At 42.3% G+C, this 72,089-nt stretch overlaps 3 protein-coding genes across 5 annotated transcripts in view; 1 reads left to right on the top strand and 2 right to left on the bottom strand.

The window, feature by feature from the left end:
* Positions 1 to 1,617, top strand: part of ST7 (suppression of tumorigenicity 7) — a 253,873-nt gene extending 252,256 nt beyond the window's left edge. For all 3 annotated transcript variants that reach the window (XM_032803955.2, XM_032803953.2, XM_032803956.2), the window contains exon 15: positions 1,291 to 1,617. In XM_032803955.2, the coding sequence (XP_032659846.1) occupies positions 1,291 to 1,386 (96 nt within the window). In that variant the 3' untranslated portion in view covers positions 1,387 to 1,617. The remainder of the gene's footprint in view (positions 1 to 1,290) is intronic.
* A 15,166-nt stretch (positions 1,618 to 16,783) lies between these two features.
* Positions 16,784 to 59,398, bottom strand: WNT2 (Wnt family member 2). The gene is made up of 5 exons (XM_032803947.1): positions 59,319 to 59,398; positions 57,254 to 57,477; positions 49,946 to 50,223; positions 46,190 to 46,454; positions 16,784 to 17,013 (listed from the first exon to the last, which is right to left on the bottom strand). Exons 1-5 carry the CDS (start codon positions 59,396 to 59,398, stop codon positions 16,784 to 16,786), a joined length of 1,077 nt encoding a protein of 358 aa, XP_032659838.1.
* Positions 59,399 to 70,997: 11,599 nt separating this feature from the next.
* The window catches only part of ASZ1 (ankyrin repeat, SAM and basic leucine zipper domain containing 1), a 99,844-nt gene continuing 98,752 nt past the window's right edge, over positions 70,998 to 72,089 (bottom strand). Inside the window, exon 13 of the mRNA XM_032803948.1 lies at positions 70,998 to 71,150. Within this exon, the coding sequence (XP_032659839.1) occupies positions 70,998 to 71,150 (153 nt within the window). The remainder of the gene's footprint in view (positions 71,151 to 72,089) is intronic.

Here is a 72,089-nt window from a genome sequence, read left to right as displayed (position 1 = left end):
CATAAAAGAACTATATTCTTTGGCAACGTTATGTCAACCAGCATATGTCTGGAAGCAACACTGTTCTTAATCTAGGATGGCTGACTTTGCATATGTGTAATGTTGGCACAGATACAATATACCATAATAGACTATCTAGTCCAGGCACCTATAGGGGGCCCATCACATCTGTACGTAATACAGATTGAAGTAAATATGTAGCATAATTAATATGTATGGGGTAACATTCTCAAGATATGGAATTCCTCAGTTCTGAGGTACTCAGCTTGAGGCACTTCAATAGGGCTTAATTTTCAGAAAATGTTTAGCACCCACCCTTTGAAAGTCAGACCCTTTTAAGGTATCTCCTATTTTCAAATCCCCCCCGCCACCGTGATAAAATGGTAACTATTCATCTGATCTGGCTATGTAAACCTCTCATAGCAGTAATACACAGGCCATGTCTACTCTACAGACCTGTATTGGTATAACTATGTTGCTCAAGTGTGTGAGAAATCCACACCCTGAGTGACATGGTTATACTGACCCCACTGTGCAGACAGCTCTATGTCGACAGGAGAGCTTCTCCCTTCAACAGAGCTACAGCGGCTCAACCTTTGGTGTTGGATCTAGGGGTGCGGCTGCACTCATTCGTTTGGAGTAGTAATAACAAACATCAAATACATGGTTTTCATCATCAGCACCTCCACCAAAAAAACCTGTTCCAGCCCCCCGGGTGCAGGTGCACCAGTGCTGCTGCAGCACTGTACGTGAAGACAAGCTCACAGATACTTCTCTCAAACTATTACATTCTTTTTACTAAAGGAAATAGCAAGTCAAGATAAATTCTAGAAGAGAAAGCCAAGAGGACCTGAATATGCTTAGATAATGTTTAACCATTATGGGTCTGATTCTGAAGGCAAAATTGTGTTCCTGTAGTTAGTTGAATATGCCTGTTTGTGCCCATGTACAAGAGACTCCTTTTTACTTCAGTGGGTTTTGGATCAAACCTACAGTGGCTTGTATCTGGGCATGGATGTAAGATACTAGATTTATGGCTTTGTTGTGCATTAACTCGTTAGTCATATCTATGACAAATGGAACACTTGCTTTATTTACTACAGAACTGAGAAAAGAACAGTGTACATCTGAGAGCAAAATTGGGCCGAAAGACTTTAAAAACAAATGATTCAATTAGTGTCACCCAGAGGATTTTCTTGGAGGGTCTACATCACCTCAATTGCACAGCTTTCTGTGACAGTCTGTTGTCTCCATGATTTTGATCTACCTGTATATCTGATTTCTTTGCAGTTCCTCAGCACTCTCTTCGCCCCTTTAAATTTTGTGATGGAAAAAGTAGAAAGTATCCTGCCCTCCAGTCTGTGGCACCAGCTGACAAGGATCTGAGGGAAAACACCACACTGATTGACTGCCATGACATCTTCTGTGACAACTTTTTGTTGACCACAGGAAAGCATGATAAAAAAGGGAAACAGTTCTAAGACTTAACAACTCTTCATGGATTGTCTGTTCTCATATAAAAACTGTTTTTGTTGTACAAAATACATTGCTGTTAGGTTTTATCATATTTTGCTTTCAAAAAAGAAAAAGATCTTAAAAATAAACTTTTGTGTATTGCAGCATTGCAGAGGGTTTTTTTTTCTATTTCTTCGAACACCAGAAGGTACTTTATGTCCCTGAAAATCCATAATGCATCCATTTCAGCTCAAATACAGCTTGACTTTCTGTTCAAATAATGAAACAGTACTAGTTACTTTTTAAAAGCTATGCTATCACTATCTTCTCCTATAGAGTTTAATTAGGGCGAAACTCACCCATGTGCAGAAACCCCACTGTGGTGTTTAGATGTTGCTTGTAATTATTAGAACTGGGAGCACTGGCTGTTGGGAGGCTGAAAAGACAGGAAACAGGAAGGAGCGGGGAGGAGTTGAGGAGGCTGAGTGAGAGTTACAGAGGTGCAGCAGCAGCTTGATAAAGAGGTTTCCACTTTAAAAATAAAGTCCTGTTGAAGTTTGTTAGTACCTTGCCTGGTTGATACAACATTTTGGTGATGAGGATGGATCTTCTGCCTCTGAACCCACCTGCACCCTTTCTGCAAAGCCCAAGTGAGCCTCCAATTGCTTTTACTGCCTGAATCCATATGTTTGAGATGTATCTGCTTGCAATCGGTGCTACAGAGATTTCTGAAGTAAGAAAGCGTGCTCTGCTAATCCACTACCTTGGAGCAGAAGGGCAGCATATATTTTACACTTTTCCCCTTGCAGATGATAAATATGAGACTGTACTCACTGCATTAAAGAACTTTTTTGTGCCCAAAGTGAATGTAGTAGCTAATCAGTACAGATTTCGCCAGCATGAGCAGAAACCAGGGGAGACTATAATGCAGTATATTGCTTCCCTGAGGAGTCTGATTGTAACTTGTGACTTTGGGAATATGACAGATGAGATGATTAGAGACCAGCTCATTGAGAAAACAACCATGCTTCATGTAAGAGAACGCTTACTTCTGGAACCACAACTTACACTAGAAAAAGCAATAACCATTGCTACTCGGATTGAGTCAGCTACAGCTGAAGCCAAAATAATGAGCAGAGATACAGGAGACACAGTCCAGGCTGTGATTCCTTCGCAGAAAAGTTTACTATCGCTGCAGACAAACAATTGCAGGAGGAAAACTAATGAAAAGCCACTGATTCAGCAAATTCAAAATAAAGTAAAAGCATGCTTTCGCTGTGGATCCCCACAACACCTTGCAAGCTACACAGGATGTCCAGCAAAAGTAGCTCAGTGCAATCATTGCAAAAAGATTGGGCATTTTGCTAAAGTATGTCGCAGTAGCCAGTTCAATCAACAGGTGCATGCAGTTTCAATACCACATGTTACTGTGCTGAGTGTGGACAAAACCACTACTGCACATATTCCAGAACAGATAAAGTGCACTGTCAACGTTTCCACCATACCCTCAGGCAAATCACACTCTGTTCAGCTAATGTTGGACACTGGCTCAGCAGTATCTATATTACCTGATTCCATCTATTTGCATTACTTTAAAGATGTGCCTCTTACTGACCCCCAACTTCAGTTGGTATGCTATCTGAAAAAACATATTCCAGTACATGGCTGCCTGCAAGCAATAGTTACTGTTGGTGATTGCTGTGTAACTGCAGAGTTCTACATTGTTCACAAAGGCACTCCTATCTTTGGCAGAGATTTATTGGCAGCTTTAAATCTCAGGGTAGTTAATGGACAACTTGATCTTCCTCAGCAAAGCACTCTTGCGGTACCCAACACGAGGTTGAAGAGAAACTCAGCTGTGCTTATGGGTTTCTGCATAAAGTTAAAATGCGGAATAATGTGATGCCTGTATGACAGAAATTACGGTACTTACCATTTTCAGCCAGGGAAGCTGTTTCAGAGGAACTTAGAAAACTTGTTCAAAATGACATTATTGAAGAGATTAACTCCCCCGAGTGGGTTTCGCCTATAGTAGTGACGCAGAAGAAGGGTGGAGGCATTCGCCTTTGTGTGGACTTAAGGGAGCCAAATAAAGCTATTGTGATAGACAGCCATCCTCTTCTTCACACAGAAGAAGTATTTGCAGAACTCCATGGAGCAAAGATGTTTTCTACTCTTGATTTGCAGAGCACATACCACCAGGTTTTGTTGCATGAAGATATCAGAGACCTCACAGCATTTATTACACATAAGGGACCATTTCATTTTAAACATGTTCCATACAGCCTTGCATCAGCCCCAAGTGCCTTCCAAAAAATGTCATTGATTCTGAAGAATCAGCATGGAGTTCAGTGCTATTTGGATGATATTATCGTGTTTGGAAATACTACTGAGGAGCATGACAGTAATCCGCAATCTGTACTAAACTGCATCAGCAAAGCAGGCCTCAAGCTCAATAGGTCCAAATGCAAATTTAAACAAACTGAACTGTCCTTTCTGGGACATACAATTTCATAGGCTGGACTAAACCTGATCCAGATCATATCCTGGCAATTTCAAATGCTCCTCCTCCAACAGATTTGCAAACCTTACCTCCTGGTACGCAAAATTCATTCCCAATTATGCTTCTGTCATTGAACCATTACGAGAATTACTACGGAGCAGTTCAACCTTAGTATAGACAACGGATGCACAAGCTAGTTTTGAAATGGTGAAAGACTTGATTGTACATAGTCCAGTACTTGCACTATTCAGTCCTGCATTGCCCAAATTGTAACTACTGATACTTCTGATTATGGACTTGGGGCTGTCCTCACACAACTTCATGAGGACAACTCAGAGAGGACTGTTGCATTTGCTTCAGGACACTAAGTAATGCTGAGAGAAAATATTCTACAGTCGAAAAAGAAGCACTTGCATGTGTCTGGGCTACTGAAAAATGGAGAACTTACCTGTGGGGCCGCACGTTCAAGCTGCGCACAGACCACAGCCCTTTGACGATGTTGCACACCGCTAAAGGACTGGGAAGAGCAGGATATCATATTGCTAGATGGTCTGCAAGACTACTCTCTTTCAATTATGAACTGGAATATAAGCCTGGAAACCAAAATGTGGAGTTGATTGCCTTTCTCGCCTGCCTTCGCCTTCACCAGATGGGGATGAGGATGTAGTAGTTGCGCTTATTACAAGCACTTTTACTGCAGTTACAAGACAACAATTTCATGCTGCTTGTTCAGTGTGTCCAATTCAACAAAAACTACGGGAATTTCTGACAAAGAGATGGCCCAATAACCCTAAAAACCTTGACCCAGTTTTGCTGCCTTATTTTAGAGTTTGGGATGAACTTTCTTTGCTCGATGGCTGTGTGCTACGAGGTATACACTGGCTACTTATGCCAGAAGAATTACAGTCAAAACTCATACACCTGGCACATGATACTCATCAAGGAATTGTCAGAACCAAATAACGACTACGGGATCTGTATTGGTGGCCCAGGATGGACTCTCAAACAGAAGCACTCATAAAATCGTGTGTCACTTGCCAAATGCATGATAAGATAGCAGTGACATATACCCCTCCATTACAGCCTGTTCCTCTTCCTGTATCTGCATGGGAAAAAGTGGGGATTGACATTGTAGGGCCCTTTTATACTGCTCCAATTGACTGTCGTTATGCCATCACTTTAATGGCCTGAAGTAGCATTTACATCACAAATCTCTTCTGCTACAGTAATTAAGTTCCTCTCCTCAGTTTTTAGCAGGGAAGGTAACCCCAAAGAACTGGTTTCAGATAATGGTAGTCAATTTACTTCCCTGGAGTTTGAAACTTTTTTAGCAGAGAGGAACATTTTACACAGAAGGTCATCCCTATATTACCCTCAAGCCAATGGGAAAATCGAACGGTTGAACAGAAGTTTGAAAAAGAGTTTGCAAACGGCTAAACTGGAAGGGCAATTCTGGATACCCTTCACTGCTGATTTATTGCAAGCATACCGGGCTACACGACATGCCACAACGCAAAGATCACCTGCTGAGTTACTGCATGGGAAACAGATGAATACTAAACTGAACATTGCTGGATTGTTAAAGGCACAAGCTGAGGTCAGGCCCCAGCTGAGGATGATGTGAGAAAAACAGTTGAACAGAACCAAGCAAAGTCTAAGGCTTTCACAGACAAGCGGTGGGGTGTTAAGGAACCAAAGTTTGAGGTGGTTCCTTCGTTAGAATACGAAAACCTGGAATTTTACGCAAAGGGGACCATAAATTCACAGCTTCTCTTAAAATCATAGAGAAGAAAGGGCCTTACACCTATCGACTTTCTGATGGGCAGGTATGGAATGCTTCGTATCTTGCACCTGCCTATGCACCAAGAGGAGATTATGCCAATATCCAGTCTGCATTGGATATTACGACTTCACCATAGAACCAACACAACAAGACATTGCATTGAAACCGAGGCTTGAGAAACGGCCTGTCAGACCCAGATGACCACCTGTCTGGACTAGAGATTGTTATGTAGTATCTACAGTGTTTTCAGTGTAATATTTCTGCCAATAGTATAGTGTCTTGTTTCCTATTTGTTCTTGTGGTTAAAACAACAATGTTTATTTTAATTGGGAGAGTTTCTTAAGAGAGGAGGGAATGTGGTGTTTAGATGTTGCTTGTGATTATTAGAACTGGGAGCACTGGCTGTTGGGAGTCTGAAAGGACAGGAAACAGGAGGGAGGGGGGAGGAGTTGAGGCAGAGTGAGAGTTACAGAGGGTGCAGCAGCAGCTTGGTAAAGAGGTTTCCACTTTAAAAATAAAGTCTTGTTGAAGTTTATTAGTACCTTGCCTGGTCGATACAACACCTACACAATGCTTATGGACCACTTACTTCTTAAGGTCTCAATATTGAGCTTGAATGGTGCATTGGACTTCTGGACCAGGGCACGGGACTGGCATTCACCCATAGTCCACATCTCTGAAAACTGGATTCCAGTTTGGAGATTTCATTACTCCAGCTTTTCCAGCTTTAGGTTTCTGTCCATGGAGTCAAACACCGTCAAAATCTTTTTGTTGTATTAGCTGGCTCTGCAATTAGTGGTGGAAGACAGTGAGAAACTTGCATGTAATGACTAGTCATTCTGTTGTGGAGCAACATGCTTTTGGGGAATTTTGTACTGTGTTTTCACTGCATTTTTGGTACTTGAAAACACTGTGCAAGCATGAAAAGAAAGTCCTATGACTTGTCTCTATACAGTATTAAACACGGATGTTATTAAGTAACTACCCATTTATGCTGGGAAACATGAACATATGTACTAATATCGTCAATGTTAAGGGGTGGAGTTTTACGTCAGTGCTTAGATCTTTCATATCTTATCCAGGAGCTTTGACAAATTTAGCCAAATTCAAAGTTTAACCCATTCACTCTGGTAACAATGTAATGAGCCATCTTCTACAGAGCACTCCTGCTAGTATAGCAGACCAGTTATAAACTCTAGGGCTTCTTCACCAGGATCCTGATGCTGGGATGAACTATCACAAATGAAATATGCAACCCATACACATGCATCGCTACTTTTCATGATCCTGAGACCTCAACTTTTCTTGCCTACACTTCTGCGTGATATTGAAAAGTAACAATATAGCAAAATGCAGCCATTAATAGTTGAGAACATTTAGATTCCTGAAAATTCCCACTGCACATATTAGCTGTTAACTGAAGGTAACTGTGATTCGGCTTGAGGACAGGATTGTTAAAGAATCTACACTTCTATGCTTTACTGTTTTAATACTCTCAAGATAAAATTTTGGGAAAAACACTCCCACACTTCCTGGGCCTCCTCAGTAACGGTAAAATCCTGTCTTTGCTGCACTGGGCCATGTGAATTGGGAGGTAAGGGGTGGGGTGGGGAAACAGAAGGGAAGAATGATGTGGTAATACTCAGAGGATCTTTGAACCATCCTGTTTGGGGAGCACTCCACACTGCAGCATACCTTCCCCCTGCTCCAAAGAGGAGCAGTGCACTCCCCCCACCCCAAACTAGAAAGCAGCCAACATGCAGGGACCCATGGAACTGGCCATGCTTCCAAGATAGCTGAGGTTATGGAGCATTGCTTGGGGTGTTAGCTTAGCCTTCCGCCTAGTGCTCAGTGGACAGTCCTAAATTGTTCCTGCATAGGCATGTTCTAGGGGGTTAAAGGCCCTTTGTATTCATTCCCCAGCCATGCCTGCAGCACACTAAGTCAAGACCCAACAGCATTTTCCCTTCAGATTATGTATATGATGCTAAACTCTGTATGAACTCTCAATGATACTGAACTCAATTATACTGAAAGCCTCCCTACCCCCCACATCAGTCTTTGGATGGTGTCATGGATAAGCTCCTGAGTTTTATTTCTTTTCTTCTTTTTTTTAATTAAGCTACTCCAATTTCAGTATAATATTACGTCTAATAAGTCACCCCAAAGATAGTCACCCCACTGCTCATTACACGCCAGGGCAAGTGCAAGGAAAATGATGATGTCGCAGTTACAGTTTCACTTTAAATACATACCACCGTGAGTCGATCTTGAGCAGGAGCCTGCCCAGGTTTTCAGGAGTGCTGCATGGTCCCTGAACTTTTTTTTTTTTTGATGGGCTTACATCACCCCTTTCTGTGTTTATTGAACCTATATGTAGTGAGAATTGTGGAGGATTCACACTGCTTTTTTTTTTATATTATGGTCTATAAATTGGTTTTGGACCCTAGAATAATAAAAGTGATTTTTTTCCCCCAAGCAGCTCAGCTGCCATCATCTTCTACTCTTTGCTTGAATTCCATGAGGCAGGGAAGCATAGAATATACTTGGAGAGTCATTGTACAATGGGTGGGAAGCTGTTAGCTTCTAAAAGTCTTCCCCAAGATAAAATGACAAATTGATGTATTGGAGATGCTGCTATATGGCAATTAAATTTATCTACATTCAAACATTCACTGAAAGATTACAATTTTTTCAAAAAATATCATCCAGCTGTATGACCCTGATTAACTATAGAAAGGTTTTATTTACCAGGGAGGAAATCAATGCATGAAGACAGAACACTCGCTGTAGTCATTGGTATAAAGAAAAGGTGACAAATTGATGAAGCCAACAGCAGGAGTCATGAACGTAGTTAAATCTTATTTCTTTTTTTTTCCCCACTTGACCACAGACATGGTACTCAAGACAGGACAATAGAATTTACCAAAAGAAGCACCAGCACTACACTTAAAGCAAACTGTGCAACTGTGGTCGGCCCATCTCAAAAAAGACATATAATGGTATTGGAAAAGGTTCAAAAAAGTGCAACAAAAATGATCAGGGGTATGGAACAGCTTCCTTATGAGAAGAGATTAATAAGACTGGGACTTTTCAGCTTGGAAAAAAGCTAGAGGTCTATACAATCATGACTGGTGTGGAGACAGTAAACAAGGAAGTGTTATTTACTTTTACATAACATGAGAGCTAGGGGTCACCAAATGAAATTAATAGGCAGCAGGTTTAAAACAAACAAAAGGAAGTATTTTTTCACACAACACATAGTCAGTCTGTGGAATTCTTTGCCAGAGGATATTGTGAAGGCCAAGACTATAACAGGATTCAGAAAAGAACTAGAAAGTTCATGGAGAATAGGTCCATCAATGGCTATTAGCCAGGATAGGTAGGACTGGTGTCCCTAACCTCTGTTTGCCAGAAGCGGGGAATGAGTGACAGGGGATGGCTCACATGATGATTACCTGTTCTGTTCATTCCCTCTGGGGCACCTGGCATTGGCTACTGTCGGAAGACAGGCTACTGGGCTAGATGGACCTTTGGGCTGACCCAGTATGGCTGTTCTTATGAGGTCACACCGTTGGGCTCTCTTGTTTTAATTTATCACTGACTTGCTTTAAAAAGCAGGTTCTAGGCCACTCTGAGGGCTGTCTGTCTTTTGTCACTGGGCTAGCTAAGTATGTGCTCTAGCAAAATAAATTGTATTACATAATATAAATATCCAGTTAATAGGTCCAGAAGGAAATAGGCATTTCCTCCATATTAATTTACAATCTGCTTGTTACCAATGCATATTTCATTGTAATTTTGTGACAATCCTTTAGACAATTAAAGACACAAAACTGTGCAATATGGATGACTGCCATGGTATATGTGTGAACGCCACCATGGCATCCTTGCACTAAATACTCCCACACACTTAATAAAAGAATGAACAAACCTACCCAGCAAATAAAAATGAAGAAAACTAGAAGAATTGCAGTAACATATATATATATATATATATATATATACACACACAAATATGTTTCTGTGCAAACATGCACACAGCAACAGCTGAAGGAAGGACTTTTTTTTTTTAAGACAGTATAGCTTAATGTATCGCTCAATGGAAGTAATTTGTAACTAAGATGGTGAAGTGTGACTACTTGAATTCTACCTTTTGGGGTTTTCTAGTTTGGGGGAGCAGCCATGAGTCACAATCTTAATGCCCCTTTAATGTAAAGGACGGGGTTGGATTTGCATTATTTATTCTAGCCAGCTCAACAGCATCTCAGACTAAATTTAAATATAGTTGCACTTCAAAAAAATGAAAAGCTGTTACTATGACAATATGTCAGGTCACCAAATTATAATTACCATATATGCATATATAAATACACACATGTACACAAAATGTTTGCAGTGTGCACAATACTACAATGAAATGCACCATAAAACAGTAAATTCTAGTGTAAATTATTAGTAGTGCTACGGCTTTTCAGGCAAATATTAGTCTTAAATTCTTCAAAAGCATTTAAGTCTTCCCTTCACCTAAGAAATTTTAGGCTACCCAAATAACATCTTTATAGAATTGTGTTGCTAGTATATTTTAACATTCAGATCCCATACACCCAGTAATGAGCAACTGATATTATCCAAAAAAAATTTTTTTTATTATAACTCTAGACACTGCTAATGCTGCTCAAGGTGATAAAAGGTATTTCTTTTCTTTAGGGCTGAGCCTGTCATTTTAGCCTTTTCTGCAGCTGACATTTTTCTTGTGAAGTTAAGCTTATGAAGATCAAAAGCCGTACAAGTCCTTTGATTGTGATGACAGAAGGCTTTTCTGACAACCTGGCTTAACACAGAGATGCTCATTCTGGAAATTAGGAAACTGGTTCTGTTCTTAATGTCTCTGAATAGTTTTTTTAATTGAATAAGATGCCTATGGCTTAATATTTTTGTCTCCTCAAGATATTTAGGCATGCTTCTTTCTCAGACACACCATTAATAGGATTGGATTCTACTCTGAAACAAAAGCGACCTTTTATTGTTTTAACTCACTATAAAAGAAATGTAACATCATTTTGAAATGACAAAGTGGGAGAAACTGCCTAACAATATCAGGATTGTCGAGTCTGATAGTCTCTGGTTCTGGAGAATGTGTTGAGCATCCCAGAAGTATAGCTTGAGTTTTGACAATTCTGCTTGAAGGATTGAGTGTTAATCCCTTTAATAAGGGGATCTTTTCTTGTAATTGGTGTTGGGCATTTGAGTTACAAGGTGTTAATAAAAACAACAACAACCCACACCACCACACCGCTTTTAAAATAGTCTGCATAAAAATCATTGCCCATCTCTATTATTTAATACAACTGATTATTAAGGCCAGGAAAAATCACTTCTTTTTGGCCTTGTGATTTTTCCCATGTAGAAACATAAAAATGAAAAAAACGTTGAGGTCTTCTTCATCCATCTACAGCATAAACAAAAACCAAACACATTTTTTCTTTGCTAACACATTGCCTTCCATTTGGAATATTGTTCTTCAGTAATAACACAGAGCCTGATTCTGCTCACATTGAAATTAATGACAAAGCTCCCATCAACTTCAATGCGAGTCAGGTCAAGCTCACTGTGAAATTAAGATTTCCAGGGATTTCATTTCTGTCCCATTCCACAGTGTGTGCTGATGGGGAAATGATTTCAGTGCCAAGGTCCTGGGATGCCGTTATGGTGTTGCAATGGGACAATGTCGGTAGGCGCTACACTACCATTACAAAAGCCTAAGAAAATGAACACACAGGGGGGATGGCTACAAAAGCAATGGGAGGCGTTAGCCACACAACTGTGTTTAAAGTTTAACATTTTGACAGAAACTGACATGGAAAGGAAATATGTAGTGAAGGCAGAATTGCAGCGCAAGGCTTCCCTAGGGATGCCCATATGGGCTGCAATTGATGCTGTGGCAGGCAACTCTCAATTTCCTTCCAGCTTGTCACCTGCCAAGGGGCCCAAACATAATATAGGACACAACCAAAATAGTGGAGGACACAGCTTGAGACACAGTTGGCTTCATTTCTTTAATAAAGCAGCAGTGAAAGGTGGGAAGATCTCACATAGTGACCCATTGTTAAGGAAAAGGCATTTAATCTGGTGGTGTAAACCAGCCTCCAAAACAAATGAGTGTGGTTACTGCCCATGCAACACTGTTGTTTTTCAGATCTGAACTATAGCAGAACACAAGTCCATCATTTGAACTAGACAAATATAGAAACACACAGGACTGGACTCATACAAGTAGCCTGCTGTTCTGGCTCCATCTGTGACCGTCACTTATTGCCTGAGGGGTATATCCCCTATAAGGAACTTAGCCTGTTGTGCGTGGGGAAAAAATTCAGCCATAGGCCTCAATGAGATTTGATTCTTTGTAGCAAAATCTTAGTTTGCATGACAATAAATAATTATGCAGTGAAATCCAGTCATAGCATTTCCTGTGATGTCCCTCTACAGCAGTGACTTCTATAGTCCAACTCAGTCCCTGACAACCATATACTTTCATGAATAATGATAATGCCATACAACAGCTTTCATCCAGTAGGATCCCAACGTGCTCTACTCACTACAAGAGAACCACTTTATTATTTATCAATTGCAGCCCCCTCTGGGATGTAATCCTGCCTTAGTAAGGGGGGAGAGGAGCAGCCTGGATGACCACGAGGGCCAGTCCAATCCTACATTTCTATGGTTCTAGCGCTACTGATTAACAAAACACAGCAGAACAGTTTTAAGCCAGAACAAAGACTTCATCCAGTTGACACTGCAGGAGGACTTTAGACAGGCAGAGTGTCGGTAACCCTTTATACAGATTATAAACTCAATAGCTGGGGGTTAAGTGGATTTGCTGAAAAATCACCCAGAAAATCTGTATCATACTGAGGCCTGATCATTTGACCTAAACCCAGAACTGTTGTTTCGCTATAAATGCTGAAAGTGCCACTGAACATGCTCTTGCCTGAACTCCCTTATAGACACTTCCCCTCCTTAAACGGCAGCATATCAGGGCTTTCTGAGAGTTGCAGTACTCTGAGCCTGAGTGACCAGAAATGTCAGACATCAGCATGACACGTGTTACTTTTAATGAGAGCTATTTTAAAGAGCTCTGAAAACCTGCTTACATCTGTCTGTGTGTGAGAGAGGGGATGTGCGTGTTGTGATCTGTGAGTGTATGCATGTCCAGAAGGGTCTCAGATGTTGGCGAGCAGTGCCTGATATACCATGCTTCAGCAGAATAGGTATTTTTCCTAGCGCATAGGCTGCATATTTTAAATAATTAAATCAAACCCTCATGACCTTTTGCACATTCTGACATATTTTCTAGCAGATTTTTCAGAAATTAAAATATCTGTCTTGGGACACCTGGTTCTTCTTCATGAATGAACATGAAGCTAAATCTTTTCCATACCCTTGGGGATGATTTCATTTCCCTCACTTGAATTCTGTTCACAATGGCCTACCTCAAATGGCTGAATCCAGAGTCCAGCTCTTCCTCGTCCCTCTGTTTTAACCCCAGGCGTCAAGGCAACAAAACAAGGAGCCAAAACTGCAAATGAAACACATATGCTGCTTACTGATTTATTTAATGCTTGTGGTGCAATGAGGCTGCTGTGCAGCACTTGCACTTCTGGGGCCTTGCTTCAGGCTGACTGATCTTGAAGGTCATAATGGAGACAACTGATGTCACCCAAATCTCTCATCTGTCTGAACTTGCTAATGCCTTTTTAATTAAACAGCTGTCAATGAAGTGCCTGGCTCAGCAACGTTTGTGTCACCAGTACCCTTCCCCCACCAAAAAGGGCAAATGCTTTAAAGAACTGTTTCCTGGAGGAAGACGCAGAAACATGCCACTGCCAGAAGAAACTCAGTGTGAGCTGTTTTTCATGTAAATACCCTGACAATGTAGTCAAACAGTTGGCTGACTCAGGAGCCACACATCCCCTATGTAGCAAAATCCAATCTTTTTCCCTCTGGGGAAATGTCTTATTGTGACTAGCAGAGTGAGCCTGTTGTTTTGCTCATCATTCAGCGATGCAGTAATATACTAGCTGGTGTGATCATACAGGGTCGTAAAGTCTATTGGAGGGAGCTAGTGTGGGTAGACTCACCATTCCTTCTTTCTTGTCCTGAACATAAGAAAGGGGGCAGGAGGATAAGGAGGGGTGGTCAAGGCTTCAGCTTCCCCACCTTTGAAAAGATACAATACTACTCACCTACCTCATAGGAAAGCTGTGAGGCTTCATTAAATTATTGTTTTAAAGCACTATGGCCTGGAGCCACAACGATACTTGGGCACCTAACACCCAGGTTTAAGCACTTAAATTCTATCTTTTAAGGCGCTATTGCAATCCACAAAACTTCTGCTTGGCTTGTGCCAAACCCTCTAGGTGCCTAAACTCACTCAGCACCTATGTTTTCCGGGTAAAAGTTCCTCAGGCAACTAGGTTTTTGCCTCTGGGCATGCGCACTGCTGCCTCCCTCTATGTGTCCAGACACCCCACATATCCCACCTAGAGTGATGCACAAACAAGGGGAGGAGAGGTACATCTTCTTTTTACCGTTTGCTATTTTGCATAATGTTATGGCTCTAGAATGTCCCTACTTACATTTCTCTCCTTTGGAAATGCAACCAGCCTGTCTTTTTTCACATGGAACCATTTTTGTTTCCTGGCCCTGAACTCCTGCTGTTTCGTAGATTATATCTATATCATTTTTAGTTTAGTTTAGTTTGACTCTTCTCCCTGGGCTTCCTGCCTCTTCACAGGCCCCTTTCTATAGTCTTTTTTCACAGGCCCTTTACACAGTCATTCTCTCTCTCTCTTGGCAGAGAGCCCCACTTCAGGTCTCGCCTTATTCTATGGTCTCTCTCTTTTTCTCAGGGAAAGCTGTTCCTTACGTTTTCTGGCACTCCACCCCATTGTATCTACAATTGCTAGGTGCCCTCTGGGGTCTACATCTCCCAGAAATCCACTGTTCTGTGCTGAACCAAGATCAGGCCATGCTTGACCTAAAGTCACCCTATAGGGCCAATGTACGCTTTACTAATATCCAACTTTGCAGGACATGTTTTCAGAAAATCTGATTCTGGGGAATGGGGGTTTGGGTGGCGGACACAAGTCAGAGCTGAGAGTATCCCTTTAACTATATTGAATGAAAGTTATTAATAGATTCCACTGCGTCAGGAATCAGGGCCTGCAGCAGAGCCAGACTTCGGGCAACCAATGAGCACAGCTGGCCTGTAACAGACTGGCTACGCTGCCTGATTTGGTGGAAGAGACAGCAGACCAGCTCTTAGGCACAGTAGCAGCAGTGCAGCTGGCTGCTCAAAGTCTTTGCCCATGGCTCTGATAGCTCCAGCCTTGTTCCAGCCATGCTTCAGGTCAGATAACCTGGCCTCTGACGCTAGCTCTGACTCTATCACTCTCAGGGGATCTAGCCTGAGGGTACTTCTACATGGTAATAAAAGACCCACAGATGGGCCGGGTCAACTGGCTCAGGCTGCAGGGCTAAAAATTGTGGCATAGACATTTGGGTTGGGGCTGGAGACTGGGTTCTGAAACCCCCCACTCTCATAGGGTCTCCAAGTCTGGACTCCAGCCTGAGCCTGAACAGCTAAACTTGCATCCGACGAAGTGGGTATTCACCCACAAAAGCTCATGCTCCAATATGTCTGTTAGTTTATAAGGTGTCACAGGACTCTTTGCTGCTTTAACAGCTAAACAGCAATTATTTGCCTTGTAGCCTGCCATCCCTGAACCTGAGTTAATTGACCTGGGTTCTGTGAATCGATGCTGTCGTTTTTTTATTGTAACGTAGATATACCCCCAGACGTCAGCTCTGATATTCTGGCTCCTCAGCACCAGCTGTGATGCTTGGCTCCAGTTCCTGTTTGGAGTTCGACTCCTGCTTTGACCACTGGGCATGACTCCAACCACTAGGCAAGATTGTTCATGTTCCACTCATGTGAGAAGCAGGAGAATATTATTAATGAGACAAGCTGCTTCTGTTTTACACAGGCTTACTGCAAGTGTTTTCACATATTACCCAGTTAGTAAAAAAAAAAAAAATTAAAAACATATTTATGCCCAAGATATTTCATGTCCCTTTTCCAAAGGGAGGTGAACAACTAATTTCTAAGTTTGATACATCTGCTCAGATAAAGCTAGTTAACAAAGGGTCTGAGAAATAAATGTCCTCCTTCCATTTAATTACATTGCAACTTGCAGGGGAAAAATTTCAGCGATTCACATTAATAAATTTAAGGTAGATTTTAAATTGAAAATTCTGTGCAAATGTAACTAAAAGACTTGCTCTGACTCTTTAAGAGGAAATACCATGGGTGAATGCAGTTGGTTGCAATTTCCTTCGCTTTCCATCATGGCCTGTAGTTTAAGTGTCCAGCATGTTGACATCCGTGGGACTGCAAATGGGCACGCAAAGGCAGAACTGGCCCCATGCAATCCACAAGAGGGCAGCCCTATCATTTGACAGGAGATGGAGAAAGTTACTTCTAGAACACCTTTACTCCACACTGGGCTCAGAGGTTCCGTTACACGAGAATTGCTATACTGGATCAGAGCAATGGTCCATCCACTCCATTGTGCTGTGCCTGACTGGGACCAGGACTATATGGTTTGAAGGAAGCTTTAACAAATCTCATCCTATATGAGGCAACAGTGGACATTCTTATTCATATGAATGTCTCACCTCTTTCTGAACCGTGGCCTTGGTAACATCTTGTGGCAGTGATTTCCACAGGCAAATTATGTGCTGCATTTAAAAAACGGTGACTTAAAAGTTTCACTGTTTCCAAACACTCAGAGCAAAGGCGCAAAAATATTACAACCTCAAAAATGTAAATTGGCTACAACAGAATTTATATTAATTATTTAGCAATTTCTCTATGCTGAAAGGTAGGTGAAACTTGAAAAAAGGTAGCAAATGCCCTAGATATACTCCCTGCATGAATCTGAAAGGTTCAGCATTTGAATGCCAGTCTCCCCACATAGTCATGTTCGAGCTATCCATCCAGCACTTTTCGGTGCTTTGCAGGTGTGTACGTCCACCACCTCCAGGCAGTCTTGACAGCGCACAGCGCAGCACCAGTGGAATTTACATTCGCATTTTGTCATCCGGCTGATCCGTGAAGTATCATAACCTCTTCCACAGCACATCACCTCGCAGCTGTCCATACCGTGGGAGGTTTGGTTACAAACCCGCCCAGCTGTCCCAAGGGAGCCTAGAATGGAAATCCATTAAAAGGCAATTGAAAAGATGTGGAGTATTTTCAAGAACGGTAGAAAACATGTGAGAATATGTAAGCAAAACAACCATTAGCTAGGCACTTGAGGCCATTAAAGCAAGATGTGTCTCTCTTGGCAGAATGGGAAGTGGAAAGATCGACCAATTAATTTCACATTCTACCTCTTGCTTGTTGAGAGCACCAGGGACAGACTGATTCTCCAGCACTAGACCTCTTGCAACTCAATTTCAAGCAACAGAAAGGGCAAATACTATGGAAAATTGCATTCAAATTATAGATAGAGAAGCTGTGGTTTTTCATAACCTCACATTGGGTGAGGGGAGGAGGAGGCAGGAACTGAGGCAGTGGTTCTAGATTTGGCTCATTTCTGTTAATGTTACAATGTCTTACTTTACCTGCCTCCCTGCTGTTTTAATTCTACCATCACTCACCCAGGCATATGTACTCCCTCCTGGCCAGGAACTCACCTGCAGCCAGGCATCTACGCTCAATGCTGTGAGAGCCTGGAGACCAGAAGGGAGCCACTGTGTGTGGCTGCTGGGTAAAGGGGGAGAAAAGAAGCCTTACAAAGGAGCTGTGGACTGGCTATGAACAGAAGACCCCAAACAGTGGTGTCTTATCTATGTAGGGAACAAGCAGCGAAGGCAGAAGCAGTTCCTACCAAAAATTTAGCACAGAAACACCCAGCGCCAGGGGAGCCAGCCAGCAGTACACACTTACTGATGGTGGCACCAGTGGGCTGGCCTCTCAAGCCAAGGCCTGGAACAATTGCTCTGGCCTAAAACATAGACTCATAGACTTATAGACTCATAGGTCAGAAGGGACCAATATGATTATCTAGTCTGACCTCCTGCACAGCAGCACACACGCCTACCCCGTTCACCTCATAAAAACCTCCTACTCATGTCGAGTTTTATTAGTTCCAAATTTGTTTGAAACCCAGCAAGAATCCACAGCAAGTGACCCATGCCCCACGCTGCAGGGAAGGCGAAAAACTCCGGAGCCTCTGCCAATCTGGCCTGGAAAATTCCTTCTCACCCAATATGGTGATCAGCTACCCTGAGCATTGGCAAGGCTCCCCAGCCAGCAGTCCAGGAAAGATTCTCTGCAGTAATTCTATCCATCCCTCCACATCCCATCGCAGACATGAGCAGACCTATCTGCATAATCAAGAACACATGAACAAAAACTATCCATATATCATCTTCCATCAAATTATCAAGCTTAGTCAAAGCCAGATATGTCTTTGCCCCACTACTCCCCTTGGAAGGCTGTTCCAAACTTCACTCCTCTACAGGTTAGAAACCTTCGTCTAATTTCAAGTCTGAACTCCTAGTGTCCAGTTTACCATTTGACCTTGTGTCTACATTAGTACTAAGCTTAAAATTCCTCTCCTTCCCTAATTAATCCCCTGAATTATATATAGAGCAAGCATCCCCGGAGTCTTCTTTTGCTAGGCTAAACAAGCCAAGCTCTCTTGAGTCTCCTTTCATAGCAGCGTTTTCCATTCCCTCGATCATCCTAGTAGCCCGTCTCTACCTGTTCCAGTTTGAATTCATCCTTCTTAAACATGGAGAACCAGAAGCATCACAGTTATCGAGGTGAGGTCTCACCAGTGCCTTATACAACGTACTAACACCTCCTTATTTTGCTGGAAATACCTCCTGATGCATCTAAAAACCGCATTTGCTTTTTTAATGCCGATCGCACTGGCGGCTCATAGTATCCTGCGATCAACCATTCAAGCCTCTCCCTCTTTGTTCCAACTATGGGTCCCAATGTTATATCTTAATTCTATTATAATCCCTAAGTCCATGACTTGCACTTTTCACTTATTAATTCATCTCTATTACTATACTCCAGTTTACAAGGTCATCAAGATCTTCCTGTGATGGTTACCCAGTCTTCCTGTGTTAAGCCAAATACCCTCCCCACCTTTGTATCATCGCAAACTTTATTAAGCCTATTCCCGCTCTTTGCAAGGTCAGATAATAAAAGTAATAAGATCGGTCCCACAAACCGATCCTGAGAACCTTCCACTAGTAACCTCCTTCCAGCCACACAGTTCACCACTTCATACGACCCTTGGAGTCCCCCTTAACACAATTCAATCCTAACCTTTCAATTCATATTTCATCCCCATCTTTCCAATTAACTAACAATTCCCCAATGTGTGAACCAATGTACAATGCCTACTGAATTCGAGGTAATTTAAGACTACCGCATTTCCTTGTCTAAATAATCTGTCACCTTCTCAAAGACAGAATCAGGTTGCGTTTGGCTACGATCTACTCTCTAGTAAACCAGCTGTATTTCTCCAGATTACCATGACCTCAATGTCCTTTTCTACTTCTCCTTCAATATTTCCCAAGGACTAATATACTACAGACGTCAACTAACAGCCATAGTTACGGCTATCCTTTTTTTCCTTCTTGAACGAGGAACTACTGTTACAATCCCATCTACGTACAACCTCTGAGTTATACCGATTGATTAAAAATTCTCTGCTAACGGGCTTGCAAGTTCATAGCACCAGTTCCTTTAATATTCTTGATGGAATTTGTCCGGGCCTCCATTTGTGCTCCATTCAGAGCTGTTCAGTTTGCTTCTACCTCTGATGTGGTAAAGTCTACCTCCATATCTCCATTCCCGTTTAATATCCTTCATCCCCTAACTCCTCATTAGCCTTGTAATGACTGAGCAAAAGTACTTATTTCGATATTGGGCCATGCCTAGGTTATTCCTATAAACTCCATTCCATCCTCAGTGTATAGCGGTCCCACTTCTTCTCTTCTTTGTTTTCCTCTTATTTATGGTGCTATAAACCTTTACTATGGTTTAATTCCCTTTCAAGTTCAACTCTACACGCTTTTAGCCTTCCTCACTTATCCTACTATGCCTGACCTCCTAAGTGCTTCCCTTGTAATCCCACCTTTCTTCCACCCTTGTAGGCTTTCTGCTTTTTCTTAATCACACTCTTCTGAGATGCTTGCTCATCCAGCTTGATTACAACTCTGCCTATGTTTTTTCCCCTTTCTTGGGATCAGCGCTTCGATATTTTCTGCAGCGACTTAAAGTAATCCCACGCCTCCTCCACATTTAGATCCACAAGTTCTGCAGTCCCAACCCACTTCCACTGACTTAAATGTTTCTTCGACTTTCATTAAAGTTAGCAGGCTCGTTTGAAGTCAAAAACCTAACTCAGATCTATTGTTCCCTTCATCTATTTAACTGAAGTTAGTCATACACTCAACAAGTTTCCCTCCTCACCATTTCTTCTTACGAGTCCCACTGTCTCCCAAAACAAATGCACAAATTGTGCATCCCCTCCTTGGTCGTGTTCTTCTCACGACTTGTTGAAGAAATCCATCTGCTATCACATCAGAAAATCTGAGCCTATTATTCTTGCAAGCACTTGTCCTCCAGTCTAATCTGGAATGATTATCTCCCAATCACACAATTCCCCTTGTTTTCTTCATTAAAAACATAAAGAGTGCTCTATCCATATCCAAATCAGACTCTTGGCCTCTGTAGCACCCCCAACTATCTCAGGAGCTCTAGTAGCTTTCTACCCAGTGTATCTTTGCCCAGACAGACTCGTCTTGTCATTCCATCACTTCTTATATTACATAACCTATCATGCTGTTACAATGCTACTCCCCACCTTTGCCTTTATTTCTGTCTTTCCTAAACAGCACATAGCCTTCAAACCTTACTCCATCATGACTACTATTCCACCATGTTTCTGTTATCCCTATAATATCCGGTTTCACTCCTTTTCACCAGTAGTGTCCAGTTTCCCATTTTTTACCTAGCTCCTCGCATTAGTGTACAGACATTTTAACTTGCGCTTTGGCTTCATGACATTCTTTACCCCATTATGCACAGACATTGTACCACCCGCATCACCTGTTAGTCTGGTATTACACTACCCGTCTCCTTATGTCAATTCTTTGTCCAGCGCCCGTATCCCTTCTCTTTGTTAGCTCCCTCTCACGTTAAATCTGGCGTGGAGATCTCCTGGACATCTCCCAACCATCTCCCCAAATTCCTAGTTTTAACTCTCTTAATTAGATCGGCAAGCCTCCATCCTAGAAGTCTATTTCCCTCCGTTACTTATGTAAGTCCATCCTGAGAGAACATGGTCTGTCTCGTAAATGCTTCCCAATACCGACATCCCAAACCTTCCTTATAGCACCACTGCCTGAGCCATCGTAATTGCCCTAATCTTGTCACCCCTTTGTCGCCTCTCTAGGAACCAGCAGAACCCACTGAAGATCCACCTGAGCCTCGATTTCCTTTGCGTCTTCCCCAATCTGCATAGTCCTCCTTGATATAGTCCAGCGAGTAACTAGCCGTATCATTCGTTCCCAGACTGAAGGACAATCAATGGATTCTTCCCGCTCCCGCTAGGATCCTTTCACGCCTCAGGTCCACATCCTGTATCTTAGAACCAGCAGACAGCACACCCTTCTGTTCTCGCTTGATCAGGTCTATTACAGCCTGTCTACTCTCTCAGTAAGGATCTCCAATCACGAGACCTGCCTTTTCTGGTGATAGTGTATTCTCTGATCCATCCCTGCTCCCATCGCTTCAAGTCACCTCGATCCTATTCCTTGCAATCCTCTGGGCCATCATTTGTGTTTGCCCCATTGACCTCCCCTCCTTCGCAGACTAGCTGCTCTTCTTTTTTCTTGCCCTCTTCTTCACGCCACCTGCTGTCCCCTTCTCATTCCAACTCTGCAAATCTGTCCTGAATCTATTGTTCCTTCACTGGCTCTTCTTTCCTCTGCCTGGTTCTCTTAGTCACATGCTCCACCTCCACTTTCCTCACCCAGCAGCCCCGCTCGCTCAATCTCTTTGTCCGTTGCTTCCATCTGCACATCTGAGCTTATCCCTTCGGCCCCCTCATGTCTGTGTTCCATCATTTCCTCGAATCCCCTTCTGTGGCTATGTCTACACTGCAAAGTAAATCAGGGCCCAGACTTGAGCTCAACCCCAGCCTCCAACTGCACACAAATCTCTCTGACTTGGGCTTGGACCTAGGCTCCTAGGACCCTGAGGGGGCGGTGCAGGATTCGAGCCCAAGTCAAGACATCACACAAGGTTTGAGCTCTATTGCTTTTGCAGTGTAGATACAACCCTGATCTCTGACTCAGGCCTGGGAGTCTGCCAAAAGTATCCCACAGTCCCAGGGACCAACTTCCATTGTCTCCTCTATCCCAAAAACTCTCTAATCGATTCCAGGGAAAATGGAAGCAACCCTCTCTCGTGTAGTGCAGAGGCTCAGTGAGTCAGCATTAGCCCTTCCATTGCCTTTTGACTGCCAAGCTGCAACCACACCAGAGCCTCCTGCGTTTGCAACGGAGACTGAACAGAAGAAGGGTTTTGCAAAGCACGCTGCTTCATGGTCACAGGAACACAGACTCATTTTGGTGAATCTCCGGTGGGAGGCCAGAAGAACAATGAACAGTAAGAGAATCAGGAATGACCACACATACTAGCAAATAGCAAAGAAGCTGGCAGCTTTGCAAATTTACCAGACCAGTGACCAATGCAGGGAGCAGATTAAGGAGCTCAAGAGCACCAGAAAATCAAGGACCAGAAACGCACCTTGAGCAACTCGCTGACATTATGGTCATTGTATGTGGAGTTTGACTGGGTGCTGGGAACTGTGCTGAGCACGGAGCCAACGGTCACCTGGTCAGCCAGGATGGTGCCCTGCTAGCCCCAGAATCTGGCATAGGGATTGATGGGACCCAGCAGTAGGCGCTGAGTGAGGACAGTGAAGTGACTCTGTTGGTGAAACTGGTCCCCCAGGAGGCTTTGCTACAGGAGCAGCAGCAGCACATCCTGGGACTGTACTCGGAGGAGCTGCTTGATGCCCCCATGAGAAACAGCCTGACATGAAGCCTGCAGCAGACACAGAAGGGGCAGAAGCTGCCCTGGAGCCTAGTAAGTTTCTGGCTTCATTTTAATGTTTATTAATATAGGAATGGGAGGGATTTCCGTTCTCCAAAACAATGCAAACATTATTAGAAGCCCCAGCTAGCAGAGTGTAGCCATTAATGGTGAATTATATGTCAGCGGCTGGCTCTCCCTCTGACCTCTCCCCCACCACATGGAGTTCAAAATAGCAACCAGGAAATGCACAGAGTAAAAATGCCTTGAAAGTGAATTTTTACTGGATAGGCACAGATTTTTGTTAGAGCCATTCCTGTTTCCGAAAAATAATCACCTTACAATGCCATGTCTGTAAGTACGCCACTTCTAATGAACTGCCTGGGAACGGTGAACTGTGCAAGGAGGAGGTGCAAACATTTTCCATTCACAAATCTAGTCCATTTCAGTTAGAGGTAGTCCAGACAGTCCATAGTGCCCAAGCATTGAAAGCCCCAGAATCAATGAGCCACATCCCACCCTACCCCACAAGTACATTCTCTCTCTTCTGTGGGGCCACACAAGTCCATAAAGTGTGAATGTTGCATCCAGCTCCAGCTGTGGTAGCTGCACTCTCTAGCTGAGTGTGCCAACTCAGCAACCCCTCACTGTCACAGGTCCATTCAGGGGGAAATGGCTCCCCTCTGGCTTCACAAAAATTGTGATGAGTACAGCAAGCCCCGGTAATCTGGACAGCAATGATGATATTGGCATGCTAAGGGGTCTGTAAATATCTCCAACAGGATTTCAATCTGCCAAAAGCAAATTCAGTAACAATTCTACACCTGCTGAGAGTGTAATTAAACAGTCTTTTGCCAGGGCCTCTGAAATCAGAATATGGTTTCATAAGTCAAGGCAAAAGCAGTAAGCAGGGCCCCCAGAATAATGGTGGGGCCACTAACTCTGTTTATGACAAGGTCATCTGATGGACATAGTGTCCCAGCCTGTCCAGGAATGTAGCCTCCCGATCAGCAAAAAACCTTAGGATCGGGAACTTTTCCTGTACAGTCCACATTGACATTCATAAATCTGCCTTTGTGGTCCACTAGTGCCTGCAAAACAATGGAGTAGTGCCCTTTGCACTTTATGTACTCATGTGCTCCTTGAGGAGGGCAAACTATGGTCATGTGCATCAGTGGCCCTGGGGCAGTGTAGAAACCCCATTCGCTCAAAGCCAGCAATTACTTCAGAAATATTCCTTTATGCTCACCACCTAGGGGCAAAGGACACACCCGATTGTCTCAAAACATCCACCACTTTACCCATAGTTGACTTTCCAATACCAAGTTGGTTGGCAACAGACCTGCTAGGGGTAGCAGCTTCCAGGCTGTTATAACAACCTGTTTCTGGACTGGCATGGATGCTCTCATAGAGGATTGGGGAAAGCTGCTCACAAAGCTCCAGAAATGTAGCTTTCTTCATGCAAACAGTTTGGAGCCACTGCTGGGCATTCCAAGTGCACGTGATGATGTGATCTCACCAGTCTGTGCTTGTGGCCCTGCTCCAGAAGTTCATAGGGGCCATCAGCGGCTGTACCAAGTGGCACAAGCAGCATCAAGTTTGCCATGTCTGAGTCCTTCTCCTCTTGCTCCATCATAAGCTGCGTCAAGTGCCTTTGGTAGGTTAGAAAATGCCACCAAAAAGGCCACCAGCATCTCACAGAAGCCCTGCCCATTTCCTGACACAGGAATGAAAGCGCAAGCAAGAGAATCCTTCAAAAGGCTCCTCCTACACAGTGCCGGCTCCAGTAGCTGGGAGCACAAAGACCAAAATGACTGGCAGGATGCGTTGGTGGTCAGTTCAAACTTCCTGTAACACGCAGGGGACAGTCAAGTTTTCTCACAGTTCATTAAGGTCAAAGGCCATATTTCAGGCAGGCACTAGGGAACCTGGGATATGGTTGGTTTGACTCAGGTCTACAAGTAGCACTGTGGACACTAGTGCCCCAGGTTCAAGCCTGGGACAGAAAATTCTTAACATGAGATTAACAATCAGTGTAGATGCTCAGGCCCTGGGTTCTCTAATCCAGGGTCAGCTGACTTGAGGCCCACTAACTGGCCCTGTGCAGCTCAGTCTCCCTGCCTGTAGAATGAGGCTGATACATGTGGCCTGTATAAAGTGCTCTGAAATCTCCTGAGAATAAATTCAATATAAACACAAACAACTCTTCTTACTCCTCCTCAACGTGGGTTAAAGTGGGACCTTCCTTTCAATTTCCAGGCTTTTTAAGAAGCGTAGGAAGGCACTGGAGACATTTTACAGTTCTATGAATCATGACAATGCCTCTTGCAAGACTCAGAGAGCCTCTGCCATTCCCCCCATGGTGAGAATAGGCTGGATTCACTTTAGAGCTCTAGAATTTTCCCACAATGCACCCTGGTCAACGGGCTAGTGGGCACATTTCAGTTGGATGTTGTAATACTCTCTATTTTCTAATTTTTCCAGGGTTAACCTGAAAAATTTTTTTCATTTGTTGAACTGAATGGAAATATTTTGTTTTAGGTCAGATTGACACTAAACTGTATGCATCTGAGCTGCCGGGCTGCCTCCTGCCCGCAATCTCTCCTACGGGCTGGGCTCCTTGGCCAAGCTACATATTCCATGAAGCATCGCAACCTTTCCTCTGGCCAGGCCTCCACAATGCATGATGGGAGTCCTGTGAGTAGGCGAGATCAGCCGTTTTTACTCAGTTCTCAGCAGGACATTTTCCTGTCTCTGGAACAAAACTCTAAGTTAGTATGTCATCCCAGAAAATGTGCAGATGATCACTGCTGTGTCCTAGGCATGTTATGGGATTCTGGGCATGTTCAAGTGTATAGGATGATCACTTCACCCCCAGTGGTTGAATAAACACAATACTGTTTCTTGTCTCTGCTCAGGCAGAACACTTCCATGGACAAGCCTGTGGCCAACATGATTAATGCCTGGTATTAAGAATTTATTTTGAATTCCTCCTTGCCACCCCACATACACTTAACCTGATTCTTGTTGTAACCCCTCTCATCTGTTCTATTCCTTGCTTTGAGTACTGTTTTAACTTGCTGGTGGGAAGTAAGTCTTGCCCATGGACTGCAGCATGTCTAGAATACTAATCTATAACAACCATGATTTGGATTGAGTTTCCAGTTGCTTTGTGCTCTGTTTGCTGTATGTGATTTGTGTGAAACAAGCCGAAAAGTGTGAAACAGTCACACAGCTGTCAGCCAGGTATTATTCTTTCAATAGGGAACAAGCAAAGCAACTGTTCACCTTGATTTGTCTCTTGAACTTGGTTAAAGAAAGGGTTGTGTTGGTAGTTTCCTTGATACAGCAGGAAGATCTCAGATGAGCCCTTACATAAGGTCAGGGCCTATTCATTAGGATTTGCTGTGATCAGATGCAGGCACTTTCTTGGAAGGGGACAACAATATTCTTTATCTTAGATATAGGTTCATTTCCAACTTGAAAGGTTTTGTCTGATTTCCAGTTGCTTGGAGCAATGACACAGGCAGCTAAAGGCAGCTTTTAACAGAATACCAGGGGTGAAATCCTGACCTCCTTGGAAGTTTTGCCATTGATTTCAATGGGGGCAGGATTTTACCCCAGGACAGATAGAATCATGGAATCATGGGGTAGAAGGATCATCTAGTCTAACCCCCCTGCCAAGATGCAGGATATTTTGTGTCTAAACCATCTAAGACAGATGGCTATCCAGCCTCCCTTTGAAAATCTCTAATGAAGAGAGCAACTTTTCTCCATCTTTTTTATGACAGTCTTTCACATCTCCCATCAGTCCCCTCTTTTCCAAACTAAACATACCCAGTTCCTTCAGCCTTTGCTCATATGGCTTGCATTCCATCCTTTTGATCATGTCTGTCGCTTGCCTCTGGATCCTTTGGTCACATTGGTAACCAAAATTGGACACAGTACTTCAGCTGAGGCTAACCAGCACTGAGTAGAGTGGTAGAATCATAGAATCGTAGGATTGGAACGGACATCGAGAGGTCATCTAATCCAGTCTCCTGCACTCATGGCAGAGCTAAGTATTATCTAGACCATCCCTTTGTCTAATCTACTCTTAAAAATCTCCAATGGTGGAGAGTCCACAACCTCCCTAGGCAACTCCAGTGCTTAACCACCCTGAGAATTAGGAAATTTTTCCTAATGTCCAACCTAAACCACCCAATCTGCAATTTAAGCCCGTTGCTTCTTGTCCTAGCATCAAAGGTTAAGGAGAACATTTTTTCTTCCTCCTCCTTGTAAAGTACCTGTTATCATGTCCCCTCTCAGCCTTCTCTTCTCCAGACAAAACAAACCCAATTTTTCCAATTTTCCCTCATAGGTCATGTTTTCTAGGCCTTTAATCATTTTTGTTGCTCTTCTCTGGACTTTCTCCAATTTGTCCACATATTTCCTGAAATATAGTGCCCAGAACTGGACACAATACTCCAGCTGAGGCCTAATTAGCACAGAGTAGAGTGGAAGAATTACTTCTCGTGTCTTGTTTACAACACGCCTGCTAATACAGCTGAGAATGATGTTTGCTTTTTTTTGCAACAGTATTACGCTGATGACTCATATTTAGCTTGTGATCCACTATGACCCCCAGATCCCTTTCTGGAATACTCCTTCCTAGGCAGTCATTTCCCATTTTGTATGAGTGCAAGTGATTGTTCATCCTTAAGTGGAGTTCTTTGCATTTGGCCTTATTGAATTTAGTACTTCTGCCATTTCCACATTTTCTGTTATTGTTTTCCCCCCTCATTGAGTAACAGGCCTACCCTGTCCTTGGTCTTCCTCTTGCTTCTAATGTATTTGCAGAACATTTTCTTGTTGCCCTTTTTTATCTCTAGCTAGTGCTATCACCTCCTGTGACATGCATGCTATGTCTCTGTTAACACAACCTAAAATTGCATTTGCTTTTTTTGCAACCACATTGCTGACTCATGTTGAGGTTGTGATCCACCATAACTCCCAGATCCTTCTCAGCAGTGCTGCCTCCAAGCCAGTTATTCCCATTCTGAATTTGCGCATTTGGTTTTTCTTCCCTAACTGTAGCACCTTACATTTGTCTTTCCTGAATTTCAGTTTGATTGTCTGTGGCTCAGTTCTCCAATTTATCAAGAACCCTCTGAATCTTAGCTCTATCATCCAAAGCATTGGGAACCCTCACCTCTCCCTCTCCCCCTACTTCGTGTTATCTGCAGATTTGATCAGTATGCTCTCTATTCCTACATCCAGGGCTGGCTCCAGGCACCAGCTAAGGAAGCAGGTGCTTGGGGCAGCCAATACAAAGGGGCGGCACTCCATTGGCTATTGGGGTGGCCCATCCAGGTCTTCAGCGGGAATTTGGCAGCAGGTCCCTCAGTCCCTTTCTTCCACTTTGAGCTGTCGCTGAGGTGCCACCGAAGAGGAAGAGAGGGCGTGAAGGACCCGCCGCCGAACTGCCACTGAAGAATGGAGCAGCACAATTGAGCTGCCGCCGAAGTGCCACCAGTTTTTTGTTTGTTTGTTTTTTTGCCACTTGGGGCGGCAGAAAACCTGGAGCCGGCCCTGCCTACATCCAGGTCATTAATAAAGATGTTAAACAACACCAGATCCAGAACAGATCCCTGTGGAACCCCACTTGAGACCTCCCTCCAATCTGACATCATTCTATTAATAGTTACTCTTTCTTTGTGGCTGTTTAACCAATTATGTATCCACTTAATGGTAGTTCCATCAAGCCTATATTTCTCCAGCTTACTTATCAGAATGTTGTGTCAAAGCCTTGCTGAAGTCCAGGTATATTATGTCCACTGCATTCTCCTATCTACCAAACTAGTCCCCTGTCAAAGAAGGAAATCAAGCTGGTTTGGCATGATTTGTTCTTCATAAATCCATGCTAGCTGCTAGTGATTACTCCTTCATCCTTCAGTTATTCATAAATCGAATGTTTTATACATTGCTCTATTAGCATCCCAGGTATCGAAATCAGGCTGACAGGTCTATAGTTCCCCAGCTCCTCCTTTTTCAACTTTTTAGACAGGCACTATGTTAACCCTTCTTCAGGCTCCTGGGACCTCTCCTGTTGGTACGGGAAAAACTCCTGACTCAATTTTGTATTTTTGTATTCTTAAGCTCCATTTTGTGTCTTTGGCTTCTCTCTTAAAGAAGCAGAAATCATTTCACCAACTGCAAGCTGCAGGTCACTTACCACTGGACTAGATCTGAGAGATCTCTAGGCTGAGCATGCCCAGTGGTGAAAATTGAGGTAGCTACTGAGTATGTGCAGTAGAGGGTGAGAGACAGGTCAGAGCTATCAACCATAATTCTGAGGTAATGGTTCGCACAGAGCATGTGTGAAGGGGGTACTTGCTTAAGGATATATAAGGAAGCTTCACTCGGACAGTATAAAAGGTCAGCCGCCAGCAGGCAGAAGTCAGTCAGGAGCCAACAAGCAGAGGTACTGAAAGAACTGCTGGAGAAAGAGATCAGCGCGTGACCAAGACAACAGAAGTGCAGCTGAAAAGACAGTTTAGATAGAATTTTGAGGAGAGCACTTCTGAAGAAAGCACCTAAAGCAGCAGCCACAACATCAGCAACACAAACAAAACAACTAAGGGATGATAGGATAGAGGCAGCAGGAAGTGAGCTGCATCTGCAAAGGGAGAAATGGAGATGACTGGAGTAAGTTGATTAAGAAACTACAATAGTAGCAACATTTGCAACAACACCTCAAAATCAAAGGACATGGGGGGCGTGGGAGGATTTTTTTTTTCCAACTATAAATTTACCATATAGTATAGAATAGATGTGTATGCTTGAAATGTGTGTGCGTGTGATTTGTATATTACCTATGTACAATTTGAAGTATAAGTTAAGAATAGCTATCAGCACTTTGTTGTAAACTGGCCATTTGTAGCAAAGCGTCTCACTTAGAATAATTTAAACTGTATGCAATTGTAATGTAAATGCTCTTTAACTTGCAATAAGGGATTTGATTCTTATTTAGGGTTTTAGATCATATTGTAGTAGGGATTATTAGTTACATTAATTAAAATATATTTTGTTTTGGAAAATACACTGCTTGTGTCAATCACTTTATTGGAAGGTTATATTCATGTCCATCAAGTGTTTCCTTAACTACCCTGGAGACCCATACCCCAAGAAAAGCAGATTAGGGAGGTTATTCTTTATTAAGGCAGGTTATTATAAGGGCACCCCAAAGCCTAAATTTGGGGTAAAACGGTCATCCATGAGTTTGCAAATATGATTGCCAGTGGCTCTGAGATTTCTTCAGCTAATTCCTCAGGGGAATAGCATCAGGCCCTGATAATTTGAATTCATTCAGATTAGTCAGAAGATCCCTGATGTGTTCTTTTCTTATCCCAAAGTGCATCCATTCCCCTTTATCCTCTATGGTAATTTCACTAGTCATCCAGTCACATTATTTTTATAAGAAGACAGGGGTTTGAGCACTGGCCTGCTAAACCCAGGTTGAGAGTTCAGTCCTTGAGAGGGCCACCTAGGGATCTGGGGCAAAAATCATTACTTGGTCCTGCTAGTGAAGGACTCGATGACCTTTCAAGGTCGCTTCCAGTTCTAGGAGATAGGATATCTCCATTATTAAAAAAATAAATAAATAAAAGACTGAAGCAAAGTAGGCGCTGAGCAGCTCTGCCTTCCTAGCATCTTCCATTACCAGCTCACCTTCTCCATTGAGCAGCAGACCTACACTATCCTTGATCTTTCTTTCTTGTCTGACATGTTTGAAGAGCCCCTTCTTGTTGTCTCTAACATTCCTTGCCTGCTGTAACTCACTCTTTGCCTTGGCTTTTCTGATTTTGTCCCTACATGCTCACGCTATTCCCACGTATACTTCTTCGGTGACATGCCACTCCTTCCATTTCCTGTCTGTATCCCTTTTGCGTTTTAGATAGCTAAAAAGTTCCTTGGCCTCCTGTTACTCTTCTTACCTTTCCTCTGTGTCAGAATAGCTTGTTGTTGAGCTTCTGGTATTGCCTCTTTTAGGAACTGCCAGACCTTCTTTCACTTCTTTTCTTCTTATTTGGTCTTTCCATGGGACTTGCCTACTATTTCTCTGAGTTGGTTGAAATCAGTCTCTCTGAAGGCCAGCGTCCTTGTTTTACTGTTCTCATGTCCTCCTTTCTACAGAATCTTGAATTCTATCAGATCATGATCACTTCCTCCCAAGTTCCCAACCACCTTCATATTTGCAACTAATTCATCCCCACCGGTCAAAACCAGATGCAAAATGCATGACCCCCTAATTGTTTCCTCAACTTTCTGAATCAGAAAGTTGTCCCCTACACATGCTAAGAATTTTCAAGACATATTAAGTTTTGCTATAATAACTCTTCCAAAAGAAACCACATCAGGGAAGTTAAAATTCCCCATTAATCCTAGCTCATGTGTGTTAGCTAATCTTCTTACCTGCTTGTAGAATGACTCATACACTTCCTCTTCCTGATTTGGTGGTCTTTACTAGACCCCCATCATAACATCACTACTGTTCTTTTCCCTTTCTGTCCTCACTCAGAGACTTTCAGTAGGTCTGTCGCTCACTTCCTCTCAGACCTTGAAGCAAGAGTATACATTCTTGATGTATGGTGCAATACCTCCCCTTTCTTCCCTTACTTATCCTTTCGGAACAAGCTATATCCCCCAATGCTGGTACCCCAGTCATGGGAGTTGTCCCACCAAGTCTCTGTAATGCCAATTAGGTCATGATTTTCTTCATATACCCTGACTTCCAGTTCATCCTGCTTGTTTCCCATGCTCCTGCATTTGTATAGACATCGAAGGTGCTCAGCTTCCAGCAGCCCATCTGGAAGGCTCTTGGCAATTTCACTTGCTACTTGCCAGCTGAAAGATAAATAGATAAAAGGCTTCCAAGAGGGCAGCACTGAGCCAAAAAATTCCTTACAGTTCTGGCAAAAAATAGATTTTTCCCAAATTTTGCCAAAATTCCATTTTCAGAGAAGTGTAAAGGAATTTTTCTGGAATCTGTTTCTGAAAAAAACAAAGTCCTGATTCAGGATGAAATTTTTTCAAAAATATGACATTTGTCTCAGGAAGGGATTTGCATTTTTCGGACAACTCTAGTTCTTACTGTACGGCAATGTTAACTGGGCTACATTACAAATACACAGTCCTTTCCAAGTGTGTGCAACAAACTCCTCCACGAACTAAGCACCATCACAAACATCACTAATTTCCACTCCAAGTGCCAGGTGCACTTTTTGACCTCCCTTCTCTAATATAAACACAAAACACTTTTTTAAAAAATACAAAAACTAAACCCCATCAAAACAAAACATTACAATGCATACACTGTTCTCCTCCTCAGGAAGGGATCAGAAAGAGAATGACCCATACATAACAGATGTTAGTTTTGTCACTTCGTGCACTACTGACAAGTGCACAAATACTGCAGTGATGTGGGCAGTATAAGAACTACATAGACTAGGCTGCGCTAGAATGAGTATTTTCTACTTCTCATTTCATGTTAAATGTATACCACAAAATGCTATACACATGGAATATGACTGAGCTCCAATAAGGCAGGAATATATGGTCATTTGTCAAAAGCTTCCCCAGAGCTGCCTGGTTTGCTGTTCAAATGTTGCAACTGTCACGCCTAGGAATAACATGCAACCACATCTTCAAAATATCCACAGCTTTTAATATTGCTACCTTTATGATGCAGATACAGCTACCCCTTTCTCTGCCCAGGTTATTTGTGGGGACTAACATAGGGAGAATTCTGTTGCTGAAAACAATTATTCTCCTATTCCCAACATCTTGGGGTAAACAACTAAATGTAAACACTAATTTATAGTATGAGATTTTTTTTTAAACTTCTCTTAATTAGAAAACTTGCCCATAGTGATGTGACTTCGTAGTTTGCACTGATTTTTTAAATACCAATTTCCATGTATGCAGTGTGGCATATGACAAGAGTTTATTGTAAAGGAATTTAACAACACCATTGAAAGGAGCCTCTGAGTTGGTGTTCGATTCTAACATATTCATACTACTTATGTTCCCATCATCTTACTATCTAGACATTCATCTTGTAGATCAGGAGTTCCTGATAGATGTTTATTTATAACTCAAGTGCTACAAAATTTGGCACAAAATATAGTCTGTGCTCAGGAGAAACCCAGAACTGCAAAAACAAGGATTTTTCAGGCCAGGAATGAGGAGAGTTAACAGAGAGGTGAGGATGAAGAAACTTACACAGATCTAGTTTGCAATAAACATATATCTGTACACAGCGTGTCTATCCCTCACTCTAATGATCCCTAAAATCTGTCACATATTTTCAGAAGTGAGTGAGAAAATCTCTTTTTAACAGTATATAACAGGTAGGCTTGGAAGGATTAGGTTTTTAATCAGTAATGTCAATTTTACCATACACAAAAAAACAACAAAAACATTTCCACTGATAATGATTGAAACATACAGCTAGGCAAAGTAAGAAAAGTGCTGCTTAAGAACTGAATAGCATTTGCTGTAAGGAGGGGGGGAGGGATAGCTCAGTGATTTGAGCACTGGCCTCCTAAACCCAGCATTGTGAGCTCAGTCTTTGAGGGGGCCACTTAGAGATCTGGGGCAAAATCAGCACGTGGTCCTGCTAGTGAAGGCAGGGGGCTGGACTCAGTGACCTTTCAGGGTCCCTTCCAGCTGTATGAGATCAGTAGAGATCCATACATTATATTTACTTTGTATATTTTGACATGAGATGTTGACAAATTGTGTATTAACAGCTATGAAACTTTAAGTTTTGAATAGCAACTTATATTGTCATTAAATAATTATTGTCCAACCCCCCTATTCTCTGACCCTCCAAAGTCCTGCAACTGTGAAAATGTTAATCGATAAAAATTGAAAAAAAATGCATAACATAATCATATTCATCAACATTTTTTTTTTTAAAAATCTCGTTCTTCCAAGCCTAGGCAGGTGAACATGTGCTGGTACACTGATGCAGTATTACCAGAGAGAAAACTGGAAGGATAGCTACCATTTTATTAGCTCTCTATGACCTAGTCCAGTGGTTCTCAACCTGTGGCCCAATTAACACACAGCTGCAGCCCAGCTGTGTGCTAAAGGCCGCAACCTGGCCCCACTCAGATCCATGTGGCCAGGTCTGGGGCTGCTGTCCATCCCACACCTGGGGTACCGCTCCTGGCCCCACTCTGTGGAGGGGTCTCTGGGTGGGGGCACTGGGCATAGGGGTCTGTGGTGGGAGTTGGGGGGGAGCACTGTGGTTTGCAACCTGCGGCACAGGTATGCGGCCCACAATGATAATAGGTTGCGAACACTGATCTAGTCTATGCCTGCAGCAGCATGTAGGGAATGTGTAGCTACACACTACAATGAAAGGTTCCGGCAGAAAGGGAAGCAGTAGAAAAAGGCTCCAGCAGCAGGGAGTGCCGAAGCCTCTCTCTCATGGGCAGCAGGGGAACCGGCTGTTGGGGGAGGCTAGCCCCCAGCCTCTCCCCTCCTGCCTGAGGCCCAGCTCCTCCCCTTCTCTCCCCCCACAACCCAGGAGCCCTGAGCACCCCCACCGCAGCTGCCACCCCCCCATCTCTGCTATGGGCTGCTCGAGCACCCCAAGCCCTGGAGCACCAGGCAGCGCCCCCGCCCCAGAGCACTGGGCAGGCAGGGAGCAGAGTCCCAGTGCTCCCAGACCAAGCCCTGGAGCACCAGGTTGGCATTGCAGTCACAGCACCCCGAGCGCTGGGGAGGCAGCATGGTGCAGCCCGAGCCCAAGCTGCCCCAGCCCTAGCCAGCCTGGGCCTCAGAAGAGCAGGAACTGCAGTAGGAAGCCTGGGGGTGGAGCATGGGTGGGGCCATACCAGGCTGTTTGAGGAGGCTCAGCCTCCCCCGGCCTATGATACCCGCCACCTATGCTTCCCCTGCTATCTCCCCACTGCCAGAACCTTTCCCCTCTGCTGAGGTCTCTCACCGCAGCAAGGAAAGGCTCCAGTAGCAGGGAGACAGCGGGACACTACACTGCTAAGAATAGCTGTGTAGGTATGGGAGGCACTGTTTGGGGAAGTAAAGAGCCATGTAGGGTATATATCCTAGATTAAGGTGTGCAGGGCACCCTGCCCTATCTACTCGCCTAAGCAATGCCTCACTGTCTGCATTGCTATTATATCCGTGCAAGCTGAGCATGCAGTTTCTGTACTATATGTGCCACTGCAAGTGAACTTCTGCCCCTATTGAAGTCAATGGAACTCAGCGAGCCCAGGATTTAACTGTAGGTATTTTAAATGCTTGGAATGGGAGATCTATGTCAAATAGTCACTCAGTGACTGACAATACGTTGATAACCAGGGCTACCTGCTTTCGACACACACCAGAATTGGTTACCCATACTTAAAGTAATAACACAGTATATCAAGCCCAACACCAATAATTTACACCTTGCAGCTTTAATATCTCATTCTACTTTCAATCCAATCTTGGTCACAGAAGTCTTTGAAATGTGGTAAATTGCTAATTTGGGTTGGCACAATAATTCTGTGACATATCCAAAGCAATCAGATATGGGTGGATGAACACAGAAGCAACAGCATCTACCACTGTTAGTCCAGCAGATTAAATATCTCTGCAATGCTATCAGCTGGATGTGAAGCTCTTCCAGCTGGTGTAAAGATCAATTTGTCAGTCTAGTCACAAAATGTATACTGTTCAGTTTTCTGATCCAAGTGTGGAGTGCTCCCCACACATTCATAGACTCATAGACTCGTATGTCAGAAGGGACCAATATGATCATCTAGTCCGACCTCCTGCACAAAGCAGGCCACAGAACCCTACCCATCCACTTTTATAACAACCCCTAACCCATGACTGAGTTATTGAAGTCCTAAAAATTTTGGTTTGAAGACCTCAAGCTGCAGAGAATCCACCAGCACGTGACCCACGCCCCACGCTGCAGAGGAAGGCGAAAAACCTCCAGGGCCCCTGCCAATCCGCCCTGGAGGAAAATTCCTTCCCGACCCCAAATATGGCGATCAGCTAAACTCTGAGCATGTGGGCAAGACTCACCAGCCAGCACCCAGGAAAGAATTCTCTGCAGTAACTCAGATCCCATCCATCCAACATCCCCTCACAGACCATTGAGCAGACATATCTGCTGATAGATCCAAGATCAATTGCCCAAATTAAACTATCCATCATATCATCCCCTCATTACTTATCAAGCTTAGTCTTAAAGCCAGATAAGTCTTTTGCCCCCACTACTTCCCTCGGAAGGCTGTTCCAGAACTTCACTCCCTAATGGTTAGAAACCTTCGTCTAATTTCAAGTCTAAACTTCCTAATATCCAGTTTGTACCCATTTGTCCTTGTGCCTACATTAGTACTAAGCTTAAATAATTCTCTCCTCCCTAACGTTAATCCCCCTGATATATTTTATATAGAGCAAGCATATCCCCCGCAGCCTTCTTTTGGCCAGGCTAAACAAGCCAAGCTCTTTGAGTCTCCTTTCATAAGGCAGGTTTCCATTCCTCGGATCATCCTAGTAGCCCGTCTCTGAACCTGTTCCAGTTTGAATTCATCCTTCTTAAACATGGGACACCAGAACTGCACACAAAGTATTCCAGGTGGGGTCTCACCAGCGCCTTATATAACGGTACTAACACCTCTCCTTATCCTTGCTGGAAATACCTCGCCTGATGCATCCTAAAAACCGCATTTGCTTTTAACGGCCATATCGCATTGGCGGCTCATAGTCATCCTGCTATCAACCAATACCCCAAGGTCCTTCTCCTCCTCTGTCGCTTCCAACTGATGCGTCCCCATGTATATCTAAAATTCTCTATTATTAATCCCTAGTGCATGAACCTTGCACTTTTCACTTTTATATTTCATCCTATTACTATTACTCCAGTTTACAAGGTGGTCCAGATCTTCCTGTATTGTATCCTGGTCCTTCTCCTGTGTTAGCAATACCCCCAGCTTTGTGTCATCCGCAAACTTTATTAGCACATTCCCCGCTCTTTGTGCCAAGGTCAGTAATAAAAAGGTTAAATAAGATCTGGTCCCAAAACCGATCCTTGAGGGACTCCACTAGTAACCTCCTTCCAGCCTGACAGTTCACCCTTCAGTACGACCCGCTGGAGTCTCCCCTTTAACCAGTTCCTTATCCACCTTACAACTTTCATATTCATCCCCATCTTTTCCAATTTAAACTAACAGTTCCCCATGCGGAACCGTGTCAAATGCCTTACTGAAATCGAGGTAAATTAGATCTACCGCATTTCCTTTGTCTAAGTAATCTGTCACCTTCTCAAAGAAGGAGATCAGGTTGGTTTGGCACGATCTACCTTTAGTAAATCCATGTTGCAATTCATCCCAATTACCATTGACCTCAATGTCCTTAACTACTTTCTCTCCTTTAAAATTTTTCCAAGACCAAAAAAAAAAAATACATACTACAGACGTCAAAGCTAACAGGCCTAATAGTTACCGTCGGATCACTTTTTTCCCTTTTTAAAAAATAGGAACTACGTTAGCAATTCTCCAGTCGTAGCGGTACAACCCCCGAGTTTACCGATTGATTAAAAAATTCTCGCTAAACGGCTCGCAATTCATGCGCCAGTTCCTTTAATATCCTTGGGATGGAGATTGTCCGGGCCCTCCGATTTGTCCCATTAAGCTGTTCAAGTTTGGCCTCTACCTCAGATGCGGTAATATCCCTCACCTCCATATCCTCATTCCCGTTTTATCATCCCTCCCATCATCCCTAAACTCCTCACTAGTCTTGATTAAAGACTGAGGCAAAGTACTTATTTAGATACTTGGGCCATGCCTAGGTTATCCTTAACCTCCATTCCATCCTCAGTGTAATAGCGGCCCCACTTCTTCTTTCTTTGTTTTTCTTCTTATTTATGTGGCTGTAGAACCTTTTGCCTATTGGAGTTAGATTCCCTTTGCAAGGTCCAGTTTCTTACATTGGCTTTTAGCCTTCCTCACTTTATCTACTTACATGTTCTGACCTCACTAAGGTAGCTTCCCTTGGTAATCCCACCTTTCTTCCACTCCTTGTAGGCTTTCTGCTTTTTCTTAATCACCTCTCTGAGATGCTTGCTCATCCAGCTTGGTCTACAACTCCTGCCTATGGTTTTTTTTCCCCTTTCTTGGGATGCAGGCTTCCGATATTTTCTGAAGCTTAGACTTAAAGTAATCCCAGGCCTCCTCTGCATTTAGATCCACAAGTTCTGCAGTCCAATCCACTTCCCTGACTAATTTTCTTACAATTTATAGATGTACCATGTTTAGGAAGGATAACAGAGAAATGATAGAATTCTTAGGGTATTCTTCCAAGCATAAAAATGTCTGAATTCCCTGGGGGATGACAGACAAGCTATGTTCAGTGACATAATGAAGCTTTATTACAGTATATTTAGTTGGGACTGACATGCTAGATAACAAATGTTTTCCAACTCAAACTTCTATAATCCTCCTCAATACAAAATTTCATGGGGTTGCTCCTGTGGAGGCTGCAACTTGGCGAAGTAAAATTAAGCACGAAAAAATATCAGCTCAGCTGCTTCTGTCATCTTTGTCAAAGTCTGATCCATGTTTGTTTAGTTTATCAGACTTGTTTTGTATTATTAGAATAAGCAAACAGAATCTCATAGAGCTGAACTACATATTCCCTTATTACATTAAAGATTTACTACCATTTCCCCCCAAAATTACCCTTTGTAACAAGTAATTTCTCAGACTCATAGAACAGCAAGAAATTATTCATTTAAAGTGTTATCTTGAGATGAATAAAAGCACGTGTCAGACTCTACAGCCTCTGAGCAGATCTGACAGAGTCAGCAGACAAGTAAAGATAACACTCTGCAGAGAAAAATGCCCGCTCACCTCTGAGATAACAAGCCTGACAGAATGCATTGCACTTCCTACAAAGAGACTGTAAAAGAGCATTTCACTTACAAATGTTTGGGTAAAGGCCTCTTCTTTTAAGGAAAAATGTGTCACAGAATTTACAATGAAAGAAGCAGCCTCCAAAGAGAAAGTTGCATCTGTAACTCTAGGCTATGAAGTCAGTCTCTGTACAGTCAGGGCCATCCTTAGGCATACGCAGCATATGCGGCTGCGTAGGACACCTGAAAATTTGGGGCACCACTAGGACCATAGGCACTGACTTCTCATCTTGTTGGGGGGCAGGGTGCTCGACAACCCCCCTCCGCCCCAGCCCTGCCCCCACTCCAACCTTTCCTCCAAGCCCCAGCCCCACCTCTTCCCACCCCTGCTCCACCCTCATCCCGCCTCTTCCCCACCTCCTCTCCCTCCCTCCCAAGGCTTGAATGCTGCAAATCAGTTGTTCGCGGCGCTCCAGAAATGCTGGAAGGGACAGGGAGAAGTTGGTAAGCGCAGGGCCACTGGTGCATGAGAGGCGCAGGGGGAGGGGGAAGAGGAGGGTGCTCGGTGCTGGTGGGTGCTCCGCACCCACTACATTTTCCCCATGAGTGCTCCAGCCCTGGAACACCCACCCACAAAGCCACACCTATGACTGGGACAGCAGGTCAGAGTGGGTCGGCTCCCGCACACCCAGCATATGCTGCAGTTTCCTTACTAGGCAGAAGGCAGAGGCTGTATTCAAAGAGACGAATGAGCTGGCATAAGGGCACCAGTTGGCCTGGCACTGGGGCACCAGTATAGGGGCAGTATAGGGGCACCCATATTTACAGAATCAAATGCGCTGGCATGGGGCACCAGTTGTGCAGGCAAAGGGGCACCAGTTTAATAATACTGCATAGGGCTCCATAAATCCTAAGGACAGCCCTGTGTACAGTGCTACAACATGCCTGTAATATACATCCAGATAAAGATATTAGACTTGATGCCATTACTCACTATCAGAGAACATGATGGGCATTTAGAGCACCTGCAAAGACCACTAAGTAGTACCTGAAAGGCCCAGACCCAATCCTCTGATCAGAAAGACTACTTAATTTACACATATTCAGTGAAATCTTAGCCCTGTTAATAGCAAAACTTCCACTGACTTGATGTGCAATGTGCAGCTGTTCTCCAGCATGTGTATTCAGAGTAAAACTTGGATCATAAACAAGCAGAGATATCCAGAAGAGGTGACCTGCACTTCCCTGTGCTTGTCACTGCTACCTATGGATACGTCACAGCAATCTGATTCTCACAACCTGTTAATTACCTCCACTGAACGGATGTCATGGTATGGCAAATCTTTTGTGCATTACTTAACTTGCCTCCCTTTTACAGATTTCTCTTCTTTTTATTACCACATTAGTAACATATTAACATGGTTAAAGTGCCTTACACCCTTCTAGAACAGTGTGTGCGCCTATACTGAAACCTCAGAAAACCAGGAAATACAGAGTTCAAATACACAGCAGCTCCATTCTGCAACCTTAACTCTGCCCCCTGCAGCTGGCAAGAGCCCTGTGACTAGACTTTAAGCACCAACAGGACTCCACTGGCCATCACATACAGTCCCCAGCTAAAACCCCTCCAACGCATCATCAGGGATCTACAACCCATCCTGGACAATGATCACACACTTTCACAGGAGATAGACCAGTCCTCGCCCACAGACAACCTGCCAACCTGAAGCACATTCTCACCAGTAACTGCACACCGCACCATAGTAACTCTAACTCAGGAACCAATCCACGCAACAAACCTCGATGCCAACTCTGCCACCATATCGTACACCGTGACACCATCAACAGACCTAACAGATCAGCCACACATCACCGGTTCATTCACCTGCATGTCCACCAATGTAATATACGCCATCATATGCCAGCAATGCCCCTCTGCTATGTATATCAGCCAACCTGGACAGTCCTTATGGAAAAGGATATAATGGACACAAATAGATATTAGGAAATGGCAATATACAAAAACGTGTAGGAGAACACTTCAATCTCCTCGACACACAATACATGATTAAAGGTAGCCATTCTGCAGCAAAAAAACTCAGGACCAGACTTCAAAGAGAAACTGCTGAGCTTCAGTTCATCTGCAAATTTGACACCATCAGCTCAGGATTAAACAAGACTGTGAATGGCTAACCACACTACAAAGCAGTTTCTCCCCCTTGGTTTTCACACCTCAACTGCTGGAGAGGGCCTCATCCCCTGATTGAATTGACCTCGTTATCTCTAGCCTGCTCCTTGCTTGCATATATACTACCTGCCCCTGGAATTTCCACTACATGCATCTGACAAAGTGGGTATTCACCCACGAAAGCTCACTGCTCATAGTCTGTTAGTCTATAAGGTGCCACAGGAGTCTTTGCTGCTTTTACAGATCCAGGCTAACATGGCTACCCCTCTGATACTTTAAGTATGTTTCATCCAGAGGTGTCGTGTTAAAAGCAGACATGAGGAATGACCAAGTAACTATCTTTTTTTGTGCTGTATTGTGTCCCACAGATCTGCATCAAGGACAGCTGTATTAATTGACAGAGAATTGTCACAGTAGGTTTCCATGGCTCACCCAGTGACACAGGAAGAGGTACATCTGCACCCAAAGGGATCAGGTATCCCTTGTTTCTGAGCTGAGTTATGCGGGTTGTGCAAGCAGAGGTGCACAATAGTCTATTCTTGCCGCAGGGATTTGTAGCAGTCTGGTACCCTGCATGATAGTGCACTACAGGGCAGAAGTAAGGGCGGGTGATGGTCTAGAGATAGTCCTTAGAATGGAGGTTCAGGGGTTGCAACATGTGGCAACTCTGGAGTGTTATGTGCAGAAGACGTGACATGGTTGAGTACAGGCCAGGTGTAGCCAACTGATGTTCACGAACACTGCCCCAAATTCAACTTTTGCCTTAGTGAGAATGTGGTCTGACAGCTTCTTCTAGGGTATTCATGTGCTGTGTCCCCTCCCCACAGTGCTCCATATCATCTGGGAGACAGAGTGCTACAATGTCTGTAAGGGAGGGCTGGGCACCCCTCAAAGGGAACTAGGAGAATTAAGGTTGCAGGGTGGTGCTAGGGTGTACATTAACCTTTATTCTCTGGTTTTAAGAAGTTTCAGTATATGTGCAGTTGATATTCTGAAAAGGTACAGGGCATTGCCAGTCAAACTTCACTGTGCTAGTGTGCAGTGAAATTCCCTTGGTGGTGGTGGTGGTTTGTTTAATTTGGGGGGGGGGGGGGGGAGTAAGAAGTGGTGGAAGTGAGAAGGTCATGACTGGGGGCCACAGGAGGCTTCCAGGGAAAACTCACTGCCACTCAACTACCAGCTGTGCTCACCTCTTGGCCCCTCCATGCCCTAAACCCCTGTTGTGACATACCAGTTTTCAAGGCAATCTCCTTATGCATGTGGATATTAGAGCACTTTGATTATTAAAATCTGCTCCTTATTGGGAGATAGGGTGACCAGATAGCAAGTGTGATAAATCAGGTCAGGCGGTGGGGGATAATAGGTGCCTGTATAAGACAAAGTCACAAATATTGGGATCATCCCTATAAAATCAGGACATCTTGTCACCCTACTGGGGAAAGGCAGCTGTAAAGAACCCCTTGACTGAACCACCCCAGCTTGCAGCACAGTCTCTACTCTTGGCCCTCAGATATCCCCACCACAGTTAAGGTTACAGCAGGATTTCCATTTTAACGAGTGAAAAGGGTCTTCAAAACATTTTCTTTGGGGCAAGAGTATCACTCTAAACTCTTAACTTCAGTTTGTGCACTGCTTGATTTTTCTGCAGAAGTTTGTGGGGGAAACTATCACATGAAGGTTGCTATGACTGTTTTTAAAAGGGGTCAGGAGACTAAAATACTTAGTGTCCATTTCCTTTGGACCTCTTTTCCCAAGAACTACTGTACCTGGAGAGTTGAAATAGCTAGGTGTGAACTCTTGGTTGGTATAGACTGGATAAATTGTTATAGGAAGTTGAAAATTATTTCCTGTGTTTATTTTCCAGGATAAATGTAAGTGACTGTTTTGACTGATGACAGTATTCTGGTGTCGCGTTAGTCAATGATAATCTTAATCTAGTCCCTAGAATAAGGCTGTCTGTTGAGAATGCATTTCATGATGCTCAGCAACTTCTTTAAACATGCTGACACTGATGAGAATCACAGCTACTTGTTTTTGTTTGATCACACTTGGTCCCACTATTCAGGGAATTGATGAGGAGCATGAAGCACAAGTGATTACATCACCCTAATGCTGCTACTTACTAGAGTCTTTCACCTTCCCTCTATTACATTAATGCTATTTCTTTGACAATATTGCAAGTTAAATCTGAGTCTGAAATTTGGATTTGAGAGCACTTTGAAATATTGTCTCTTAAACCAGAAGCTTTGCTCGTATGGAAAAACTTCCAGAAGTAGCCCCTGAAGAATGCAGGCAGAGAACAGCTAATGAACACAAGACACATACAGAAGTACTTGCTTATAGCATCACAGAGATTCACTGGGCCACTGCAAGTACCAACTCTAGCACACACATTAGCTTACTGCTAATCCCCCTGAAGTCAGGTCAACAAACAAGACAATGACAACACTACAATAAAGATATTACACCACATAGTGGTGGAGGTGCTGTCTATACTAATCATTACAATACTCAGAAAGCTGCCAAGGACTGGACTCAAAACTCACAGCACTTGGGGCTGCCAAGGTTCATTGGCCATTGCATGCCACCTTGAAAAATCCACATAGGTTGACATCAGGCTGTAAATACTCTGGCCTGCAACAGAGCCAAATTCCTGCTGCACATTCGTAACTGGCTCTCTCTGGCTCAGTTTGGCTTGAGCCATGTTTCAGAACCAACTTTTACCCTGCATGACTTTTAAAATGTTGCTTCCCCAAAGGGGCAGTGGATGCCAGACATTAGTTGAGCTCAATCCTGTGTGAGTGATATCTGTTTTGGGAGGATTTGAGCTCTCATTTGAGCCTGTGAGCTGCCCAAACTCTGCAATAATTGTAAAATGTTGATGTCACTTGAATTTTTTTGGTCAGGGAGGTTGTATCTCAAGAATGCCTTGCTCAGGTGATCTCAGATATGGAGCACTATGCCTATCAATTTTGAGAAAACCGAAGTAAGCCTATGGATTTTAGAGCACTTAGAAAAACTGGCTGTTAAACAGTAAGCTGTTTAACATTGACTATAGCAGTGCTGCCCCTCCCCACCACACACAATACCCAACATACTCAAAAGCTGGTTATAATGGGTCAAGAAGTTAATCATTCATTATGACTCTGATTCTGCTGCTTGTTACTCTCAGCAAAACATCCTCAGAAGTCAATGAGCTCACTGTGACATTTGCCTAAGTACATGCACAAGTAACAGAGGAAAACACACTATGATTCTGGCACTGCTTGATGTATGTATCACATGAGGCAGAGGCCATGTCTTCCTCTGTTTTCAGTACAGCAACATGCATGCTACTGGCACTCAGCAAATAAATGAGCAAATGAAGAGTTAAAGATGCAGCAGATATTTTTGCTGGGAAAATACTACTTTTGCCCTGAAGAAACAGCTATGTCTATTAGGTCTGGAGCTCTCTGATTTTTAACATCCGCAGGCATGGCTGTAATATAAACTGTTTCAAGTCCATTTTTCTCTAGGTCTTTTCTTCTGGTTTGGTCTTTGTACTGCTTTAGAGTCCTATTTCCTAGTATGGGCCAGAGTGGGTGTTACAAACATACAGCTAAGGGTAGCATAAAATCCCTCTTTACCCTATAAAGGGTTAAGAAGATCAGATAACCTGGGTGACACCTGACCAAAAGGACCAATAAGGGAAGAAGATACCTTCAAATCTGTGGGGGAAGACTTTGGTCTCTGAGCCAGCCAGGAAACAGGAGAGGGAGATTACACCTTCTTAAGCATATCTGAACTAAGCATCTAGTTTGCAGAAATAGTAAGTAATAGCAGAAAAGAAATGCGTTAGATTACCTTTTGTTTTAGCTTGTGAATTTTCCCTGTGCTAAGAGGGAGGTTTATCCCTGTTTTTGTAACTTTAAGTTTTGCCTAGAGGGGAAATCCTCTGTGTGTTTGAGTCTTTTGTTATTCTGCATAGTACTTACCATCCTGATTTTACAGAGGTGATTCTTTTACCTTTTCTTTAATTAAAATTCTTCTTTTAAGAACCTGATTGATTTTTTATTGTTCTTAAGATCCAAGAGTTTGGGTCTCTGTTCACCTGTACCAACTGGTGAGGACATTATTCTCAAGCCTTCCCAGGAAATGGGGTGTAGGGACTTGGGGGGATATTTTGGGGTGAGGTAGGGCTCTAAGTGGCCCTCTCTACATGTTTAATTCACTTGGTGGTGGCAGCAATACTAAGGCTAGAAAGGAATTTGTGCCTTGGGGAAGTTTTTAACCTAAGCTGGTAAAAATAAGCTTAGGGGGTCTTTCACGTGGGTCCCCACATCTGTACCCCAGAGTTCAGAGTGGGAAAGGAACCCTGACCGTGAGCCAAACCATTTAAAAAGAAATATAGAAACCAATAGTTTTTACTCACTGAGGCAGGGAGAGGAAGTGTAGAATGCACTGGCATTCAGATTTGCACTGGTATACGCTACACACTTCTCCTCCCTGCCTCAGTGAGGAGCTGCCATGTTGTGCTCTGGCTCAAAACCAATGCCTGTCTCTGGTTCAGTTGTGCAATCTCTAACCCATAGTGAAACTGGGACTACTCCAAGCCCTTCCGCCTGGTAATTGTTTGGAGCTCAACCCTCCTGCAGATTAGAATGCAGTTGAATATGAGAAGGTGTGTAGTACGTGGAGACAGCACCCAAAATGCTTAAGAATCACTGACATAGAGTGTGTTTAGGAGGGAAAAGGGAATACATGCAACTGTAGACTCTGCTCCATTCTTGGGAATATAACAGCATTAGTGAATCATGTAGTGTCATCTTATTGATTGAACCCTAGTTTAAATCCAATCTGGAGAACTGTATGACTGTTTCACTGAAAAGCTAATTAGAAACTACTGTTCTCATTGCCACAAACCCCCCAAAGTATGTACAATATTGGTACAATTGGTTCTCTAAAGTTTAGAGAAGGCCAGGATTTTGCTAGCAGAGAAGCTGTATTATCTCTCACTCGTGTACTGAGTTGTCCTTCTGACTTTAGGTAATAAAGAGTGATGGAAAGAATGAGGGAAATATGTAAATCCAATACTGATGGTCATTTTTTAACCTTCAAGTAATAAAAGTCTGAAATCAAACCATGTATGTGTGGTAACTCAAGCTTACCTACATCCCTGTCTCTGATACAGTAGTCTGGCGAGCTCTCAAAGTATACCAGGTCATTCTTGGTGGGCTTCTTAAATTTCTTGTTAGCCACAGTGAAACCAGTGCCATCTTGATTCATGACCACCTGAATCGCTCCATTGTATTTTCTCCATAGATAATCTCCTGTTTTCCTAAAGTCTGCCATGGCCAGCCAGCAGGTTCTCAGAGTACATGATCCACTCACACCATGACATTTGCACTCCTGTTTCAAAAACCGCTTCACAGCCTGCCAAAAAAAGCCAGTGAAACATAAACAAGTAAAACAGGCTACATTTTAATTTATGTTTTTTCACTCTCCTCCCATTGATCCTGCAGTCTCAGCTTTGTAATGGCTCCTGTAATCATGGTCTGTGGTGACACCCACTGGCAGCAATGAGTCATCCTCACAAGGTTAGGCCAGTCTGCTTAGTTTACTCAACTATACCAACAACCTTCAAGATTGGTGTTTTCTCCTCTCCTGCTACTTTCAGTCTCTCTGAAGATCCAGGCAACACTACTGAGAAATCATTTCCCTCCTTTCCAGATCTACTGATATCTGGGACAGAAATTAATCTCTAGTGACAGAACACAAATGTCTTTAAGTCAATGGGAATGCACATGCATAACAAGGCAGAATCTATCCCCTTGGAAATACTATTGGGTTTACTGTGTTGTCATTCAGCTTGAGGTAACACCACATCAGACCTGCCAATCTCACTTTTTATGAGGTTGCCCATTTCCAAGAGCTCCTTCACTGTGATTAAAATTGATCAAAAGAATGTGAAATTCACAATTTCAACTAACCTTTTCATCAAAATTTCAGTGGAAAGCAGGTCAAAATCCAATATAAACATGTTTACAGTAATTTTTCTATTTCTCATCCAGATCTAACCATGGTATCTGAGTGCCTATCCAGATCTACAAAGAGTTTCTTAAATGTGGCTTAGAAATTAATCTTGTTTCCTAGTAATTTTATTTTACACAGACAGTATAAAGTGTGTTATCTCATCAGTCTAGGGCATCCGATGTGAGCTAGTCATTTTTATCTACATGGCACTTGAAAGTAAAATATATGTATAACTCCCATTTTTACAATTTTTTTTTAGAAAGGTGTATAAGAATTTTATTGCTTTGCATTGGAGGCCTTCATCTATATCATTCATATAATGACTGGATAGCATTAAAGCAGTCTGAGCTTTAGGTCAGAGTTTTAACATATTTGTATGTCACTGAACAAACAATGGGTTAATTTATTAATTATGTGATAAGTCGTAGCACATAGACTTTGATCTATGACAATCACATCTCTGGAAGTTTATTCTCAAGATTCATAAAACGCATGCACTTTAGAGTTTGTGTTGCAGGAAAAAAAAGCCATATTAATGGAGCTGGAGTAGACTGGAATGGCCTTTTCCAACCAAGAGCTTTCTAAAGAAACTACAGTATATTACATACCCAGAGTAACAGACCAGCATCTTTGGTTTTCTTCTGTGACTGGTAAACAATGTATTAGATTATTGTTGCAGGGGGCATCCCCCCCAACATTACTATGGTTCAAATCAGTCACTGACATTCTCACAGTCCTATCTGGACTGATGAACTTAGTATTAAAACAAGGCCCCAGCTCAGCAAATAATTTAAGCATATGTCTAACTTTAAGCATGTGAGTAGAAATTAATGAGACTACTCAGTATTTAAAGTCAGGCACATGTTTTAAGTACCTTGCTGAACTGAGGCCTCAGACATCAGAAACTGCCCATTAAGATATGGGAGGTTTTTTCTTCAGTGATGCTCAGATAATGATATACAATATGGCCATTCATTTGGTGCATATGGGATGTTTTGATTTACTAAAATGTAAGGGCCTGCTTTTGAAAGGGCCTCTCATCACAATCTGGCCTCTCATTTTGCAGAGGAAAAATAACTGTGGATACAATTTACTTCATCTAGACCTGTAACTGCCAGATTTGTTGATACATTCAGGTAATGAGGCAGGTAAAGGACACCCGTTTCTAATTAAATTCAAACCACTAAACTGTGGGTACAAAGAGGGAACCCCCTTCTAAAAACCAGGTTCTAAAGCATAAAAGGATTTGATTTATAACTCTCTTGTTTCTTGGCTAGTTTAAACTTAATACATTTCCTGAAGTCTCTTCATTGATCTTATGTCCCCAACCTATTCACTTACTAGATGTGGCAGTACCTTTCCAGATCAATGTTAATGGTTGTTTATTTTTTTTAGCATTGCATGGACAGCGGATACTCCCAGCCAAGGAGCTTTCACCATATAAAATCATGCTCTGTCTCATATATAACAATCCCTTACAGTCAATCCCTTACACTATAAAGCATTGAGATAGCTCTCTTTGACTGACCATTCTGACTCTTCATTGGATTGGATAATCTCATCTGGCTAAACAATGTGTTGTCTACAACCATTTGAAACTAGCGGGAGAGGCACCATCAGGAAAAAGCAAAACTAACTAACCCGGAAGACCATCTACATTCATCAGAATTAACCAAATCAGGGGCTAAAAGGGGACACATTTTTCTTATGGAGAATGGCTAATATAAGAGGACTTCATATCCATTTTAGAGAATTTTTTTTAAAACAAATCACACAAAATACGAAAAATATACTTCCTATTTAATTTGGATGCAAAAAGAACAGAGATTCTTGAACAAAGTCATCAAAATTCTTCATTTTTAACAAGTAAATCTCTTCAGTGAAAGTACAGAGGCTATATGACAATTTTTCAGATGCTGTGCATATGATGATTTTCTTATGTCCTTGAATAATTAATCAATACACTCCAGTCACATGGACCATATTCATTTATATATATTCTATAAATCCCAAGGCAAAACGGTGAGTGTGTGTATTTTCCAACTCACTGCACAAGCAGTAGGCAACAGGCCTAGCAGTTTATTGCCATTTTACTAACAAAAGTAAAGACTATTTTGGAAGTTCCAAGGATGTTATTTTAATACAGTGTTTGGATAAAGGTTGGGTCAGAGCCTTTGGGCTAAACAAGTGCAATTTGTTTCTATTTATTTTATTTTTTAGATTAGTGAAGTAGCTATATTTCACCCCCTCTGATAATTTCTATTGCATGTTTATTGTCCCCATGTGGATGTACATTATGCTGTTTTATTTCATTGTTGGGGTAGAAGGATTTGCTCTTTGGCAGCTAAACCAATCCTTTGCTGTGGTCTTTGAGTGTATTCAAAGGTTTCCCTTCTTTATTCACCCAGGTTAGAATTCACCTATGTGCAAGGTCTAGACACCAATTAAACTCTCACTTACACTCTGATCTTGCAAAGACTTATGCAAGTGCTTAGCAGATTGGCACACAGTTGTCTTCGTGCTTGGGTGGGAACCCCTGTTATAGAATCTAAGGCCTGTAGGGACCACCAGACCATCTAGTCTGATCTCCTGACATGAATAATTTCATTGATTTCAATAGGACAACTACTCACTGTACATAAAATTAAGTGTATGTTTGTAAACCTTCTCAGGATTGAGGCCTGAAGTGGGCATGTAAGTGGTGCAGTAGATCTTACACTGGCCCTCTCCACAGAGTGAATTTCATCCCAAATGCATTTTTGAGATATGTTAATGAGTCTCAAAGGGTAATGCCCCCAGAATGATATGTTTCCATTTTTTGTTATTAGGTCAAGGAATTTTAGGTCATTTAGAGAAGATAAGTTTTAGTAAGTAAGAAGTGTCACACCCACCTTTCTTCCAGCTCTGTTGTTGTGAAGGTTCATTAGTGCTCTGGCATCTTTTCCCTTCCTTTCTTTGGCATCCACAAATGCTCTGGCAAATTTGACACCATAGTCAACGTTATCGCTGCAGCCACCCCAATCAAAGTGGCCCTTGTTGTCCTTGGCAGACCCTTTCTTCTTTGGATCACAGGAGCAGGATTTTAATTCTCCTTGACTACATGCCCTTGTGATAGCAAATACAACTCCAGCAGAGGAGATGGCATACACAAAAGCAGACTCCCGGCTACCTGAAACAAGAAGGCTGGCCTTAAGATGGTTGAGATATTCAGTTCCAGATAATTTTAATGGTTAAGATCCATTTATGCTGAACTTCACAATGTACAAAAGAGAAATGGGGTTGAATTCACACCTGGTGTAATTTCACTAGAGAATTACATATGGCTTGAATTTGGGCCCCTTTCTAGTAAAAGCTCATTAACAGAAATCTTGGATTGGGATTCACTACAAGTTTGTTTCTAGTATTTATTAATACACTTTCATAGATGAGTTGTATTATATACATACACTTTTAGGATCGCTGTTTTAGTGAATTTAGAAATCTTTGATTGTACTGCAAGAAAACAAGCTTCCTACCTACATGCCAAACCTGTTCACCTTATTCATGCAAATAAGAACCACTGAAGAAGTCAATAGGACTATTTGTGTGATTGAGTAGAATTTAGCCTTATAATTGCACTTCCACATGCCAAGTACTCATACAGTTCTGTTTTCTGATATTTTATTACTCTACAGACTATGCCCTCTCATAAGGTAAAAGGTACATATTTCAGTGCAATAGCTACATAAAATTATTTTAATAAGTAGTAACTCATAATACACAACTGTGCTATATTGATAGACATAAAACTCTTTAGGGTCTTAATACACTTTTGCTTTCAAACAGTGCTGTATTTCATTATTAGTGTGTGTACTTATTAATGGTTGCCACAACAGGTATATTAACAACTTGAAGAAAAACTGAGTTTTGCAATCAGAAAACACAAAACAGCTTGGTGATATTAAGAAGCCAGAGACTTTTTAAAGCACACTGTATGTCAACTGGAAGAGCAAAATATTGTATAGCCTTGAAGCTCTTGCTCATTTCAGATTTAAAGTTTGCTCATTTCAGTTACAATTTTATAACAGTGGGCTGAAAATGACTTCTGCCAGCCTTCTTATTAAAAACCAGGAAACCATATCTACATCATATTAAATTACACTTACCTCAGCTGTTTAAAAAACTACCATGCAATCTACTTGAAATTAATTATAGGAATATCTGTATTAAGTAGTAATCTGTGTTTTCCAGAGAAGAACACAATTACCAAATGACTGTTTTGAAAAGCATCTCAAACAGCCAATGGACAGCAAAGGATTACGAGTTGTACAAATGAGACTATTTCCAGAAGAGACATTTAGAAAAGTAAGTTCGTGCTGAAAAGTGCAGTCTTTAAGACTATGTTAAAACTAGCACAGGAAGGTGAGAAGTGTACCTTCATGCACTGGCTAAACCCCTAGGAATAAAAGGAATCTATCCTTTCAGAGCTTGTCTTCACTACAAACTTTTATCATGTTAAAGTATGTTAATTTGACTTCAAAGAGTCAAATTAGCAATCACTGTGCTGACCATGACTTTGTAATAGGTGTAGACTGGAAAAATTCTGGATTGTATCATCCCCTCATGAATAAACCCTAGGGGAACAAGGTTCAATCATGATTCACTGACTTTACTTATTAGTATTTAACATTTATATTCCAGTAGCATCTAGAATCCTCAACCAAAATTGGACCTGCATTGTACCACGGTGCTGAAAAGGACTTGGTCTTGTCTGCTGTGACCACAAAGTAATGATAAAGATAATGTTAACTAACCTGGCTCCTCACACTCATGTACTAACACAATAGCATTTCTGACAAATTTTGATTCACAACTGTTGAAATGTTTCATTTGGATTTGTTGAACTGACCAAAACTACTTGATTTTGAGTTATTTCAACACTAAATTGCATTTTCCTATTGATCACTTCCTGGGAGTTGTTGGTGTTTAGGAGCCTGATAGTCCATTCTCCCTTGCTGGGCAGACTCAGCAGAGTTTTTGACTCTCATGATGCATCATTCAGCTTGGTCAGGTGGGAACCCGTGTTACATTCTGAGAGATGTATTCCTTCAGGGAGCCCAGCCCATAGGAAAGAATGGGGGCGAGAACTACAACTCCCAAGAGGCAGTAGCAGTTTAATATTTTATTGAACTGATTCAAAACAAAAATGTTTCAGGTCAGTTCAACAGAATGAAATATTCCAATTTGGGTCAAGCCAATGTGAAATAAAATATTTCATTTTGATTTTCCTGATGGAAAAAAATTCAAAAAATTTTGCAGAAACTTAATTTTCTGTTGGAAAATTCCTGACCAGGTCTAATATACACAGACATCTCTTGTAACAAATAAAAGGCCCTGTGTGCCACATAGACCCTATCTATACAACTTGACCTCACTTTGTAACCAGTTAGTGAAACTGGCTGACACTAAACATGATTTATGGTTGCCACTTCTGAGGTACAAAAAACAAGGACATCTGCCTGCTCTCCCATACTACACCACATACATCCCTGGGTACTGCTTTCCTCCCTACCCACAGCACTGTCGCCTCATCTCAACCCTGGGGGAGGGCACCGGATCCCAGGGCTGCCCCAGGCATCAACCTGGCCAAACAGGATGCAGCGTTGGCTGGATCCACCTCTCTCCTGCCTGGTGGTGGCCCTCCACACCTAATACCTAAACAGCAGTGACTGGGTGCTGCCAGCCCCAAGCTCCCCGTCCTGCTCACTGCTCCGACGCTGACCTGTCCCCATGGCTCTCAGAGGCTCCAGAGCTAGAGCTCCATCTGAGCAGGAATCATTGCCCATGGCTCCTCCCACTACACCCTCTAGGACTGCAGGAGCCAACAGGGGGATGACTGACAAAAAAAAATCAGGACTTTTAATGTCCCAGAAGACTTGCAGATTTCCTGGGACAGCTACCTAAAATAAGGGCCAATCCCTGGAAAACCAGGACAGATGGTAATCATAAACATGATTTGTATCCACAGGAAACATTGTTAATACTGTATTAGCAACCATAGGGGCCAACCATGTATCTCCATTACCAGAGACATAGATTGGATGGGACCCCCTGACGTAGTGTGAATCAGAGAGTTTAAGGCCAGAAGGGACTCCCAGATCATTTAGACTGACCTCCCATGAATCACAGGCCACCAGCACCACTCAGCATCTACACCCTAAACCCAACAACCAAAATTAAATCATAATATTACAACCCACAGGAGACTGCCTATTATGTGCCACATGCAGATAATAGGAGAGACCAAGGTGCACCAGTGCCTGATGCCCCTGCAATGGCAAGGAAATGATTAAGTGAAACACACCTAGATAATCTTGACAAGTAATCCGTACCCACATGCTATAGAGGGAAATGAACCCAGTTCAAAGTCACTGCCAATCTGACCTGGGGGAAAATTCCTTCTAACCCCACACACAGCGATCACTTAGAAGCTGAGTATGAGAGTATGAACCAGCCAAGCACCTGAGAGAATGTTCAATGCTACCTGTGCCTATGTCATCAGTTTGACCAGGCCTCCTTCCCAATGCTCTATGTGGTAGCAGAAATCCCAGGGTGCATTGTTCCACTTGGTGCTGGTGCCATTCAGTTTGCATTCTATCTCTTGCTGAGGCAGTTTGGGATGGCTGCTTAGATTTTCCCAGAATGCACTTAGGCAAAATGGGTGATGAAAACACAACAAGCTCGGTGACACCTGTCTGTCTGAGGAAAAATGCTGCAGTTGGGATATTTTCCATGACTGGGTCAGATGAGAGAGTCACAATGTGGCTACAAAACCTCAGCTGTACTTGCAGCCTAGATGGTTATTATGCACAATGTTGGGGTTGTGCAGTGGGGGAAGCACAGGTAAAGCAGCCATGTATGTGTTCTGAAGGTGGTCTTCCTGTCATCTCATCTCTAAACAGTATTAACTAGGGCTGTCAAGCGATTAAAAAAATTAATCATGATTAATCGTGCTGTTAATAATATAATAATATAATTCCCATTATTTAAACATTTTGTATGTTTTCCACATTTTCAAATATACTGATTTCAATTTCAAAACAGAATACCAAATGGACAGTGCTCACTTTATATTTATTTCTATTCTAAATATTTGCACTGTAAAAACCAAAAGAAATAGTATTTTTAATTCACTTAATACAAGTACTGTAGTGCAAATCTCTTTATCATGAAAATTGACCTTGCAAATGTAGAATTATGCACACAAAAAAACTGCATTCAAAAATAAAACAATGTAAAACTTTAAAGCCTACAAGTCCACTCGGTCTTACTTCTTGTTCAGCCACTCGCTCAAATAATTTTGTTTACATGTGCTGAAAGTAATGCTGCCCGCTTCTTGTTTACAATGTCACCTGAAAATGAGAACAGGCATTTGCATGGCACTGTGGTAGCTGGTGTTTCAAGATATTTACGTCCCACATGTTCTAAAGATTCGTGTGTCCTTTCATGCGTCAACCACCATTTCAGAGGACATGCTTTCATGCTGATGATTGGTTCTGTTTGATAATGATCCAAAGCAGTGCAGACTGACACATGTTCATTTTCATCATCTGAGTCAGATGCCACCAGGAGAAGGTTGATTTTCTTTTTTGGTGTAGTTTCTGGAGTGTTGCTCTTTTAAGACTTCTGAAAGCATGCTCCACACCTCGTCCCTCTCAGATTTTGGAAGGCACTTCAGATTCTTAAACCTTGATTCAAGCGCTGTAGTTATCTTTAGAAATCTCACATTGATACCTTCTTTGCATTTAGTCAATTCTGTCGTGAAAGTGTTCTTAAGACGAACAACATGCTGGATCATCATCTGAGACTGCTATAATATGCAATATATGGCAGAATGCGGGTAAAACACAGAGCAGGAGACATACAACTCTCCCCAAAGGAGTTCAGTCACAAATTTAATTAACACTTGTTTTTTTTAAATGAACGTCATCAACATGGAAGCATGTCTTCTGTAATGGTGACCAAAGCATGAAGGGGCATATGAATGTTTAGCATGTCTGGAATGTAAATACCTTGCAATGCAGGCTACAAAAGTGCTATGTGAACACCTGTTCTCACTTTCAGGTGACATTGTAAATAAGAAACCAGGAGCATTATCGCCCGTGAATGTAAACAGACTTGTTTGTCTTAGCAATTGGCTGAACAAGATGTAGGACTGAGTGGACTTGTAGGCTCTAAAGTTTTACATTGTTCTGTTTTTGAGTGCAGTTATGTAACAACAACAAAATCTACATTTATAAATTGCACTTTCACAATTAATAGATTGCATACTAATTATCTTGTTTATCATTTTTACGGTGCAAATATTCGTAACCAAAAATAATAATATAGTGTGAGCACTGTACACTTTATATTCTCTGTTGTAACTGAAATCAATATATTTGACAACGTAGAAAACATCCAAAATATTTAAAATTTCAACTGCTATTCTATTAACAGTGTAATTAAAACTGCGATTAATCACAATATTTTAATCATGATTAATTTTTTAGTAAATTGCATGAGTTAACTGCAATTATATTAACTAATTCTAATATTAACTGAACAGGAACGATATTAACGCCAGTTTCCATTTACACCCACCTATCATCAACAGATGATATTCTGTACTTTCATACTCACCTGCATATGCAACCTAAACGTCAGAGCCATAAATCAGTAGAACAGCAGAATTTGGTTCTAATTGTCCTCTTTCACACTTGTGTTTTGAAGTTAAGCATTTTTACAAAGGAAATTCACAGCTAAATTTGAGTTACTTACAAAATGGAAGATGCATTTCTTTTGCCAAAGTGTAGTGCTCTAGGATAATGAGTTATATATACCTGGGACTGGTTTACAGGCCATCTACTCCTCATGCTTTGATATATTTGTCTTGTAAGAAGTGTTTGTTGACTAATAACATTTTATAATAACATGGTTATATAAATTTAATCTTACTTGTAAACTAACAATTGTATGCACCTACAGAGCAAGGCTTCTTATCTAGAGACTGTTTCTGATTCTTTGCCTGACAAAGAACAATACCATATTTCCCCCTGAAATTACATAACCATGACAAAGCTTAAAATAGTGCTAAGAATTAACTTTAAAAGGGCAGATCCCCAGCTTATGTACATTGTCATAGCTGCATTAAAATCAATGGAGTTGTGACAATATGCACCAGCTGAGGAGCTGTGCCAAAGTACATAATAAATGAATCCCCTTGTTAATTGTATTATTCGTGGGTTATCGTAAATTGACTTAATTTTTTTTTCTGATTTATGATCCAAAGATTTCAAACAACTATTGTTTTAAAGAAATAAATCGAGAACCATTTCACAGGCGCTACTCTCCTGTTTCAAACATCGTCAGTTTTAACAACACTTTGTAATGCACTTAATAGTTTGTGGGTTGTGGGAAATGTAGCTAACAACTCCAAGCAGCCGTCACCAAGGTTACTGGTAAAGCTTTTCTGAAGACAAAAAGCACGTGAGGCTGATTCGCTGGTGACAATATTTAAGTGGCCAGCAGAGCTCTAGGTGGAGGCAGGGAGCGTTAGTCCTTTCAGCGCGTTTAGAAGTACTCCCAGAACACAGACTAATTTACAGTCGCAATGAATTCATTCTTGCGGAGGGTAATGGTGGGATGATCGCTCCCCAGGCGAAGCCTAGAGACGCTGTGCTGTACTTTTGGCCGCCTCCCATCCCAGGGGCCGGGTGATTACATGGTAGCATGAGCGCAACACCGTCTGCGAAGCATCAGCCAGGGAACAGCAGAGCGCGCTTCGTGGCTCTAAGGGCTGGAAGCAGATGTCACGCACCCCCCAACACACACACGCTGCAGCCAGCTCTCCGAAAGGCACGTGTGTCAGTGTCAGGCTGCCTCAGGTCTCTCCGCTAATGACTCACCAGGAGCACGCTAAGGGCAGATTAGTCTCCCGTTGCGGGTGGAGCCTCTTAGGGCACATGGGCGGCTTCTCCGACTTTCTCTGCACGTGCTGGTTCATAGCTCGTGTGACCCCCACGTGTTGTGCGCAATTCAACTGTCCGCCAGGGGCAGGATCCCGCCTTCTCCCCCACACCCCCACCGGGGACAGGGATCCCGCCTGCTCCCCCAGTGGTGACTCGCGCGTGCCCCAGGCGGAGGCGCCTCACGGGTCCCCCCGCAGGCCGAGCACTTACTGCGTAGCAGGACCCTGCCGAAGAGACTCCGGTCCCAGTGCAGGGTGTTGCAGTTCCAGCGGTGCTGGCGGAACTGGTGCTGACACTCTGCCGTCCACTCCGCCACGCCCAGCCCGATGGAGCGCATGGCCTCGGGGTGCCGCTGGCACAGCTGCCGCTGCCGGCTCACCAGGCCCGGCACGTTGTCACACATCACCCGCGACGAGCCCACGACCCCCATGTACCTGCGGGGAGCAAAGGCGCATAAGCAGCGGGGCGAGGAGTGGGGCCCGCGGGCGAGCGGCGGTGCGTGCGCGGACAGGCTGAGCTAGCGGGGTGGGGGGGGCACGGACTGGGGGAGGATGAGCTGCGAGGAGGGGACTGCGTGGGTATGGGGAGCTACTGGGGAGGGGCCGGCGAGTGGGACTCGAACAGGGACATGTGCCCTTCTGCCTGGCTGTTTGCCAGGAGCCAACGCTGCTTCCAGCGCTCTGTACGGTTCCCTGCGCTTTCCTCTTATTTCCCTCCAAGGAGCAAAGGCCCCACAGCGGCTAAGTCGGCTCTTGCTGGGACTGCATTCAGATCATCCGCTGGTCCAGAGTCCATTTAATGTGGAGTCTAATTTACAGCCGCATTTGCTTTTTTGGTAGAAATCCTTTCAAAATCGTTTGCCTGCCCGATATTCCTCCTGAGCCTTTGGAAGAACCAAAATCTCCTTCATAGCGCCTTACTTTGGGTTTTGTCATTTTTTTTCTAAATGACATCATCATCTGTAGCCAGATGTTCGCAATTAGCCCTGAACTGTTTAGAAAGGTATCTCTTAGAAAACCCAAACCGCCATGGCTGTCTTTTGAAGCGATCAAACAGGAGCAAATGTCTTTTTGCCGTGTTTTCATTCGCTTATAAGCTCATCAAATCGTTAAAGCTGTTGTTTGCAAAAAAAATGTATAGATATTCGGTAACAGGTAAAAGACACCGTGACAAAAAGCCCTGGCAATAAATAATGTTTATGCACCTAGGAAACAGAACTAGCAGTTGTATTGAAAAATGGCCAGTCTGATAAATCAACCTTTGATCCAGTGTCAGCCGTGTCAAGGTTAAATGCATTCCCTGGTCAGTATGTTTACAAGGGGAAGTTAAACTCCTCAGTGAGGTTTGTCTGTTTTGTTTTGTTTTGTTTTAAGACCCCATTTTCTGAAGGAAATCTCAGATTTAGGCGCCCCCTTAATTAGCCCCGTGTTTTGCAGCTCGCTTAGGAGCATCACAACCAGCTCAAATATCTTTTGAACTAGGAGCTGTGGTCCCTACAGGCTTGTCCACTATTCATTTGGAGGTTTTAATTCAGCGATGAGAAACATTTTTTTCTCTCCTGGAGGAAAGGCTGGAGGGGATCGAGGGTTTGAACAAAATTCTGCTCTAGACTATTCTGACAATTCTCTCTCTCTCTCTCACTTTGCCCTAGTACAAACTGCACCATGCCTCTTATTTTCATCGATTCATTTGGCCACTGCATTGTTACCCGACAGATTTTCTGACAAGTTCCTGTTCAGCTGTCATTTTACATGAAAAATAAGTAAATAAAGGAGCAAGGATATTCAATCAAGGAGAATTAATCAGATATATCCCTGAACCTGAACGATGCAAAAACTTATTGCATGCCATATGCAAAATCTTCATACATTTCTTTCGGCCGATTCTTACACGGATTCTATATATAATTGGTGATAGGACCTATGCGGGGTGTATTTTAATCAACCTCCAACTGACTCTGCTGTTACTGTCCATGCTAAAAGCTCTGATCGGTCCTCAGATCAAAGAGTCCTACTTGGACATGTAGTAAAACAGACGTTTAGTTGTTAAGGATGGGGAAGGAGGAGTGGGAGCTGGGAGGGAAAAGAGAAGTTGAGAGAAGATGTAGGATAATTCGGACCGATTTAGGATTGGGGGTTTTGTATCTGAATAGCCGGCGGCGATATATTTTTGTGTGATCACTAAAGGGGTGGGAGTGTCAATTCTTCTAGTTTACCATTAATTTTATCCCACCTTACCCAAGAGCAAATAAACCCCTTGTAATTGCAGAACTTACCACCACGAAGAAGTGACTTCTGGGGTTTCCCAGAACAAGATCAGTGGAACAGCGAACCAGATCCCAAAGCGAAAGTTCATATTAGAAACACTTCACTCCACATCGGTTCTAATGCGAAAGGCGGAGGAAATCCCATGGAACAAAAACTACTGACACAGAACCAAATGCACCTTGAGGGCTTCTCTCCTCACTGGATCTAGAGTCTCACCATTCCCATGTCACGGTTGCCAGGGGTCAGATTTACTGATACGCTCTATAATATGTCTGTGCAGAACTCTGAAGTCTGCTCAATTTGTCCAGAATCACATCCTCAAGGAGGGCAACCAGATCAGCCCGCTCTCATCCTTCTTCCTTGCCCTGATGCAGCTCTTCTGCGGTCAGAGAAAAGCTGAGGGGCTGGTGTGGATTGCTTACAGACTGGGTGGGTTCTGCCTTTCTTTCTTTCTTAACGCTGATGGATGAAACGATGTCAAGAGACATTGGAGGAGGTAACACCTCTGATTAGGGAAGGAATCCCGATGAGCCAGTTGCCTTTCAATAACCTTAAATCCAAACAGAGTTAATTCAAACCCTACACAATTACCAAACCGTGCCCGGGATACGTTACTATTGAGAATACAGCAGTGAAGTCGCCAAACAACGGAAAATACTTAGCACTTCTCAATACCTGGTATCGATATATAACGTTTTATACGGTATTTCATTCACGTGTGTGTATGGAATTATAGATACAGACACGCCATATGAACCATGCAACTGGACTATGACATTATATGTATAAAAAGGAAATATTTCCATGATTTTGATTTTTTTATTAATCTCCGCCCTAGGCAATTAGGAAGGGGAATGGTCTAAATTCTTCACATCTGAGGACACGAACTGTAACTGCTGAAGGTGATTCTGTAAAAGAATAGAGACCGGGTGAAATGAACACAGTGAACGCAAGCACATTTAAGTGTGAAAACTCGGTAACATGTTATTTAACACGCTGAGGTCTTGTTCGTGTAAATATCACCCCGATTCCTAGCAAAGCAGCTTCCTCTTTTCTCCTGACTTTTGGCCCGAACAGTCTACTCCGAATTGTAGCGCATTGACTGTGTGGCAGACTCTTCAGACAACAGTCCGGCAGAGAACAACCGGTTAAAACAAACACATTGTAAATAGTCAGGCCAGCTCACATGACAGCACAGCATCCATATTGCACACGTTTAGTATGTGAATTACTGTGCTTAGCTCCTTCAAGTGCCACCTGGAAACCAGACAACTGTCCGGCTCAATTGTCCCTTTCAAATTACATTTAAAACTTTGCCCAGACTAACAGATCATATCTCACTACATTGTTGCTGCAAAGCAATTTGTGGGTGTGTGTGTTCAAATACCATGTACTGAAGATCAAATTAAACTTCTCTAAGGGAGTGGGGCGACAGAGAGAACAAACGCTCTGAAAGGTGACTGGATTGCAGATTTAGGACCTGATCCAACTCCTGTTGCAGTCAAAGGGAATTTTTCCATTGATTTCAATGGAAGTTGGACGAGGTCCTAACCGACTTCGGGCAGGCTGCTATCTAGAAGATAGTGAGGCAGGGAAAAATCGATCAAGCCCACTTCTCTCTAGGCTTGACGGGGCTCTAGCATCTCGTCCAGGCTAGAGATTTCCTCCCCCGAAGCAACATTCCAGGTGACACTCTACCGCGCTAGTTTAGATGCCGCGGAACTGAAATAAGGGTTGGTCACTGCCATCCCAAGACAGGTTTATACCCCCCAGGACCAGTGCATTCGGCAGCCATCTGCTTTCAGAGTGGAGGGAAGCCCAGGCGATGCGTGGTCCAGGGAAGGGCACCTCGGACCTTACTGCTAGCAGGATTTTGTCATTTGGCCCAGCCAAAGGGGCAGGGAGCGATCAGCGGTCACTCGTAGCTAGCCCAACAAGTCTGTGTCTCTAGCGAGCTGGAGGCGGGCCGAGATCCAGCTCGACCAAGGTACTGGAGCTGGGAGCCTACAAGCAGGGAAACTCGGCAAGGATTTACATAGACCAGAAAGTGAAGATGCTTCCCTGGAAGTTTGTATCCTCCAGGGCACTGAGGAGGGATTTGAAGGCTTCCATATGGCAATTGTTAAGCAGAAACTGCGCTTTCCATTCCCAGCGAATACACTGAGAAATAGCGATAGAGAGGAAACCGTGTCCAGCTGCCAACCCAGCTCCGAGCAGCCCCACCCAGGGTAGACTGAACAAATCCGACTCCGCAGTCTGCAGTGACCCTGGCCAAGGGAGACGCAGTTCACCCGATGGGGAGGCAGAAGAAATGACCTCGCCTGAAACAGGCGGGCTGTGAAAGCCCCGTAGTTGATAACTCCAGCTCAAGAGAGACCGTGGAGATTTTTTTTAAATGTAAGAGTATAAAACCTTTCTGGAGAAAGGCAGGAGGCTGAACGCATCAGACACAGGGAAAGACACTGCTGGGCAGGATCCAGATTCCCTCCCCAGCCTGTTCCCTCAGTGCAGACCACCCACTCACCCTCGTGTTCCTGCTAGCCAGCCACCATCGCCTACTCTTCTCCCATTGCCACCCCATCTGCTTGCACCCGCTGTTGCCCGGGAGTCGCCACTAGGACAAAAGCTGTTTTCTTACCACATAGTGCATGTGGTAAACTCCCGGTGAAGACAAGACAAGTCTGACCATTGCTTGTTTCCTATTTCTTACCTGCCCCCCTTTCCTCAAGCCCCCTCTCTTTTAAAAAAAAAGAGGGCAGTCTTTTTAGCTCGGGATTTGAGCCTAAGGAAGGAAAGCACCCACACCACAATCCATTGCGTTTTAATATGATTTGTGGACCTAAATTCGTAGGATCCTTTGAAATATGTTTTAAAATCGGTTTCCTGTTGTATAGGCTGGGGATGGTTTATAAGTAACATTTACTTTAGGGAAGCAATCCAGGCTGGTACACTAGGGCTTTCCAGGTTTGTGCCGGTACCATTTAGTGACAGAGTTAACTTACCTTCTCTCAAGACTGTCCTGAGACTGAACTGGGATCACGTTCCCCTGCATATCGCTGCTCCAGGAGCAGAGCCTGAACTAAGGTACACCAGCATAAATCCCAATTCACTTCAGTGGAATTGCTTGTTTTCCACTTGTGTAATGGAAAAAAATGTGAGTTCCTGTCTTTATAGTGACAGTCATGTCTCAGTAAATGAATGGTAGTGACAAACAAGCCAGGAGCTACCCCTTTCTCTCATGCAGGATCTTTGAATGTGATAAACTATCTCGTCCTTTCATAGAATATCAGGGTTGCAAGGGACCTCAGGAGGTCATCTAGTCCAATCCCCTGCTCAAAGCAGGACCAATCCCCAGGCAGATTTTTGCCCCAGATCCCTATGTGGCCCTATGGAGGAGGGAACTCACAACGCTGGATTTAGCAGGCGAATGCTCAAACCACTGAGCTATCCCTCCCCCTAGACCTATGTACAGCATGTTACTGTCTGCAGGCAGTTATCTTCAGTATGTTCAACTCGACATTGTATAGAGACAGATTTCCCTAACCTTAATGAGAACCTTGAATACTGCTTTGGCCTTGGCTTCTGTTTGTACAACTAAGCTCCCTTTTCTCTAGCTTGGTCCCATTTTGGCACAAGCACACGCTAAAGTGAGATGGCCCACACTTCTGGGAAATAAAAAGGATTGGTTCAAACTTGATCATTTGCAAACGGGACAAATGTAGAACCTCAGAGTTATGAACACTGGGAATTAAGGTTGTTCATAACTCTGAAATGTTCAAACAAAATGTTATGGTTGTTCTTTCAAAAGCATACAACTGAACAGTGATTTAATACAGCTTTAAAACTACTATGCAGAAGAAAAATGCTGCTTTTGACCATTTTAACTTAAATGAAACAACATTTGTGGGGCAGGGAAGGGAAGCCATTGTGATAGCTTCAGTATTCTGGGCTATCGATTAACACTTTTCCTGAATGCTAGATTCATTATTTAAAATGCAAATCATTGCGGCTGTAGGTGCATAATGGAATTTCAACACAGTGCTTTGGAACACTAAATGTAGGGCACGATGAATTTACTATTATGAATACTTTTGATTATTTAGGAGCTAAACAAGCATTTAAAAATCAAACATGGCCATTGTAGCACTGCAATGAATTGTAGCACTGCACTGTGATGTACGAAAAAGCTCATCTCAAATAAACAAACAAACATCATCCTACTCAGAAGTCTGAATTCTTCAGATCACAAATTAGTGGGTCAGGTATAAGATTTAACAGTTCAGAAGGAAATGTTCATTTTGCATTTCATTTCCCTCCAACTGAAAGGAACCTCCATAAACCTGATATAGCATAGTTTGGATTTCAAAATTACTGACACCAAGTAACATTAGAGAGAGCTTTTGGAGTGTATAGGCTCCATTTATCCACACTGAGAAGTTATGAATGACACACTATCAGTTCCACCAATAGGTAGCCTCCATATTTCCAGATATATAAAACTTGCTTCAGATGCATAGGGAGAGCATGAATGATGGTGTAGAGACGGGAGAGGGAGAAAAGGAGGGTGAGTGAGGAAATCCCTGGCAGAGTGAAGGGATAAGAAAGCAGTAAGAAACAATATCCAGGATGTAGAGAAGGCAAAGCTGGGCAGGACCTGCAAGTGCAGCTGAGCAGGCTAATCTTCAGTAGCAGCTTTGGGATCCAGAAAGAGTAGTGAACATGATCAGATCAAATGAGCAAGGGGGAAAATATCAGCAGTGTTTTAGGCAGACTGGAGAGAAATAATATTAATTAAGCCACAGATGAGGTGATAACAGTAACCATGGCAGGAGAAAATCAGGCAGCCAATAGGACAATCCCCTCTTTCAAATCTCTTTTCCCTGGAAGGCCTATCTATACTGCGGTCCAGGTGAACAAATAGGGCAGATTGTGGAGAGGGGTCATCTTTTCTGTCCTCCATGGAACCTAGCACTGTCTCAAACAGCAATAACCCATAGTTTAAAGATGCTACATAAGTGTCCTGGCACTCTACAAGAGTTGGTTAGTTTAACTGACAAAAATAAATGGATTAGAGTGAAAGATCTGAGGACACTGAGAATAAATGAAATGGTGAATGTTAGTGTCAAAAACTACTTCTGAAAATTGTGTTAAAACCAGCTATGTAAATATCTTCAGCCTTCTAAAGTAAGTAAAGTCTTGTGAAATTTTGAATTGTGTATGCTTAGGATTTTAGATTTCTATTTTGTGTTTAATTCTGGTAAGACTACTCCTGGTAAAAGATGTTTCTTTTGCACACACTGGTATTTGATTGACAGTATCACTTTGTGCATTTAATTATTGCTGTATTACAATCCCTGACTCTATTTTGGCTTTTTGCATATTGGATTTATGATATTGTAATTGCTCTTTCTGATTATGCTGTGCACACAAAAAAATTCACATCAATTGAAAGGGTTTATTCTGCTCACATTGTGCACTATGCTGTTGAGGATTTCCTTTGTAGGAAAGGAGGGGACATTGAGTAGAATCATTTGTCTTTGCCTTTATGCCCTATGGCATTATGACCAGATTTTAAAATATAAGCATCAGAAGTTAAGCATCTAAATCTGTAAGTAAGCACTTAAATAAAGGTGGCCTGGTTTTCAGAACTGTGGAGTGCCACAGAACAAAGCACAGCATCTTTGCAATGCATATTGCCTGGCCACCCACAGGCTTTTGTGGGAAGAGATTGTAAAGGAAGTATGCTGAACATCATACCTTACCCAGAGAGAGACTACTGTATCTAGCTACTTCAATATTTTTTAATTTAGATGTATAGAATTGCTTAAAAGAGTGCCTATCTGTATGCTCTAGGCATCCTTACATGACTCAAAAATACATCTTAATTGTAGCAGAACAATTCAAAGTAACCTTCCAGAAGCAACTGAAACATACTACACTTGATCTTACTTAAAATGGAAAAAAAGCATACTTGCTATCTTGATCCCAATGTTCACTCATTTGATACTTCCTCCTGCCTGCCAGTGATCTCATTTCAAACTGGTCAAGAAGGTCAAGGATCCTTTTCCCTTTCTCTGAGCAGGAAAAGACAAACTTGATCTTTAAAAGTTCATGGGCATAAAATTAGCACTTTGTGGATGTAACCTCCCCGCCCCACCCCACCCCACCATAAAGCAATGGTTAAAAATGTCTCAAAAAATAGCCCTCTGTAGTGCTGCTGGCTGACAGATATCTGGGGCTAGAGGGAATCTCTGGGCTCGAAAGATACCCTTCCATTAGCCTGGCAAAGGTACATCAAAACCCACAGGAGACAAAGAAAGGTCCAAAGCACGTTTTCCTTCACAGGACTGGCAAGACCACTTGGTGTTGATCAGAAAAGATTCCCTTCTGCTCTTAAATGTCAAGGCACCCATGAGGCCGGCAGGAAGCCAGAGGGGGGAAGAATCGTTTACTACTCCCCATTCAGTATAAATAAGGCCATGAGATGGCTTTAATCCAAAATGACTTTTGCAAAATAATGAGAACACTGAGGCTGGAGATCTAAGGCCTTCACAGCTTCCCACTGGCTGGAAACAGCAATGCGAATAAGGCCCGAGGGCATGTCTAGAGCACTTTAACAGGGATGCAGAAAGGGGAAGAACCTCTACAAGTGAGAAAATAATTACATATAGTTTCTCAGAACCTGTTTGCAGATGAAAGAAATATAGAGGCAGGAGCAGACATATGCTCCATAAGAGTAGTCGTCAGCAAAAATGCAAGCTGGTGGATGGCCTGGTGGAGTTTGGGAACTAAAAAGGCAGGAGGCAAAGAAAGGCAAAACAGGCTACATCTTGTACCTGGTCAGACAGAGGAATCAAGCACAAGAGCACAATGATTTGTGCCTGTTGTTTTTTCCTCTTATTCTTCTGCTAAATTGTTGGAAAAATAGTGGAAGAAATGGGGAAAACTGAGAACTTAATATAAATTCTATACTTGTTTGTCACCTTGCAGCCGAGACTGACAGGACAGGGACTGGGCATTTCCTTATGTAGCCTTGGCTACAGCCAGCTAATTTTCCCGCTCCCTTGAGTAGTTGAACTGTTAAGTCAGGACAAAGGATTATTCCATAGGCTGGGGAGCAGTGTCCCAGTTTACTACAAAACAAGATTGTTTTTCTAAATGTTAACATTTTGATCCACTGTTGAACAGTAAAGTACCCCTGAGACAAAGCTCTCAGAAAGAGCACTACTCAGTGACCCTGTTGTGGAAATATAGCTTTGTGTGTTTCCTTTGCTTAGATCTAGACATTCAACAACAAATCTAGCTTTGAAAATGCAATGTCCTCTATTCCTAGAACAGAACTGGAAGTCAGGAGTCCTGGGTTCTATTTTCAGACCATCACCAAGTTGCGAAGGTCCAGATTTTTAAAGATATGTAAAGTGCCTAAAAATGCAGCTGGATTAATGGGATTTTCAAAAACACCTAGGTACAGATATCAAAAGGAGTTAGGTGTCTAAGCATTATTGAAAAATCACACTAGGCACCTAAATACCTTTAAAAATCTGGCCACAGTTGGCCATGGTCAATTCACTCAACTCCCTGTGCCTCAATTTACAACTTCTGTATTATCTCCATTTTACCTTATAGGTGTATTGTGTGGCTTAACTAATTAACGTATGCAAAGTTCTTTAGCACCTTATCTCCAGCAACCTCTTAGAAGTGCAAAGCAATGTATTATTACTATGGATGTAAGATAGTGACTTTGGTTCAATACCTTAAGGAATAAGATCTCTCAACAGGATTGCTTCTATCTGAAATCACCCACAGTGAAACTAAATGGCTCAGAATTTAAAGACAGCATGACTTGGGGGCTAGATTTCCAAGGGGCCTCTTCACTCAAGTTTTTTCCCCACTCTCTTATAGGTATGTTTGAGAAGATGATTTAGACACAACGACTAAAACAGACAGAGAAATTAGAAAAACTCTCCCTGGGAAGACAGAGAATAATGGACCTGAAGAGCACCCTTTAAGAAACAGTAATTGGAGAAGAGGAAATTAAATGCAACTTCATATGGTGATATGATGGAAGATAATAACCAAAGATCAGTTTTAGTCTTGCCCTCAAAATTAAGCACTCTCCTCCCCCGTACTACAGCCCTTGTGACCCTGATAACTGAAGTTTCAGACAATTCATTGTGGTTGCTCCAGGATTCCTGTTTCCCTTCCCTAGTATATGTTGCTCTGCACAGTGATCTTGAGTAGTATATGCAGCTGGGAGGGAGGAAGGGAGAAAGAAAAAAAATCTGCACTTGTACTTAAGTGGTGTTTCCATTAGAATGATCAACATTTTATGAAATAAATTTGAAAACCAAACGGGAACCTGAGGATTTCATGGGGCATAACTGCTCACAGATGTAATTTGCAGGATTGCTTAACAATAACAAAACAATTTCTTATGAGTCAGATATGAAATAGATGCTTTATATGAAGGATGGCCATTTTGACTCCTATCTTTTCAATGTTTTTACTGGGTTATTTACTGAGGCAAGATCAGGTATATTAATCAGAAATTGAAAACACCACTAGCAACATGTAAGTTAGTAATAAGACAGTCTCAATCTGTTAATTCACAAAGATAAAACTCAGGCTAACTTCAATAACTGCTCTCACATCAAAGCTAATTTATACAGAAGAAAATAAGAGGTAACTTTTGCAGAGTACAATTATTTATCTTGTAACTGATTATTTATCTGTGAAGTCTGCAACAGATTAAGATGCACCTAAAGTTTCAACCAGTACAGATTCAGTGTTTATGGTTGTCAACCCAATTTTCTAAGGTGTATCTATATCAGGTACCAGGGCACTATTATGTTTTCTAATTTGCATGAAAGTGGAGTAGTTAAATGAAGACATCTGGAATTTATTTGAAAAAAAATATTACCTTTCTGTTGACTTCATCTATATAAAATTAGTTTAGTAGAACTTACAGGCTAGAATTGGTTTCTGAAAAGAACTTGATAGTAACTTTTAATTATAAAAACTTATCAATAAGTATAATTTTTGCTTTAATACTGCTTTTCTTCATATGTATTTGATCATATGCTATTATACTTAAAGGGTTATAACAGAAATACCGACAAAACTATTTTCTGAAGGGGTTTTCTTTTTAAAATTATAGCCTGAAGTTCAGCATATTAATGGTCTCAACTGAGAAGTTAATTTTCTTCCACAAAACCGGAGGAAAAAAATGTCCTCTTTTAGTTGGTGCTTGAGATGGCAATGAAATATAAATGAGAGGAAATGGTATAGTGGTTGCACCACTAAAATGTGAGTGAGGAGTTCGGAGCTTTGTACCTGTCTGTACCACTGACAGTTTGGATCATGTCACGTAACCTTTCTGTGCCTCAGTTGTCCTTCTGTAAAGTAGAACAACCTCTCTCAGGGAGTATTCATGAGATTAATTATGGTAGAATAAAGTACTCTAACATCTTAAATTCCAAAGTATTTGTGTGCAAAATACCATGAAATGTAAGACTCTAAACACTAAAAATAACAGAAAACAAAAGAAAAACCTCGAACAGATGTAGCTACTGCAAATTTCAAAACTCCATCTATATTTAAAAGGATGATAATCTGTAAATGGATAAATCAGAGATGTGAAGAACTTTGGCATTTGGATGTTGCAAGCTAGTTGGAGAACAGTTTTAGTGATGACCTTATTTGCAGTAGCAAAGAAAATAAATATTGCATACGTAACACTTTTTCCCATTTCTATTCAAACATTTTTTGGTGACTGCTTGGTAAAGTCATAGAAATAGTACTGGGGCACGAGCAACTGCTTGTAAGATAAAAGTGATAATTGTGACAGCTAGATCCCGCAAAATTCCTTCTCCAAGGCTTGCTGGTTCAAATCACTGGGCTACAGCTGAATGCACTCCTCCGTTTTTGGTGGCAGAGGGAAACTAAAGCTGGTGAGTACCTGTGCATATGGAAGAGTTATGCTATAGGCTTTCCCTCCTCCTGATAAGCCACATGGCTGGAGTTCTGTAAGTTGAAGAGGAGTCTAGGAACATAGAAGGGGCAAATAAGTAAACCTACTACCTAATGTAGTTTCAAAGCAGTAATCTGCAGAGGACCTGAGGGTAAAGAATAATGTTCAAAGCAGCATTAATGTCCTCAACTTGCCTTGTACCGTCCTTGGAGAGGATGGGGCAATAGGGACAGGGAAAGAGAGGTCTCTGCACTACAACCCTGAAATCCAAAGGGCTATAGTTCAATTTCACACGGAATCTAGGACTCTGACTTTTCTAGGCTCTCTCTCCTTTACCCCATCTCATCAGAGGAGCATGCTCCCCATTTGTAACAAGAAGGTATGGAAAGAATTACAAGCTGTAAATTACTACAAGAATCAACTGTGTAAGTTAATACTTGTAACATCAACCATGTACGAGGAAATAATGGTTTTAGTAACCAGGATGAAGAATGGGTAGAAACACTCACTGAAGACACAAAAACGCACACACTGAGGAAGATACTACACAGTGTTCTCTAACATACATATGGAGCTGTTGTAGTAAAGAACTGTGGGCATGTAGAAACATGCAGCAAACTTTTCTGAACCTTTACCATTTAAATCCTTTTGAGCACCAGTAAATCTGTATCTGTTATTATCAAATGGTGTTGAAAATGCTAACACTGATTGTCTGTTTGGGGGAAGAGATCAGTTTAGCCACGGTTTGAATAGCACAGTTCAAGGGAAAAAAAATCATTGTCCACAATCATCTGGAGAGCTGTGCTAGAACCTTGTAACCAACATCCCTATTTATATTACACAGTTCTAGATAATATGGTTTTGATCCCTGTGTAAACATGGTAGCTTAATCTGGTTCTAGTCATCTCAACCTTGCTCAATAGATTGCTGTGTTTATGATCTATTCAATCTTTACAATATTGAACCAAAAAGAAGTTTTACTAAAACTAAAGTGTGCCATTCAAACATTAAATATTTAAATGATATCTACTGCTTTGTAGCATTGGATATGAAAGTACTCACTGAGGTGGGGTAGGAAAATCAAACTGATGTTTCATGATTACATGCTTGACAAGAATACCTACAATATTGTTGTTGGTAAACAAATAAGAAATAAAGGCATAGTAATCACAGGAAAATATTTTTTGATGTGAAACTATATTGCATTATAAAATACAGAATGTCTTTAGGGAAGTCTACTTAAGTTGTCTTAAATATTTTGATAAAATGCCCTTGGAAAAATAAATTTCACTATTGTTGCAAATACATAACTAATATACAATATAGCAAATTATTGAAGATGTTCCACATTCATAAATGGCAGCTAAATGGGCAAAGAAACTAGCAATAAGTACTAAGCAATTATGGTTTTATTTTCTTACAAAAATGAAATATAAAAACAAAACTTCGAAAAGGTTTATACTTACAAGCCATACCCATTTTGTACAGAAAACTTTTAGATACAAATAAATGTAATTGGCTGAACTGAATTTGTAACCTTTATTTTGTTTCTAAATGAAAGTATTTAACACATTACAAAATTTAAACTCTTCAGAAATGAAGCTAAGAATTTAATGTGCTTCTTCAAATATCTTTTCTTACTATCAATTGGTTTGTAGCTCCATACATTGAACAGAATCATATTTGAGAAAAAAGTTTGTTAGAAGTATGCATAAAATCAGGCTTTCCTTAAGGTTAATTTGGTGATAAGAAAGAGAAATCCAAATCCAAACAGGGTTACTGCCGCCCATTTTATTAATCTACTCTTCCAGGCAGATGTTCTTTTTAGGGGTCGCACACGAGTGGGGTCATTCTTCTGTCCATTTTGAAGCTGAAATTCATGTAAATATATAATTCAAATAGTGTATGAGAACTTCTTAAGTACATAAAGGCATTTCAGACAGTATATAAATGTAGATATTTATGTTATTTTATTCTTGTTAAAGTCTGGGCTTGATCTTGCTTCCATTAAAATAAATGGCAAAACATATACAGATTTCACTGGGAGTAGGAGTGGGTCTTTATCTTATCTATTTCACAGAGAGCTACTATAAAAATAGTAGAAGCATAAATACCAGCATCTTTTTGTAAATAAACAAAATTCCTGAAAGGCGAGTCAAAACTAACAATTGTTAGAAAACATCCTGAACCATTATAACAGTAAAACAACCCTGTGATTAAAAACAATAATGTCCAATATTTGATCAGGGCCTATGCTATTTAATCACAAGAGTCATGATTTGTAAAAATATATTTAGTCAAAAAGAGGCTTTTAATGACTTCCCTGCAACTGCAGAGCTATAGTCAGCATACAGGCGAGATCTTATGTTTGTAGGGTCCTACGCACCTTACAAGATTGGGCCCACAAATAATAACTCTACACTCGTAAAGGCGGAAGGTGAAATTCTGGCTCCATTTAGGTCAATGTGAGTTTTATCCCCAGAATATTAAATTATTATAAAACTGGCTAATAGCCACATATATACTTTCACAAAGTAGTTATATATTATAGCTAACTGTGTATTTAATGAGATCTGGGAAAAAAATGGAAATTTTATATATTAATTATATTTACTAGATTTAAAAAAATGAATTTTAACTTAAATGTTTTAGAAATAACTAATTTTCACACTAAATGTTATTTCATTTGAGCTTTCTATGTCAGTGGTTCGCAACCTGTGACCCATGTGACATCCTCAGGGTCATACAGGTAGTATACATATTGTGTTGATGCGGTCCACATGACACAGAGAGAGCTGCATATGCAGCC

This window comes from Chelonoidis abingdonii, chromosome 1 (assembly GCF_003597395.2).
Source record: "Chelonoidis abingdonii isolate Lonesome George chromosome 1, CheloAbing_2.0, whole genome shotgun sequence".
Taxonomy (NCBI): Eukaryota; Metazoa; Chordata; order Testudines; family Testudinidae; genus Chelonoidis; species Chelonoidis abingdonii.
Note: the sequence above shows the minus strand (reverse complement) of the source record. Positions and strands in the feature narration are given on the sequence as shown.

What these genes read in the sequence shown, in the direction of transcription:
- WNT2 (XM_032803947.1), bottom strand. Translation starts at nt 59,398, where the DNA reads ATGAACTTTCGCTTTGGGATCTGGTTCGCTGTTCCACTGATCTTGTTC. An exon ending in ACAACAGAGCTGGAAGAAAG is followed by an intron (nt 46,455 to 49,945) that starts GTGGGTGTGACA and finishes TTTTTTTGGCAG; the next exon opens with GCTGTGAAGCGGTTTTTGAA. An exon ending in TATCAGAGACAGGGATGTAG is followed by an intron (nt 17,014 to 46,189) that starts GTAAGCTTGAGT and finishes TTTCCATTCTAG; the next exon opens with GCTCCCTTGGGACAGCTGGG.